Source organism: Manihot esculenta, chromosome 2 (assembly GCF_001659605.2).
Source record: "Manihot esculenta cultivar AM560-2 chromosome 2, M.esculenta_v8, whole genome shotgun sequence".
Lineage (NCBI taxonomy): Eukaryota > Viridiplantae > Streptophyta > Magnoliopsida > Malpighiales > Euphorbiaceae > Manihot > Manihot esculenta.
The window spans coordinates 4,021,794-4,082,741 of NC_035162.2; the positions used below are offsets into that span (position 1 = coordinate 4,021,794).

General features: G+C 37.3%; 11 protein-coding genes across 16 annotated transcripts in view; 2 read left to right on the forward strand and 9 right to left on the reverse strand.

Annotated features, from left to right (window-relative positions):
* The window catches only part of LOC110603131 (protein IMPAIRED IN BABA-INDUCED STERILITY 1), a 4,674-nt gene extending 1,425 nt beyond the window's left edge, over positions 1-3,249 (reverse strand). Inside the window, exons 1-5 of one of the 2 annotated variants that reach the window (XM_043953974.1) lie at positions 2,332-3,249; positions 1,506-1,790; positions 1,030-1,347; positions 462-689; positions 162-259 (exon numbers count right to left, since the gene is read on the reverse strand). In XM_043953974.1, coding sequence (XP_043809909.1) covers positions 162-259; positions 462-689; positions 1,030-1,347; positions 1,506-1,790; positions 2,332-2,757 — 1,355 coding nt within the window. In that variant the 5' untranslated portion in view covers positions 2,758-3,249. The remainder of the gene's footprint in view (positions 1-161; positions 260-461; positions 690-1,029; positions 1,348-1,505; positions 1,791-2,331) is intronic. The other variant, XM_043953975.1, reaches the window with a different exon arrangement.
* Positions 3,250-5,379: 2,130 nt separating this feature from the next.
* LOC110609427 (probable WRKY transcription factor 4) lies at positions 5,380-9,934 on the reverse strand. The gene is made up of 4 exons (XM_021748994.2): positions 9,241-9,934; positions 7,775-8,499; positions 7,533-7,691; positions 5,380-5,957 (listed from the first exon to the last, which is right to left on the reverse strand). The coding sequence occupies exons 1-4, from the start codon at positions 9,658-9,660 to the stop codon at positions 5,675-5,677; spliced, it is 1,587 nt and encodes a 528-aa protein (XP_021604686.1). The 5' UTR covers positions 9,661-9,934; the 3' UTR covers positions 5,380-5,674.
* A 2,033-nt stretch (positions 9,935-11,967) lies between these two features.
* Positions 11,968-15,914, reverse strand: LOC110602850. Of its 2 annotated transcripts, XM_021740435.2 has the most exons (7): positions 15,614-15,914; positions 15,411-15,505; positions 14,334-14,451; positions 14,091-14,209; positions 13,095-13,281; positions 12,803-12,946; positions 11,968-12,498 (listed from the first exon to the last, which is right to left on the reverse strand). In XM_021740435.2, exons 1-7 carry the CDS (start codon positions 15,875-15,877, stop codon positions 12,208-12,210), a joined length of 1,218 nt encoding a protein of 405 aa, XP_021596127.2. In that variant the 5' UTR covers positions 15,878-15,914; the 3' UTR covers positions 11,968-12,207. The 2 variants fall into 2 exon arrangements, with proteins under 2 accessions (XP_021596127.2, XP_043809913.1); XM_043953978.1 differs by lacking the exon at positions 12,803-12,946.
* A 760-nt stretch (positions 15,915-16,674) lies between these two features.
* Positions 16,675-17,892, reverse strand: LOC110610148 (lamin-like protein). Its single transcript, XM_021750021.2, has 2 exons — positions 17,501-17,892; positions 16,675-17,174 (listed from the first exon to the last, which is right to left on the reverse strand). The coding sequence occupies exons 1-2, from the start codon at positions 17,679-17,681 to the stop codon at positions 16,834-16,836; spliced, it is 522 nt and encodes a 173-aa protein (XP_021605713.1). The 5' UTR covers positions 17,682-17,892; the 3' UTR covers positions 16,675-16,833.
* Positions 17,893-21,636: 3,744 nt separating this feature from the next.
* On the reverse strand, positions 21,637-23,661 carry LOC110608622 (lamin-like protein). Its single transcript, XM_021747890.2, has 2 exons — positions 23,069-23,661; positions 21,637-22,282 (listed from the first exon to the last, which is right to left on the reverse strand). Exons 1-2 carry the CDS (start codon positions 23,265-23,267, stop codon positions 21,936-21,938), a joined length of 546 nt encoding a protein of 181 aa, XP_021603582.1. The 5' UTR covers positions 23,268-23,661; the 3' UTR covers positions 21,637-21,935.
* Positions 23,662-25,757: 2,096 nt separating this feature from the next.
* On the reverse strand, positions 25,758-32,183 carry LOC110609576 (chorismate mutase 1, chloroplastic). The gene is made up of 6 exons (XM_043953979.1): positions 31,874-32,183; positions 30,391-30,613; positions 30,216-30,299; positions 28,741-28,884; positions 26,372-26,464; positions 25,758-26,275 (listed from the first exon to the last, which is right to left on the reverse strand). Exons 1-6 carry the CDS (start codon positions 32,053-32,055, stop codon positions 26,039-26,041), a joined length of 963 nt encoding a protein of 320 aa, XP_043809914.1. The 5' UTR covers positions 32,056-32,183; the 3' UTR covers positions 25,758-26,038.
* A 2,156-nt stretch (positions 32,184-34,339) lies between these two features.
* On the forward strand, positions 34,340-35,665 carry LOC110609575 (UPF0301 protein CHU_1773). The gene is made up of 2 exons (XM_021749249.2): positions 34,340-34,542; positions 34,622-35,665. Exons 1-2 carry the CDS (start codon positions 34,395-34,397, stop codon positions 35,401-35,403), a joined length of 930 nt encoding a protein of 309 aa, XP_021604941.2. The 5' UTR covers positions 34,340-34,394; the 3' UTR covers positions 35,404-35,665.
* Positions 35,666-35,737: 72 nt separating this feature from the next.
* On the reverse strand, positions 35,738-37,546 carry LOC110609574 (UDP-glycosyltransferase 708G1). The gene has a single exon (XM_021749248.2). The coding sequence runs from the start codon at positions 37,544-37,546 to the stop codon at positions 36,164-36,166; it is 1,383 nt and encodes a 460-aa protein (XP_021604940.1). The 3' UTR covers positions 35,738-36,163.
* A 147-nt stretch (positions 37,547-37,693) lies between these two features.
* Positions 37,694-48,339, forward strand: LOC110609769 (tRNA (guanosine(18)-2'-O)-methyltransferase). 3 transcript variants are annotated; one of them, XM_021749564.2, is made up of 7 exons: positions 44,910-45,198; positions 45,287-45,773; positions 46,372-46,510; positions 46,677-46,738; positions 46,949-47,087; positions 47,855-48,008; positions 48,128-48,339. In XM_021749564.2, exons 1-6 carry the CDS (start codon positions 45,060-45,062, stop codon positions 47,990-47,992), a joined length of 1,104 nt encoding a protein of 367 aa, XP_021605256.1. In that variant the 5' UTR covers positions 44,910-45,059; the 3' UTR covers positions 47,993-48,008; positions 48,128-48,339. The 3 variants fall into 3 exon arrangements, with proteins under 3 accessions (XP_043809919.1, XP_021605256.1, XP_021605255.1); XM_043953984.1 differs by lacking the exon at positions 44,910-45,198 and adding an exon at positions 37,694-37,830 and having other exon boundaries at positions 47,855-48,339; XM_021749563.2 differs by having other exon boundaries at positions 47,855-48,339.
* A 2,877-nt stretch (positions 48,340-51,216) lies between these two features.
* LOC110603241 (phosphatidylinositol 3,4,5-trisphosphate 3-phosphatase and protein-tyrosine-phosphatase PTEN1) lies at positions 51,217-54,226 on the reverse strand. Of its 2 annotated transcripts, none has more exons than XM_043953982.1 (7): positions 53,953-54,226; positions 53,449-53,759; positions 53,202-53,378; positions 53,004-53,117; positions 52,722-52,910; positions 52,310-52,648; positions 51,217-52,214 (listed from the first exon to the last, which is right to left on the reverse strand). In XM_043953982.1, exons 2-7 carry the CDS (start codon positions 53,734-53,736, stop codon positions 52,047-52,049), a joined length of 1,275 nt encoding a protein of 424 aa, XP_043809917.1. In that variant the 5' UTR covers positions 53,737-53,759; positions 53,953-54,226; the 3' UTR covers positions 51,217-52,046. The 2 variants fall into 2 exon arrangements, with proteins under 2 accessions (XP_043809917.1, XP_043809916.1); XM_043953981.1 differs by having other exon boundaries at positions 53,863-54,226.
* Positions 54,227-54,376: 150 nt separating this feature from the next.
* Positions 54,377-59,347, reverse strand: LOC110609243 (cyclic nucleotide-gated ion channel 2). Its single transcript, XM_043953980.1, has 8 exons — positions 58,969-59,347; positions 58,233-58,890; positions 56,233-56,448; positions 55,832-56,148; positions 55,621-55,732; positions 55,298-55,534; positions 55,130-55,216; positions 54,377-55,040 (listed from the first exon to the last, which is right to left on the reverse strand). Exons 1-8 carry the CDS (start codon positions 59,004-59,006, stop codon positions 54,555-54,557), a joined length of 2,151 nt encoding a protein of 716 aa, XP_043809915.1. The 5' UTR covers positions 59,007-59,347; the 3' UTR covers positions 54,377-54,554.
* Between the last annotated feature and the right edge of the window lie 1,601 nt (positions 59,348-60,948).

The following is a 60,948-nucleotide window of genomic DNA, read 5'->3' on the forward strand; positions in this document are numbered from 1 at the left end:
ACAAATATTTCAAAAGCATAATTAGGAATTTCTTTACATTGGAGATCTACTATTTCCTGCTTGCATATATAATTATACAATATTACTTTTGATAGACTGCTGGATGTACATGTCATTTCAGCTACTCATTTAAGTTCCTAACAAAGAGTTAATAGTTTTACCTCCGTGCTGCTTCTCGATACTTAGCATCCATTTCTTTGTTAGGTGTATACTTTGGCAAGCTTGACGGTTCACATGCATATGGCACTGTGTTGAAGTACTAAAGGCAAGAAAAGGAAAGGTGAATGGAAAATTTCAATTTCAAAAAGTAATAGGTTTCAAAATTGTATAATTCCCATGATACAGGAAACAAGAAAAGGGATCTCATGAATTAACTGAAGCACTCGAAAGTGCGTTATATTTGTAGTTTGATCATTACTTCGAAACTATAGAATTATTGGTGGGTTTTGAAAGGTTGTTACCTGAGACAAAAGGGCAGAGGAGGCAGTCCCACGCTTTTCTGGTTCTATGGAAAGAAAAGTTTCCATCAAGTCCACAGCAGTTGTTGGAAAATCTTTAAGCCTCTCTCGTAGCGAGCTTTCATAAACATGTTGGGGTCTAAACATAGTAGCATTAGGAAGCTTAGACTGTTTCCAGTACTCATCAGAAGGAGAACCACAAAGCTTGAAGATTTTGTGTAATTGTTCAACCTAATTGAAGGATACTATTTATTAACTTCAACTTCAATTACGTAAGACTTTAGGACTCTAGATACCAATTGAAAAAAGAGAGGAAAAATGCAAACCACTAGCTAAAGAGAAACAGAGTTTTTCCCATATAGGATTTTTGAACCTACCACAGGCAATTAACACTCCACTTAGGTTTCCCAATATTACACAGGAAAGTATGTAAAAGCTATCAAACAGATGATAAATAGGAAGAGATGCAGGAAACACTATTGTTTCTTTTTTTTTTTTTTTTCCATTTCCCATTTATTCTCACAATATTTATTGGCCTGTTCTTGAAACTGCATTATGATACCATGATTACCTCAGTTCTTCCCTTGAGGAGAGGCTTTCCAATGAAAAGTTCCGCAAATACACAGCCCACACTCCACAGATCCACTGACATACCATAACTTGTTGAACCCATCAAGAGTTCAGGAGGGCGGTACCATAAAGTCACCACACGACTGGTTAGATGATTACAGTTCTTTGAGTTCAGAACATTTGCCAATCCAAAATCTCCTATTTTTAAAATTCCTTCATTGTTGACCAAAACGTTGGACACCTTTATATCCCTATGCATTATACCTCGTAAATGGCAGTGCTCAATCCCTTGCAATAGTTGCTTCATGTAGCACTTCACCTGTGCAGAATGTCAACCTAATTAATATCTTCTGAACTTCTTAGAAACAAAAATGCCATCACAGACATATAGGATGATAATATTTTGGAACGTTGTTCACACTGTATTGAAAAAATAGGAAACTGCACAAGGCCATTTAATAAGGGAGATGAGCAGACCTGCGACTCAGTGAACTCGATGTCTGGAGAAGATGATAGTCCAGCAAGATCATGTTCCATGTATTCAAATACAAGGTATATGCTACTTGACAACCGGGAAGTAATTATTCCCTCCAACTTCATAACGTTTGGATGGTCAAGCCTGCGGAGAATCAGTATTTCGCGTGCCATAAACCTAATGCTCTCTGGCTGAAAATTGTCAAACCGCACCTTCTTCAGTGCAACCATCCTTCCAGTCTCAAGCTCACGTGCTCGGAACACACTGCTATATGTGCCTTGTCCAATCTTGATATATGGCAAAAATTGCAAGTGACAATTCTTAGACATCATGCATTATGAAAATGGCCAAAGCATGAGCATTAACATGAATTGGCTATCAAGAAATAGGAAAAGGAACTAAAATTTGCTGCATCATACCAAACAAATGTAGTTTCTCACAGTTATCACCTTATGCCTCATAGCTACCTTTATTAGATTAGAATGCTCTACCAAGGTTTCTGAGATGAAAATTTGTAAAACTCAAACCTCAACAAAAAGAATATCCTTTCCCCTGAAAATTTTCTCTTTTCCCCCACAAAATTATAAGTGGGAAGCAATCATATTCTTAAAACATTGATGGTAGGATCTCCTTATTCATTCCCAAATAAAATCTTATAAAAGGAAAATTAAGAGAGAGAGAGGAAGAAGATAAGTGGATGAATGAATAAATAAAATGTATAACTATAATAGCAATGAATTTCCATTCTCCTCAACAATGTAGCTGCATTGAATCAAATCCAGTATTATATATTTAAAGACGGGAAAGATATAAATAAGCCCTTATTACCTTCTCTAATTTCTCAAAAGCATCAGCTCGTAGAGGCACCCAACCATTAATGGCTTGTGCGGCTGCAGAACTGAGCCAGCTGGGCCACCCGGCAGCGATCTGCTCGGCCTCAACGTGCCTCCGGGAGAATCCCAATTTGAGATTAATGGGTCCACTCTGTCCGCTAGAGCTCCTTCTCCTTACTTTTTTGCCTTGCTGATTGCTATCTTGATCTTCCTTTGCCGCCTCCTCATTACCGTTATCAATGTCATAGCTACACTTTTTGCGTCTACTTCCATCTTTCTTATCGTTTTTGTGTTTCTGTTCAAAATTTAAATACCCAGACGGGTACCTTGAAGGACCCGCCAAGCTATGGTCGTTAACAGGCAACGAAGATGGGGAGACATCGGCCACCGACAATGTCCGTTTGGAGCTAACGCAACCCATTAACCCGAATCTAGGATCCGACCCAGATTGGGAGAACGGGTCTACTTTTGGTTCATTACTATCACATTACATCAAATTTGGCGTTGCATTAGATTCAAAAGAGAAGAAGAAAACGGGAAAACAAAAAAGAGTTTTTCTTGCTCCTTTTTTGGGCAATGGTTTGTGTTTGTCGTAAGTTTCCTGCGAGATTTGCGCAGGATGTCTGGTGCCAAAAATAGTCTAAGATTAAAGGGAGAGAGATGGGTCCAATTTGGTTCATGTTTTTTGAGAAGGAAGGTGTGTGCCTATTAGCTTTTTCGATCTCTGTTTTTCTTGTGCTTGCGAAAAGGAGAGAGAGAGAGAGAGAGAGAGAGAGAAAGAAACAAAGGTGAAAGTTAACCGTTGGGATGTTCTGTTATTATTCTCCGTTAGTTGATTTAGTTGGAGAGAGAGTGAGAGAGAGAGAGAGAGAAGGGGTCGGTGGTTGTTGCAGTCCAACTGCCAACAACAGCTACTGTGCACCCATTAAAAACAGAGCTTCACTAGAACTCCAATGTACTTTGAGGCAGCAAATTTAGATGAATGGATTAAGTATTTAGATTCATACCCTATCTATTAAATCATTAAATTTTCCATATAAATTACATCTAAAAAGTTTGAAGTTTTGGTTTTTCATTTTTATTCTTGTCTTAATCAATAAACTAATTCTGTAAAGAATTCAACTTTCTTTTTCGTAATAATTGATTATTATATTTATGAATAAATTGCATTTGGTGTAAGGCAATAGCTTAATGAAGATTTTGAAAGCATTAAAATATTTTTTTTTAAATTTAAATATATAAAAGTGAGACTTTGAGATTTTATATTGTCTATGTTTTTTATTTTATTTTTAACTGTTCTTAAATATTTTTTATTAGGCTAAGAATTTTAAGTTTGATCAATGTAAGGTAAGACGTTGGATGTTATAAGATGAAATATATCGGCTCTAAAGGAGATTTTCGAAGAAGAGGAAGTTTGGAACATCCTGCAGATTCCTCTATCTCTATGGCAAAACCAAGATGCATTCTGGTTAATACATAGCTAAGGAGTTGGATAATCGCTTTCATACACGGAATTCAGTTGGTCCTGATTCACTCCCGCACTGGATAATTTTTGTCAAAGTTGTGGTAAGATTGAGAAGCTACAAGGGCTATTTGGTTTTTATCTCCTCTATGCATTTGTTCTGAGCTTATCTAAGATGCCTCTATGAAAGATTATTGGGATTTTCTAGGACAATCTCTCTCAAATGGATAACAGTTCTTGCTACAACAATTGGTCTTCACTCTATGAAGCATTTGGAAATGTGTTTAAAAGTGAGATTCAAGAGCCACCAGATGTAGTTGCAGCTGCCATGTCATCCTTTGAAGAATTTAAGAACAGTGATGCAACAAAAGTGAGACCTCCGAATGATAGAATGGTGCAACGTACTATATGGGTACCTCCTCCGCGAAGGTTTCTTAAAGCAAAATTTCGATGTAGCTGTTGACAATTCTAATAAAAAAGGGGCAATTGCAATTGTGGTTCGAGATGGAAAGAGTTTGGCGGACTGGTTATGTTAATCTATTTATCACATCTCTGAGCCTATGGTTCTGCAATTCCTAGCATGTCGTGAAGCTGTTAGGCTGGAAGAAAGTTGTTAGCCCCTCGTCAAGAGAACAACCTGACTTGAAACACCTTAAGACGCTCGGAGTTCTTTTAAAGGGCTTGTTCCTGTCATTTATTATCAAACAGTGGAGCTCTTTTTGCCTTGAAAAAAAAAAAGATTACTATGATTCTCCTTCACAGTTTTCAAATTAGATTACCTTGGCTTGTATGTCCAAACCTCATTTAGATCTCCTCTAATGAAATCAACCACCCAAAGCATTAGTAACTCTCTCGAAAAAATCTTCAATAGGGCAAGCAATTAACTTGTATAAATGTCGTTGGACTTTAAAACCAATATGATGATTTTGACAAAGTAATGCAGGCAGCATCTACACTTAGACATCAAAATCTTTATTAAAAGCATAAAAAGGAAACAGTATGCTTAACATTTTGGGTCTTTTTGGTATTCCCATTAAAGTTGTTATAGAGAACAAAAATCATTAAAAATAATTTTTCACATATTTTATTTATAAAATAATTAAAATTTCAATAATATTTAAAACAGGAACTTTGAGGACAAAGTGGAATTGCGCCATAAGGAGACAAAAGATGGATTCTAGCAAGGCCAAATGAACTAACTGCACAAATCCATCACTGAGGATATGATTGACCTAAATCATTACAGAAGCAGCTTCTTGCATTCTAAAACACTCATTCTGTAATTGACAAGAAAAAAAAAAAACTCAATATGTAGGGTCTGACTTATGAGAAGTGAGGACCCCTTTCTTCATAGATAATTTAAAGATATGAGTGCTGCTAGTCAACAATAGAGAAGATAATCCATCAATAAATCATCTAGTCACGTAAAAAATTATAAAAATAAGACAGTGGATTGACTCGTAGATTGCAACAGTTAACATACAACAGGATCTCACTTCATAGAATTGATTCTATGTTTGCCTCTGTAAGTACCAAATGGGTCCTCCACATCTTCAGCATAAAATCAGGAGACAACCTCAATTAGCAGAACATGAACAGAACTTGAATTATATTCGAACTTTCGTTATTGTTATCACTTTCTGAAATTTAATTGTATACTTGTAGTGAATACAACATTCTCTGACAGATGGTTAAACACGTACAACAACTAATACCACCACCACATTTTATCCAAAAAGGTAAAACATTAAGGTTAAGAAAATCACTGCTAAATTCTTATACTTCTAAATAATATTCCTTTGTTCTCCAAGTTTCTTCATTGTAACATGTTAGCAGGCAAGAATGATCTCTCTAGCAGCTACAGCAGAGAGTGCATTTACACAGTGATTTCCTCTTCTTTCAGTCGTAGAAGTACTGGCCTTTGGTCACTGTTTCCAAAGTCCATCCCTTCAAGCAAAGGATGCTTCTCAGTTACCACCTTCTGAGGTTTCAACTGTGGAGCACTGTTGTTGGCTGAGTTATGGCTGCTGTTTCTAGCCGCAGGAACATCATGATTATGTTTTCCCTCATATGTAGTTATGACAGCTTTGGGATCAGCTGCGGCTCGCTCAACATGCTTACGAACATTGCATCCTGCACTAGTGCATTTGTAATAGCTCCTGTCCATATAACCAGTGCATCAGAAATGATCCTTGCAGAAAGTAAGCTATATTCTTATGGAAAAATAAATAGTCGACAGCAGAAAGTGAAACTTATTAAATTTGATGGGAGCAGATCAGCACAATATGCAACACATAATTATCTTGATAAAGCATGCCCAGCTTAAATCACAATTAACATTACAGGCAAAAAGTTTGAGAATTTATCCTATAAAACAATCTTGACACATGTGAACAATAACTAGAAGATTAGGTAACTTAAACTCTCTCTCAGGAGGAACCTTGAGAGAGAACAACCCCACCCCCACCCCCACCCCAAAAAAAAAAAAGAAAATAATAATAATAATAAATAAGCAGCCACTGTAGTACATTTGCGTGGATGATGTAAATGTAGAGATCCAAATGAAAAGGCAACGGAAAGAAAATAGGACCCCTAAAAAGAAGACCAGAATCATGTTACATGGAGATATCTTTGAGAAAAAAGTAATATAAACAAGAAGTATGTTAAGCTCTCTTGCCAAAGGATCAAGTGATAGGATGATTGGCTGTAAGATTACTGTCAAAAGTAACAGGCATGTTGTTATTCTTATTCCTGCCCCTGAGTGTAGAACCTATGATTACTGAAAGAGGAGCTCTCGATGGAGGGAGCTGCCAAACCCCAAGACTCTTTCTAGATAAAGAAAGAGAGTCTCAAATCTCACAAGGAATTTTATTTGAATTTCTTCATGCCTTTATTTCTGAATGTGATTCCCTTTTATAGTGAGGGTTACATGGCTGAATAGACATCCTACTAGTAACAAAGTCTTTGACAAATAGAAATCCTACTAAAATAAAATAATCTTAAATCACATGAATCTAAAAGAATTGATAATCCTATAGTAATCCTAATTCTGAAAGGATACTTTAATTGTTGCTATCTGCTGCATGGTTATCCGTAAGAGTCCTAGGTTATGCTACTTGTTGATCACCACGTCTCTCGCAGTGTTGACCGACAAATGCATCCCTAACAAAGTATCTTACCAATAATTACATAAGGTGAAGTTTTTTACTAATTCTCATGAACAATAAAAAAAATATTTTACAAGTTATACTGCATGTCAAAGGGAGCAGATGGACAACAGAACACAAGGTCACAGCTGAGGATACGGTGTGAGGAAATCACAAGGAAGATTTCACAGGCACACCTTTTGTCCTTCATAGTGCGCCCGTGCACATATATTCTTCCAGCAAATAGGACCCCTAAAGAGAACTTCTTAATGGTTTTGAAAAAGATGTTTCGTTTCCTGATCCGACAATCAACTAGTTATAAAATTAGCTTACAGAACTTCAGTAATCCTGAGTTCATTCCAAACCTTAAACTTCACCTTTGGCACAACTCTTTTTTCTCTAGTCCTAAAGTCACCATTTTCTATAAACTTTACTTTTCAAAAGTTCTAAATTAGAACTGCAAAGAAACTTCCAAATTTTCATTTTTGGTGCTTTAATGAGCACAACAGAGATGAATCAGTGTGATTTGCATTCTAACTGCAACTATTATCTTCTGAAATGAGGGTGGACATATAAAGCAATAATTACCTTGGATGAGGATTTCCTTTCACTACCTTCTGACCATACTTGCGCCACCTGTAGCCATCATCCAAAAGATCAACTTCACTTCTTGTTTGAACAATGATTTTCGGTTCTGTGACTGTCTTGTGCGGTAGTGCAGCCTCAGATGTCCCAACATCTGTGTGCCTGCAGTCCATGGCAAGATTTTTCAGAAATTATGGGGAAAAAGAATAGTAATGACTACATATAATAAAAGGTTCCCAACTTGCCTTCTTTTTGGGTTTGGCTCATCATCATCATCCCGTCCATCTGCTCTCGTTGTTCCATCACCAGCTTCCTCACTGTCACTTGATCCAGGTAGTTCTATGGGATCTGCTTGATTAGATTCCTGCTCCCTCCCATGCACTGAATGAGAGGGTATCGTTTCCCTCTTGTTCATATCACCAGATGGAACTTGGGAACTTAGTTCAGGCTTAGCCTGAGAATTTGTACCTCCATTTAGGTCGTTATTATCTTTTGCACGCTTATTTGATGGAGGCTGCTCATGATTGTGCAGGCCTTTATAGATTATCTCAGTTATCTGGCCATCACTGGAACGCTCAACTTTCTTTTTGACAGGACAATTCAGATGTGTACACTTATAATAGCTTCGCGGATATTCGCTACCCTTAATTGGCTTCTGCCCATATTTGCGCCAGTTGTAGCCATCATCACTTGGTTTATCAACAGCGAGAGGCTGCTGCTGTTTCCTATCGGAATGAGAGAGATCCGATGACTCCACCATGGAACTTGGAAGCTCTGAGGTCGAGGGCAGCATCTGCTGCTGTGAAGCTTCACCAGTAGTGAAGGATTGATGGTGTGTCAATAACTCTGTGGAATCTGTTACCGGAGCAGGTTGATATTGAGCTTGCATGTGCATGTGAGATTGAGCAGCTAGTGCAGCTTGAGCTGTAACCTGCGCCAAGGCTTGCTGGTGGGACATTCCAAAAGGACTCTGCATGGATATAGAAGAACAAATATGAACCATCTGATTCAAGTTGTTGCTTAACAATAAGGTGCCAAGCACCATCATAGTAATCCTGACATTACAGAGTGTTTCCTCACATATGTCCGTTCAGTTTAGTTAGGTGGGAAGGCCATCTCTTTATCAGGTCTAGGTATGGTGTTCAATTGAAAATCAGAAAATCTAGTAATCTACATCTCAACCTATTTAGCCCTATCCATTTTGTACTATCAGACTTGCTATGTGCATTATATGATTAAAAGACTTGTTATATAAGATATCATCGAAGTGATGCTCTAAATAGTAGAAATCATGAGGACCAAGGTTTTTAATCAAATTATAAGAATCATACATTAACTTTCTGACAGACAGACCAGCACATACTTCTCGCTCTCAAGCCCAAAACTATTATTTCATCCAAGGAGAAAAGCTTCCAAATCATCCTTCTCGCTCTCAAACCCAAAACTATTTCAATTGGCAAGCTGTGCCAACAAAATAAAAGTAAAAATTTCCTTAAAAAGGAAAGAAATTTTTTAAAAAAAAGGCAGAAGCTTTTTCTATTATCAGACTAAACCCATAAATCCTAATAACCAATTGGGAAAGTAAAACAATACAAGGTCTCAAAATCTAATCACAGATTAAAACATCCCAGTTGTTCAAAATCACCAAATACAATAGGAAACTTTAAATATAAACAAGCACAAAATTTTTCAGATCCAATTAGAAAATTACCTGAGGAGGAGAAAAGAAGGCAGGCGAGTTGAGCAAACCAGAAGGGCTCAACCCAGGAGGGACAGTAAATAATGGAGAAGGGGCCACCAACAAATTCATAGGCCTACTCTGCTTAAACCCCAAATAAGTATTATTCTCTGCTCCATCCTGCTTCACAGAAGAAGTATTACCATTGGGTACAGAAGTATCAGTGAAAAAGGCCGGTCTGGCGATTGGAGAAGCCATGGCGCCAGCAAGTAGCTGAGAGAAGGAGCGGCAATCGGAGTCAGGATAATTGTCAGAGAAGAAAGAAGAGACAAGAGTCATGGGACCAGGGCTGAGACCGCCAGTGAAAAAAGTATCCATAGAAGGCCTTGGCGGCAGCAATATGGTGGGGCGTGGAGTAGTTGTCATTGTAGCGGATTTTTGTTTCTCTGCCATTGGATAGGAAGTAAAAAAATCAGTCAATTCTTCTTCTTCTTGTCGTGTAAGAGTATGGAATAGCTTCTGTATATCTATACACGAATCCTTCAGCGGTGGTGCCTGCAAAGAGCAGAGTCCAGGGCCGGTGACCGTGGGGAAAGTGTACAGCCAGAAACCTGCGTGTCTCTGTCAAGGCGAAAGAAAGGGAGGGTTTCACTTTCGCTTCTCTCTCTGCGTTTCATGCATCTGGTTTTTTGCGGTGGTTTTTTGCTGTCTTGAATTTCAGTGGAAATCCACGCAGTACAAATGGACAATGACAACTTTTTTATATAATTTTTTAATTTATTTAATTTTTAATAACATATATTTATATGGTTTTTTTTAAATTTAATTTTAGTGTTGAGAGGTGAGTGCGATCAATGATATTTGAGTTTTATTATTATTAATATTTTAATAAAAAAATAAATGGAAAAAAAGGAGGTGGAGATAAACGAATAAATAAAAGAGGAGAAAGAAGGGAAATTGACAAATGGGACAGAAAGGGAGAGGCTTTTCCAATTCCAATTGACTTTCGAGGGTTGTGGTTCAGTTGCCATCAGCGACCGGCACGTCGACCCGCCAACCACCCTCTCCTTTCGCTTTACGCTCTGCCCCGCAAGTGCCAATTTGCCTTCTTTCCATTTCTCTTTTTCTTTTTTAAAATTTTTTTATTTTTTACACTGTTATGTTTTATTAGTCGAAAGTGACCATTCAATATTTTTTAATTTTATTTATTATGTCTATATAAATAAGTCAAAATCATTAATCCTTTATCACTTTCTCTTATTTAATTAACTTCTCATAATTTTTTATATTTTATTTGAAAAATAAAAAAGAAAAAAAAAAAAAGATTACAAACTCACTTTAGAACAGCTGGGTATGGCCGTGATTGTGCGGTCGGGTGCAAACTATACTTCTTTACTGGGCTATGGACTTTTCCACTTGTCATTGGCTTATTCAGCCGGTGGGGTCTCTGCTGCTTTTCTTTTAATATATATATATATAAATTTATTTTATTTTTAAAAACATTATTTTAAGAATTTAATATTTTGTATTGGACCTTCTGGTGTTAACGTGTGACACTGCTACTTCGCACGAAATTTAAATTCAAAACATTTTTAAATGAAATGAAAATAAAATTTGAAAATTAAAATTATTGAAATGTAATTATTCTTTTAGCAATTGTGTTAATAAGAAGTTGATGCATACATTTATTATGGGGTGAAGGATAAATGCAGTGGAAATGGAATTGAGGTGGTTGTGCGGTCGCTGTGGACAGTGGGTGATATTTAAACGTGGTTCCAAGTTTCCCCTCCCAACAATAATATCATCGCTGCCGTTTGGACAACACAAATTTGGCAACTTGGGATATTTTATTATTTTTATGAATGTCGACTCTTATTAGACTATTTCTATCAAATTTTTTTATAAATCTTAAACTCATTTAAAAAATCGTTAATATAATAATTACTTAACTCATTGTTCTATCGTACTCTCTGTAGCTTTATCATCTTCAGATGTGTAGTCAGCTACTGAATGATTTCACCCATTTCCAGTTTTCTTCCCCACACCCTAATTTTCCTTTATTGGGCGGCATAGAGACCACAATTACATACCTTAGGTTCATGTAAATCGAATTCAGGTAAATTAATCTATATATATATATTCTATTTTCTATTCAAAATAAAAAATGTAATTAATTTATTTTCTATTAATTCAAACAAATGGAAAAATTTTAATTCTTTTGAATTTAAAAATCACACATAACTTTGTAAAGATGTTATTGAATTTTTATTACAAAATGAATGATTTCAAAGAAAGATCCAATTTATTTTCCATGATGCAACGAATAATTTAGAAGGACAAAAGAGGAAATTGTGATTAATAAAATGGAATCCGTAGGCTGTTTTCAAAAATAAGATATTAGTGTTGCCGATACAATATAGTTGAGTAGATGCATCCAATGACAACATCAACATTAAAATCACCGGTGGTTAGCCATATGGCGGCTTCAATTGAGAATTTTAAATAAATATGGAGTGACGACTAGGATTACGTCATATTCATATGCCCCTCTTACCAAATGGCTGAAACAGAAATTTGAGATTACGTCCACCATCAAAACTGAATTATATTCTACAATTACGTCCATGCAAATGTCACATTTGACAGCATTTCCTTTGTATATCCAATTAATTAAAAGGGTTCAATTTCAATGCAATATCATGTGATTTTGATTATTCATAATTACTTCTTTTTTACATGTCAAATGTTAAGGCTGTGAACTGTTGATTAAAGAAATAAATTCATTCAACAAGATATTGGTTCCATCAGCACAGCATGAACCTGATCAGTATAGATCATGATCTCTGGTTTTTCTTTGCTCTATTCTGTATTTAAAGAAAATCATGAAATGACCATGCAGCTACGCTGCTGCAAGTAATTTTAAACACCAATTTGGCACAGAAACATGAACTTCTAATTAAACCTAAAAAGTGCTTTCACAATGAAGCAGAAAGAGGGAACTCACAGTTTAGTTTCAGAAAAATAAGTTGATGAGACAGCCAAGCCTTCTACATCGTAAGTTCTAACCAGTCTTTGTCTCTTGCCAGGAGCCTCAAGCCAACAAAACTCTAGATGGAATGACTTGGATTCTGCAACACTTTTTGCAATGTCAGTAGGACATCCCATGTACATGCCTCCAGGTAATAATGTTATCTGATATCCTCCATCAAAGGTAATCAAGTTGTCGGCTATGTTACCCGTCCAGTGCACATTAGTTGTAACATCACGTTGATCAGATGTTGAAGTAATATCCTGACAAGTTTTGTTCATAAGAAAGAGATTAAAATTCCACTCATAAATTAGTCACAACTAATATATAAAGCATGTAACTCCAAAATAAACCACTTTATATGTGCATCATGGATACGATTTTTTAGCTAATAAAAATATGTTTCATCACCTGTAGCTAGTACAATATTTACAAATTTACATCAGATTCTTGCTAAGGTTTCGACAGAATCAATCACATTATTATACAGATATCCTCTAAAACTATCCAGTTCCAATCCCTTTCATTCTCAACTTCCTTCTCAATGAGACAATTGAGAAACACTACCTGGATCAGCTGACCCATATCATCCATTTCAAGCAGAGCTACTGTATCAGCTTCAGCAATTGTTGATCCATAAACACCACTGCGTTTGGTTATAGAATGGCCTTTCCATCGACCAAGAAATGGTAGGATCCTATTTGCATCACGCTGCAATCGATACAAGTAACCAAGTGACCATACCATATATATATAGAAATTTGATTACTGCAACTTCAAATTATTCAGTTATCAAAAATAAAATAAAATAAAATAAACTCAGCATGTGTAAATCATTTATAACCAGTAAAGGACTCACAGTGATACTGTCAAGTGAAGGATGAGATAGGACCCCATCTCCTCTGTCCTCAAGGAAGATAAGGAGCATTTCTAAAACGCCTTTTGGATCCATGATATGAAAAGCTCTTGCTCGCCTATCTTTCTCTTGTGAATATAGGCAGTTCTCACATACAATAGAAGGCAGCCGAGAAGGAAGCTTAAGATTCCTACATAGTTAAAAAATGCAATAAACAACTAATCACATGGAAATACAAATAGTTAAATGTATTTTGTGAATTACATTGCATCAGGAAATAAGAGAAAGCTCAACTATATATTAAGTATTATTTGTATAAGATCTAGGTCATAGAGTTCATAAATAACTAGAGGACCTAGTTACACAAGATTGTCCAGACCAAGCTGAGTCCGCATAACTACCACACGAGGATGAGAATAATTATTTGGAAAATAATAAACGCTATTCAATTCAACCCTCCCCTTAGTGAGCAAAGCTGAAATGACTACTAGAATTAGACATAAATTGCCAGCTAGTTTATTCACTAGGGCAATAGGTTGGAAGCTCTGGATAACATACATGTATATGAAAAAAGAGCTATGTGGTGTTAATGTCAGCAACAGCATCTAATTTCTCTGGATCAAATAGAAGTCAATGGCAGAATCAAGTCTAGCAGAATTATATCGTTCTTCTTTATTTTGTAGGTCAAAGTCACCTCCAGAATCCAGTGTGCACAAATTTCCCAGCAGACCAGAGCCTGCTACCATAGCGAGTGACGCAATCATGCAGGCCACCTGCCCTTGTGACACCTCTAGATGTTAGTAGCCCATTTCCAAAGGTTCATCCCACCTCAATTGCTATAATAGAACAATGCATGGGACCAAAATTTTCTATGCCATTCCCCACCAATTTTAATTCGCTTGGTCTGATAAATGTTGAATTAGCTCTGCTCATGACCGGAAAAACTAAGTTACCATCTTTTACACAATTGGAAAGCCTGTCAAGGATTGAAGCATTCACCTAGGTGATTCTTCTCCAGTGTCATCTTCCCCGAGAACTCCTTGCCTTAACACAGTTTCTAACATGCCAGCTGTTTGGTACCTTAGGGCAAAAGCCCTCTCATCGGGGAAAAAGACAATCTGTAGACTAATCATTATGGATAATTCAATAGGAAACACAGAATCTAATATATAAATTGTTTCCTTACTTGATAAATATATATAAGGGAAAACTGCAATGACTTGGAAGTGTTAGACATCTCACCTGTTGATATTTATCCACAGTGAACATGTTGGTTTCCTTTATTTTATATTCTGCCCATTCTGGCTCCTCATCATATCCAGAGATTGAAGTGCTTGTTGGTGGTTGTTTTATATATAGCCTACAAAGTACAATAGAATTAGAAGCATAAAGAGTGTAACAACACGAGACATGTACTTTAAACGAAGAATATGTATATATGTATATATATATAACCACTAATTTGCATCACTTGCCTGTTAATATAATTAAACGAAATCATAAACTATGTCAAAGGTTCATAGCTAGATGTGTGCCTTAAATTGCACAATAATAATGCTCCGCAAACTAAATGTAACCAAGAACCAAAACTCCAAATCTCAAAGCCAAAACTCTTTGTCTTTGTACTTTTTGTGCCACTGGTTTGTAAACACTCTGTTACAACATTTTCACAAGACAAAACAGCTTTTCTTTCTTTCTTTCTTTCTTTCTTTAGTAATTTCGTCTTCATAACCAACACTTCAAGACGTACCTATTTGACAGCTAAACATACATATGCACGGTATTGTCTATGTGTGGCATCTTTTGGCTAAGGGTTTTGCATCCCTTCATGCAAGTAACTGCTGAATACAGTTAATCTTCTTGATTTTGATTGATTTCATTTGACCAAAGTCAATAAATATAAGGAATTGGGTTGAGCCACATGGGTGTTAAATTTCTTCAGTAAAAAATGCTGAGAATATAGAATTGAAGAGAAGATAGAAATGACTCCAGGAAGAACATAGCAACTGTGTATTAGCTCCAGCAATGGTGTCTAAGCAATAACATACATACTGTTCTTTGAAGCTCTCACATTATAAAATGTACTGCAAAGATAAAGAGGCATGCTCAACAAACTAACATGTTTCTCATCGTGATTAAACTTTCCTTGCGGAAAAAAGAAATTATTCAATTAACCCACTGAGATTTGGTGCAACAAGCCAATCATAGAAGGCCGCGATGCTTGATTTCCCATACCCGTTTGCTTCCCTTAAAATACCCTTTCATTAGTTACCCTATTCTACTTTCACATTATACTCTAATACACAACGAAACACTTACGTTTGAATGAGACTAATGAGTTCATCTTCTCCATAACTGCTAACGGAAAGCCTCGTGCTCACTTTTTGCATCAATTTCCCACTGGCATCAAATTGCTGCAAAATACAAAATACAAAATACATGCAATGGGATTGAAAAAGCAAAATGAATAACAGCATACAAATTTCGGTATGGAAGTTTTGAAGCTAGTGAAACTAACATACGTGGAAAGAGCCGTGCCATTTGCCTATATTGAGGTCGAAGAAGCGGTGAAGATTATCGACGGACATGGGCAGAGAGTTCGTTTTGGGGTCATCTTGGACACCTGCCGTGGTGGCGGAGGAAGGTGAGTCAGTGGGCCGGGTTTTGCAGGGCCGAGCTGTGGAAATGGAACGAGGAAAATGGACTTGTGTTAGGGATTTCGGCGTGAGAAACGACGTTGGTTTGGACAGTGAAGGAAATGAGAGCGAGTGGCAAATAGAAGCCATGGAAGGATAGAGCTGCGAGTATTAGAGGCTTAAGGCATCTTATATCATCGCGAGATTTTCTTTTTAAAATTAAATTTACAAATATTTTAAAATATCAATTAAAAACTGTAAAATATTTGAAAATTTTACTAATCCTCGTATTTCAAAATTAAGTTCCAAATTATTACTACTGGTAAAACTCAGCAGCAAAATTTAAATTTCTAAATATTATTAATTCAATATATCAAAATAGAAAAATAGTAATATTCATAGTCCAAACTTTCTTTGCTTTCTAGAGTCTAGATTGAGAAAGATAAATGATATTGTTTCATAATTGATAATTATTAAATTTTAATAATCAATGTTGTCAAATTCAACTTGAATGTTTCATATTCCTAAATTTTAATTAGGTTTGGATTATGATAATATAATGTTTGAATTGGACTAAAAATCATATTTAGGAATGAAGTAAAGTATAGATTTATATATATATACATAAGGAAAGTATTGAATGTTTTGACCAAATAGGTTTACGTAAGAATGCTGCGTTCCATTTCCAAAATGAAAATATAGTAAATAGATAATAGTGTATTTTTAAAATTTAAAAAGAGTGTTTTATTTTTTTAGTGGATATATCATATATAAATTTAAATTAATTAACTAATAAATTTTAAAAATAATGAGAAATTTTAAATTCTATTCTTCAATTTTACAATTTAAAAAAAATTTCAAGAATAATTTAAATAAAAAACATTATTTCTTCTTAAATAGATAATTTATCTTTGTTTAATATTTAGTCTAATTATAACAATCACACACAATCCCAACATCACAAACTATTAATTCTAAAAAGAAAACTATCACAATAACTACCTACAAGGGGAAGAAACTATTTGTCTTTAAACGATAAATAAAACCTCTTTCAAAAAGAAGGCCAAAACCAAAAGAAAAAGTGAAAGAAAAAAAAAAAAAAAAGATTAATTGAAGAAACTGGACCAGACTAAAGCAACATAAAAAGCAGTGGAGAGAATCGTCTTCATCAGGGTAGTTGTAGTTGAGGACAAAGAGCTGCCACTTTTGGCCGGAGTCGGAGACGGAGCTGGGGTGGGTGGAATTTGTTCGACATAGATGGCAACTTTCATTCCACCCCAGCAATAGCCTCCGCTGCTAAGGAAGTAATATGGCCTTGGCTCGGTGAGTTGAACCACATCTCGCCCACCGCGGGTAATGTTATTTATGAAGCCTTGATCATTGCAGCTATCGTAGCTTGTTTTGTTAACCTCCAGCACATTGAAGTAATGCTTGTCGAACACAAAGTCTTCATCATCACCCACATTTTGAGGAACACAAAAAATAAAATGTTAGTTAATAAAGGAATAAAAAGTAATAGATAAAAGAGAATGGAAAAGAGTAGTTTGGTTGAATAAATTTTCAAAAGTCTAGATAATAAATTAGTTAAAATTTTAAATCAAATAAACGATAATTCCAATTTCAATTACAGAAAACAAAGATTTTCTGAAAACCTAATCTAACAAACAGCAACATATAATCAACAATTTGGAAGGAAAAATTGCACAATTAATTTTATACGATGACAAAAAAAAGAACAACTCAACCAGGCAAGAGAGAGAGAGAGAGACATACAGAGCCAATCACCCACATAGAAATGCTCATCCCGTTGATTCAACCATTCAGTGTAGTTATAGTTAGGGATCCAGCCTCTTGCGCCCACCTTGTGCAGCTTGCATTCTGCACCGTCCATGCCAATCATCACTACTACTATTATCATTAATCCTACAATTCCCTTTCTCGCTAAATCCCCCATTCTCCTCTTTCTCTTTCAATCTCTCTCAAATCTGAATATAAATGTATGCTGTAGAAATCAAATGAGGTTCTAGCTATATATTTGTGGTGGGTGTATTTGCCTTTTAACAGTTGTAAAAATGAGAAGGCATCATTTTTGGTAAGTGGAGCTGGCGTTCAGATGCTCTAGTTGTGCACTTTGGCAGTAACATATACTGGCAGACTGGCTGCGTGCTTGGCTTTCTTGTGCTGCTTTTGACCCATGGGTGTATGTGCAAAGCAATCTCAATTAACACTAATCCATCTGTTATACAATTTTTAAAAATAAACCTTGTTTCTGAAAATGTAAATATATTATGGGTATTGAAATTAGATTTCTGCAATGTAAATAAGGAAGAAAAAAAAATCAATTATGAAATTGTATGTGGAGGAACGGCAATAAATGGTAGAAAAAATTATTGCTTTAATTGGTTAAAATGGGTGATATGGCAAAATCCAATTGAGTTTCTGTGTGCCTGAATCGATGAAATCGGTTGAGGAATAGTTCAAAGCAGTTACACAAAAGAAAGTAGCTAACAGTGTGTAACGTCTCTGTTTGCAGGGTTGGTTCTGTTTGGCTTCTCAGAAAATAACAAAAGCCAGCTAAAATAATACTCCTTGCACGTTACATTTTACAATTTTTATGGGTTTTCTTTAATAAAATAATTGAAATTTTTTATTTATATTTTAACACAATTTTACATCTAAATTATTTGTTATATAAAATTCATACTCATTGAAATAGGATTATGTATAATTATAATATTAAAAAATCATTTTTATTTTTTATTTTATTATTATTTTATTATTATTTTATTTCATATGTTATATTATTATTAAATTATTGTATATATCGATTGAATTATAATCATATATTTGGTATAAGGCTTCCTTTTGGAGCAGTCTAAGGGTAATGTGGGCGCCTATTAACCAGTGTGGGGAATGCTGGTTGTGGTGGGCTTGTACGTGCTCCTGAGGGTTCGAGAAGGGATGATTCTGGCATGGGCCTTGGAGTACCGGTGTGTCAATACATGCTAATTGAATAATAAAAACTCATCCTTTATGTGTTTGTATATTTTAATATAAAATTTTTAAATCTATTATCCTAAAATTTTCAATTAGTTATAATTTTAAATAACTTTTAAAATCAACGTCAATAATTTAATTTTAATATTAATTTTTATTTTCATATATATCCTTATTATTTTTAAGTAATTTAAAACTAATATGTGAAAAAATAAATTCATTTAAAAGATAATTTAAATAAATTATTATAATTTTTTTAAAATTAAGTATATTAATTATTTTTATTGATTTACATATTTTATAAGAAGGTGATCGTAATATCCATTTTTTTCATATTTCTGCAATCAACCACCATCAATATAATTGTGTTGATGTCTCCAAATATTTTTTAAATCGTTTTCAAACATCCTCTAGTGCTTGAATAAAACAGGAGGTTACTCTTCGTTCTTATATTAGAAATTTCTTTTGTTACCTATATACTGCTCATTCCTTGCCAGGATGTGATGAGGTCTTGCAGCTTGTTCCTTTCTTGGTCATTCCAGTTATCGATGATTTCTTAATAGCCCCTATCATATATGAGGAGATCCGCAAGGCTGTCTTTCAGTTAGGAGGTAATAAGACACCTGGTATAGACGACTTCTCTGTTCTGTTCTATAAGCATCATTGGCATATTGTGGGATCGTCCCTTTGTCATGTTGTGCATAGCTTTTATGAAATGGGGTTCTTTCTTCGCGAATTTAATGGAGCTAATATAGTTCTTATTCCGAAGTGTCGCCATCCTCTCAGTATTCATAAGTTTAAGCCTATCAGTTTGTACAATTTTATCTACAAGGTTATCTCACTAATAGAATGAAACCATGGATGCACTCACTTATTCCAGAAAGATCAAAATGTTTTTGTTTCTCGTGGGGCTATTCAAGATAATTTAGTTATTACTCATGAAGTTTTTCATTTTTTGAAGACATCTAGACGTCGAACACACTCAATAACTGTCAAGCTTGATATGTATAAGGCCTATGACCAAGTGAGTTGGAATTTTCTGCGATTAGTTCTTCTACAGATGGGCTTCTTTGTACATTAGGTACATATGATCATGCAATATATCTCTACTGTTAGTTTTTCTATCCTAATTAATGGTGTACACTCTCCTCCTTTTTGACCATCTTGCGGTATTCGGGATCCTTTATCTCCTTATCTCTTTCTATTTGTGTCTCAGACTCTTTCTTAGTTGTTGTCTTCGGCTAGCAATAGGCAATTTTTGTACGGTATCAAGTTAGCTCACACTACTCCAACGCTCACTAATATCTTGTTTGCTTATGATACTTTGTTATTTACCCAGGCTTCGCGGGCAGAAACTACTTTTATGCTTGATTTGTTGCAATCTTATACTGCAGCTTTTGGTTCGTCAATTAATTATCATAAATCGCATATTTTATTCAATAAGCGGACACCACTACAGTTGAGGGGAGAGATTCTTGCTATATTTTCTATGAATGAGATATATCCCTCTGATAAATATTATGCTCCTGGGACGCTCGCGTTAGAAATCCTTGGCTAATGTGGAAGATCACCTTAGGGCTAAAACGCAGTCGTGGAAGCAAAAATTATTATCAGACGCTGGTCAGGCTACAATGAGTCAATCGGTGTTAATTACTATACCTAATTACTCGATGTCCTTTTTTTTATATTCCAAGCAGTTTTCTGCCAAGCTTAATAGTTTGCTCTCTAGGTTTTGATTGGGTGGTGATGCAACCTCTTTGAAACTTAAATAAATTAGTTGGAATCGTTCCTGTGAATCAAAATTCTGCAGGGGTTTGGGATTTAAAGAATTTGGGAGTTTCAATCTGGCTTGCTTGGCAAAGCAATACTGGCGACTGGTTCATCATCCGACGACTGTACGGGCAATAGTGTTAAAAGCCTTATATTTTCTTTATGTATCTATAGGAGAGGTTGGATATAAGTGGAATAATTCTTGGGTTTGGCAGAGCCTATTGGCTGGATCCTAAAGATTTGAAGCTTTCAACTCTTTCCATATTTACACTTTGGTATATTTAGAAAGAGTATAACCATTGTATTTTCCATAAAGTTCCTCCTGATCCTATGCACGTTGTATTTTGTATCTTGTTTGATTTCTCATAATTACAGCTTAGTGGGATTTTTGCTAACCCTTCCTCGCGTTCTTCTCATATGTCAGCTACATACACGAATTTGATCACTCGTTCTCTAGATTGTGTTTTATTACGCTGTGATGTCTCGTGGAAGAATCAGTTTTCTCCTGCAGAGTTATAGATGTTATTATCACTGATCAGGCTGAACATGCTATTCATGGTATCGGTCCTAACAAGTAAAACTCGAACGATGTTAGATAGTATTAAATTGATTGTGTCTCTAGAGCTATCATCCCTCGTATGTGATACAGACTCTCATATTTTATATTCTATAGTCCAGTATCTCTAGAAATTCAAGCATTAGTGACATCTATTTTATAGGTGACATCTATTTTATAGGTCTGTTCCCATTTGTAACAGATCTCCTTTCGACATATTTTACGATATTTGAATATCAATTAAACTGTAATATTTGAATTTACTTCCTCCAGGCTGGATTTTGTACGAACTGTGTAATTTACAAATCTCTTTTGTAATTTTGCTACTTTATAGTAGCCTTGAAAATGCAATTTTTTTGCAGTTTGAACAAAAAAAGGCATTCGATAGCGACTTTCCAACAGAAGCTGCACATGCGTAATTGCTATCTAACCAAATTCATTGACCTCTCTTTGAATGATTCCTACAGCAAAAGAAGTAATGAGAGCATCCATTTTTAATTCCGAAATCAGCGGCTAATTCCTTACATAAAATCTGGTGATCTTGACCTGCCACGTGGCAGACGATTCTCATGCACTGTCCAAGACATTGAGAAGCAATTGGCACAATTTAAGTATTGAGTTCTCTGATAAATAAAAATGCAAGCAATCCTTAGTTTTTGATTTTACCAAAATTTCTAAGGATGCAGATTAAATTAATACCATACACTGCCTTAATCAAGACGACACTGTTTCAGGTCAAACTACCATAAAGAAAAACAACACCCCAAGAAAAAAGGAAAAATAAATGTGGAAGACAACTCAATTTCCCTTCACAAATTGGTTGAGGAAATGCCAAAGATTGTAAGGATCCTCATAAGAAAGCCATTTGAAAAAGAAAAATGCTAACTACCACATGAGGACAAATGCATCCCACAAAGCACCAATTGCAAGAACAGCTGGGAGAATATACTGGCCTCTCAGATAGAAACTTGGCGAAGGCGAGGCACTCTTCTCATTCAAGGGGGCAGCTGTGGGAGGGGGAGGTAGGTTTTCAACATGAACAGCTACCTTCATTCCACCAAAACAGAACCCTTTACCACTTATGAAGTAGTAGTTGCGAGTTACGTTCAGTGGAACCACATCTCTTCCGGCTCCCCTGGTCCAGTTGTGAAGAGGATGATCAGAGTTACATGACTCGTAATCTGTCTTGTTAACCTCTAGCACATTCATCTGGTTCCTGTCATACACAAAAACTGGGAAAAGTACACAGATGAGCTTTAAATTTCAAGAAATTCTTTAGCATTTACAAACAAAATTGTTAAGCTAAGTGGAGTTTTGCAGGTTCTTAAGTTTGGTGAAGTGAGTATAGGTTGGGGCCTAAGGATCTGCAAATTGTAGTAGAAGCTATACCATTCATCTAAAAGACTGAATTTCAAAATGGTGAAGTGAGGAAATTAGGCAATTTGACAATTCATTGGGTTAAACTTGGATCCTAAACCCAATCCAACCCTTTTGATTTCAAAGAAAAGGCATTGAACAGAATCACCAAAAAGTAACTAATAAATGGCTCAAACAGTAAAAGTAAGCACTTTTGTTAAGTAACGAGAACAGAAAATTCAAGAGAGTTCAATAAAGCACACAAGCTGTAGAAGCAAAAGGCATAATTTTAGATCTGAGTTGGTTAAGCAAAGCAATCAATAAACGCAAGAAAATCCATGCTTTATTCTAAGATGCATGCTTCTGCACTTCTCATTTAGCAACCATAGACATCTTCTCTACTTAGCTTTATTCTAGCCTGTGAGGAAATTCAAACTAGCAACTTAATCTAAGAAACAAAGGCCAACAGGAAGTTCATGATTTTCTGGCTTTTCAGCTCACCGCAAACACAACCCATTTGCAGATCCATTCCAATTAGGTCCGAGAGCAGCGCAAATGAGCTAAAATCAAATTAGCAGATAGTAGCAAAAGCTAGATAACAAGCACAGATCTGAAGCTAGTTACATTATGGAAGAGAAGAGGAGTAAAAATGGAAAACTTACAGAGCCAATCCCCATTGTAGAAATGCTTGTCCTTAGCCCAAATAGTGTAGTTCACATTAGGAGACCAGCCCATATTAGCTCCTACAGTCCATCTAGTTGCAGACACTTCCGGTACCACCACCACCAGTAGCATCACCACCATTGCCACCAGAGTCATGACCGGAGAGCCAAACCCACATCCTCTTCTCACTCCCTCCATCTCTTACCCCTCTCTCTCACGCTTCAAGACTTTATGCTTGTGGCAGCTATTGGGTTGGTTGATTTAAATAGAATATAGATCGCTGTTAGCTTATCGAGAAAAGGTTCCTCCTTTAGCCACTTCTATTCTAGGTTCTATCTTGATCTATATAAGGATTAGTTAATTTGAAAATGTTGGGTGGTTAAAGTAAGCAACCACGTTGGTTAACCATGGAGTCTAAGAGCGTTAGAAGGGACAAATAGAGGGAGAACCAGAGGAGTCGAGGCCTGAGATTGGGACAAGCTGTCGCTAATTTCGCTTTTAAACCTCACCCTGTGTCTTGTAATACTGACTACTGTGGTTTTCTTACACTTTTTGTCCCCTTCCTTTCCTTATTATTCCAGTCTGTTGCTGCATTTTATTTGGACTTTTAACATTTATGGTATTCGACAAAAGAAAAAAAAAAACCATTTATGGTATCACGAGAATAAATTATCTTTTCCAATTTTTTTTTTTGAGGTAATTCCTTTCTTTCCCTTTTGTTTTTTTTTGATATATTTCACCTTTTATTTTTCATATTTTGTTAAACAAGTTCATAAATAAATTTATTTTTTTTTTCTAAATATTTGGTTTTTCTAAACAAGTTCTCACTTGTTGAAAATATATTGGTCCACGCATTGAACAGTGAGAACTTGGAGAGTCAATCTCCTCATTCAAGGGGGCAGCTGTGGGAGTGGAAGGTGGGTTTTCAACAAGAACAGCTATCTTCATTCCACCAAAACAGAACCTTTTACCACTGATGAAATAGTAGTTTCGAGTTACATTCAATGGAACCACAGCTCCTCCGGCTCCCGTAGTCCAGCTGTGAAGAGGATGACCAGAGTTGCATGACTCCTAATCTGTCTTGTTCACCTCTAGCACATTCGTTCGGTGCCTATCATGCACAACAACTGGGAAGATTCCGAAATGAGCTCTAAGTTTGAGCCGTTACAAACAAAAATGACATTGCAAGGTCCTATAAATTCAGCTATGTTAAAGTGTTAAAACTGAATATTTGTAAGGGAACTGAATATGTCAAGGTCCTATACATTATGGAAGAGGAGAAGTTACAGGGCCAATCCCCATTGTAGAAATGCATGTCCTTAGCCCAGGTAGTGTAGTTTACATTAGGACCCCTGCCCATGTTACCTCCTACAGTCCATCTATTTGCGTACACTTCTGGGACCACCACCACCAATAACACCACTGCCATTGCCACAGGCCAGCCAAACCCACATCCTTTTCCTCACTCTATCCATCTCTTGCCCTTCTCTCTCTCTCTCTCTCTCTGCAGGCTATGCATTTGGCCTCTCATAGGTTGGTCTATTTATATAAAGTTTTTTTTTTTTTAAAACAAATCTGTTGCTTTATTAGAAGTTGTGATTGACAGTTTGATCAGAGATATCTAAATAAAAAGAAAAAGTTGTATTTTTTTGAATTAAACTCCCTCAAATAACAAATAACATGTGTACAACGCATTTCTTATATGAATTTACCTTAAACAATCACTATATTATTCTTTAGTTGAGTGCCAAAGGGTTTTCTATTCTCTCAGTTCCTACATGATATTGTATTAATCTATTTTTGTTATTTTAAATTATGATTCAAAAAAAAATTATTTCTCTAGTTATTGATAAATTTACTTAGCTAGATTGTAATTATTCTTTGACAATTTCCATAAATTGATTATAATTAGTCTTAATTACACAAGTTATAATTAATTGAAAGTATTTTTTCTTAAATATCAAATTTATGTTTCTTAATTATTATTTTAAATGGGATTACAGTTACACTCGAGCAGTCAAGAAATAGTATAATTGAATTTAATTCAAAATTATTAATTGGACTAAGCCGATTTTGGTTTTTAATCAGAATTTGAGAATTTAAAGGTTTGCAATATTTTCAAGATTTCCCTCGGTAAAAAAGGATGAAGCCTTTGTATGTAGCTTCTCAATAGAGAGCCACGATATAATCTTCTGAGGACCTGCAAAATAGGACATAAATGGTCAGAAATCCGAGGGTAAATAATCCAGTGAGATCCTCCAACATTACAATTGAGATGATAAAAATGAATAAGGGAAATATAAAGAGAATAAGAAGAGAGGAAGTCAAACTCCCTATAAATAGAAAAACTAGATAGCATATTCCTTAGCTGTTATAGGCATAAAAGTATATTAGGTTCATTCACAGTGGAGCCATTCTTTTCATTACTATTATTATTATTAGAGATTATATTCTACGAATCGATTCACTAAAAATCTAAAAATTAAAATTTTCTCAACAACTATTAATGACTATTTACTCTAGGTACAAGAATCGAACTCTCGAACTCTCAACCTCATGAGTGCTAAACCAGTCATTTCAACACTATCTGAGTGCTAAACCAGTCATTCCAACAATCATTGATAGTAAAGCCATTCTTTAAATTAATATTTTATATGTTATAAAAAAATAACATACATGAACACTTAATAGTTGAAGCTTCTCACAATGCACCTTATTTTCTTCATCAGAGTTGGTTTCTAATAATTTTTACATCTCAATCAGCTTTCGCATGTCTAATGACAAGGATAACATCATCCAGCGGCTATCCTTTGAACATTTCTGGGTATAATCACAAACAGCTATGGCAAAGTTCATCTGATAATTTTTAGATTTCTATCATCTTTCATTTGTCTAATGACAAGCACAGCATCATCCAGCTGCTATCCTTTGAACATTCTATGTATAACCATAAAAAGCTATGGCAAAGTTCAATCCAATCTTCTCAACAAATACATAACCTGAACTTCCTTTGTCAATGGCATGATCCAGTCCCTATATAAATCGGCAACCAAGCTTGGTTCTATTTTGCATACCGGGACACTTCCATTTTCCTCACAATATATTGTCACCTCTTGCCCGAAAGTCATAGCTTTCATCTCCACTCTCTTTTTTACTGCATCTTCAACTTTCTTGTTCGTCAGCAAATACATCAATCCATCTCTGTCCTGCAAATTTTAGAAATTCCATCAAGCCGAGCATACTATGGCAAATGACAAAATTATGGGACTATTCACAACAGTACCGACCGATGTTGGGTATACCTGCGCTTTAATGGCAGCTTCATATTCATCTGGGTTGGCCCGAAATTTGGCTTCGGCTACAAATTTTCCATAATGGATTCTTTTTGAGAGAGCCTGAAATCACAACAATGCATAAGCACTTAGCAATACAAATTGCAGCTATAAGATAGTACTGAATGATCCATGAACTGATGCAAGAATGCCACTTGAATAGATAGAGGGGGGAAGGGGGGGAGATGGTTTTAATGATTCAGTTAATGTTGTTAACTTCCAAAACCTTGAGGTGAGGCACAAAAAAGTTGGCCTAAAAATATAAAATTGAAAAAGGCAAAAAGAGGGGAGTTAGAAAGGGCATTACCAACCAAAGAATGTTCTCTCTCTCTCTCTTACGGTTATGATTATTTTAGATCCTTCCTATGATGTTCTGTAAATATTTCTCATATGCAGTATCTTAGATATATCTTCATTGACACGAGCACCTTCGCCTCACGCCTTGTGCCTATACTTTAGAGACCTAGTTGCTCAAGTCATACGGGCTTCAAATTTAGCAACTAAATAAATTGCAGCATTACAATACCATACTTCAACAGGCAATGGAATTTACATAAAAGCACAACAAATTCCAATCATATGCAATGTACTATGCAGAGCACAACAACAATCTGTATGCACTTAAATGAGGTGCATAATAAGCTATATCAATCGCCAATAAGAAAACACCACCAATAGACACCCAACAAATTATGGTGTTCTTTTGGGAGATCCAAATTCTTTAATGGATGCAATGCCAAGAGTGTAGCTGATGCGGTAAACCCACAGGTAAACCAGAGTTATAGTATCTAAGCCCATTCTGAGAAAGAACTAGACAAATTTTTGTTCTTATTTAAACATTCTAGGACTGGGAGAATTAAATAACAATTTTATTAATATTTGAGTAGAGCTAGTCATTTATACTATACATCTTTATAATGCAGATTTAACCTTTGTTGGCATATTTGGTTTTTGGTTGAACTAAAATATTTTGGGTAAGACCTAGGTTCTACATCAATAGCAGTTTATTGTTAACACTTTATATAAAAAATAACACCTCTGCACAGAAAATTATATAGCATGAACTTGAAGAAGACAGTAAAAACAGGTACATTGGGGCTTGCAATTTCAACAAATAGCCAAATGAGGACATGATCAACACTATATTCTTGTTTTCCATCCTCTCCCCCCCCCTCCCCCCAGTCTCTTTTTGGGAGTTCCATCATAGACTTCATATCTGTGAATCACAATAACGTCCAACTCCACTATAAAAGACATAAAAGAAAGATGGCGATGATAAATATGCTCAGAGAGATCCAAATTGGAAGATCTAAGCAGTAGTTGTTTTGATCCATGAGAGGTAAAGTTTAGAAAACTCAAAAACTAACTGAATTCATTGGCATTCTGAGCCATCTGAGTCTCAGTTGCCACCATAGCTGCTAATTATTTGCACCATGTAAATGACATTGCCTATTTGCAATTATAAGGATAACCTCCATGAGAAAAGAAGGTGCAATGACATTATACTGAAACAGAAAATATTAAAATAAAAATCCATTGCTAATAGAAAATTTTGACTGTATACTTTGAAAATATTCTCTTTTGGAAAAAAAAAAAAGAGAGAGGAATGAAGGGCTAAGAACCTATTTCTTAACCGATCAATGAAGACATTGTCATATTCCTCGGACCCATGTCCATGTGCTTCACAACATTCATCAGCAATTATCACAGCGATCAAGAGACAAGAAAAAAGATGTCAGATGTAAATACTTGCAAGTAGACCTGTTGGCATGCGACTTTGTCAGGCTTGGGCCAGCAATCTTATTATCATATTTACAGATATGCATAGGTACTTCACAATATTCATCAGCAATTATCATAGGGATCAAGAAAAAAACTAACAAAGATCTCTGATTGGGATCATGAAAGGACCAGAAATTATCCAGACATCCATTTTTATCAGGCATAAAATTGTCAGGCTTGGACCAGCACTCTCTGTTAGGCCCAGCCTGGTCCAAACCATTTATAGCCAGAAATATTAGAAGGATTGGATAAATTTTTACACACAGAAACGTACATATGTACATTAAAACATACGAATTTTTTGCCTCCCGGCAGCAGCAAGCTATGATAAAACATGTTTCACCGCCATGCATGATCTTTAACAGATATTATATGCCACAAATAACCGAAAGCATGAGAAGAGACTATCAAGGACTTGATTACAAACTTGAAATCTCATATATCATAAGGACAGAACATTTGCACCAAGTTTGTGATTATCACAGAACATACCACTGAAGGTGTTCAAACTAATCAATATTGGTCACACAGTGGCACATTTACTTAAAATGGATTACCTTCAGGCAGATTGTGTCACAGATAGCAGTTGATCCAATATTGCCATCATCTCCATCCTTGACCAATCTTGGAAGAAGATCTCTAAAGTACACGTCCCATACTTTCTTATTTATATTAATTGAATCAGCAATGGGATGTAATATCTGTTTGAAAAAAAAGAAACAAAATCAAAAGGGCAACTTTTGGATAATCCAAGGTTTTCAAAACACAGCCCGGTCATTGAACTGGTCAATACCAAGGTCAAATTGGGGTTTGACCAGTATACTGTTAAATAAATATTAATATATTATAAAATTAACAATCTCTTAAAAACAATAATAGTGCATTATTATAATTAGTTTTTTTAAATACTAGATTTTTGCATGTAACAATTTTTTTAAAAATATTTAGTTTGGAATTTTCAATAATATTATTTTATAATGAATAATATGTTTAATAAAACTTCATGACAATAAAATTTTTTATACTAATAAAAAATAAATTTCAATTTTAAATTTTGTAGAAAATTAAATAGAAAAATTTATATCCTTTCTATGGTACAAAACGTTAGAAAATAAAAATAATTAAATACTTGAAGTTATAACACAAATAAGATAAATTATTAGCACCATTAATTATTCAAATCACAAATTGATGAAATGGATACACCTTCACTTTTTTCTTTGCAATTGTCACATGTTAAAAGTTACTAACTACTTTATATTAATTTAATATAATTTAAGTTGATAAAGAAATAGCTTCAATATGTTATATATATATATATATATAGAAATAAAACTATGTCAAGTTCATACTGTAGTTCAAATGATAAGGACCTTAAAAATACATCATTTAGACCCAGAGTTCAAGTCCCATGCCAGCAAGCATTATTATCATAAATATTATTATTATTTTATGTAAGATGATTTATACAGTTTAAACCCAGTTCCAATTTTCAAATCCTTTGTTTTTTGTGAAGTGGACCTGTCACTGGTTCTTGGTTAAACAGATTCTACCAGGCAATATGGTTTGGTTTTTACAACCATGGATAAACCACATTCATGAATGAACAGTAATTTTATTAAAATCTATAGACTCGAGCATTTTATGCTACCAGCAAAACTATTGACTTATTGTTAAAAAGGTTGATCTGATCATGGTCATACTATTCTGTAACTACATTGCATTCATTGGAATTCATGACAGGCAAAAACAAGCAGAATTACCTCTAATATGCTCATATAATTAGGCGCAAATTAAGGAAATGTACTCCCTGAGTTATTCGTGCTGAAAACTTGGTCATATGCCAGCTAGAGTAATAGTTTTCTCAATGCTGTCAATCTTGTAGCTCCTTCTAGATTGAAAGAACTTACCAAAATATCACACACTATGTAGGATATTGCTAAGTGGAGATTGGAGCTTGGTCCATGAACTAAGAGAATTGCAACCTTGAGCAAAAACTACATTCAATGTTTTATTGCATCATATTTTGTACCTGTGGGTATTGCAGAGGTGGCAACAATGGCTCTGGCAAATCTAGGAAGAAAGGGTGTTCATCAGGGCTCTCGTACCTGCCAATCTACAGAGCAGTTACAATTTAAGAAAATCAGCAAGACAGCATCAACATGATACATTCTCTCTCTAGGAATTTAAGAAGAACAAGCATATGCCTGGGCATGAAGTCCTTCAGTTTTTTTGAGCATGTACTCTACTAAAGAGCCACGGAAGCCATCCATGGCAACAGCATTTGGATCATAGGTATCTGCATTATAACGGTACTGGGATCTCTCTAAAAGGCTATATATTATGCTATCCTCTTGTCGAATCAAAGAATGTCTAATACATTCAAGGGTCAAATTCTCACTCTCATCAACCCTTTTCTTCTTTTCCAACCTACAGAGAAAGAAAGAATACTTTCAAAACTAGGAATGTTACGACCAATTAGGAGTCAACTTGCCAAAAAGTTTCCATACTCTGTTACAACCGACACCATAAAATGGGTATATTTATTTGTTAATTTTATAAATTTATTACATATAAATTTTTTGATAGATTAGAAAATTAAAATTTTCATTCTACTCTTGAGGATAGTTAGGAAATGAAAACAAGTGAATTTCGATAATGAAATGGTACAAAACACGGATTAGACATAATTCGAACTAAATGCATTTTAAGTGGCACCATACCAAACAATGGAATTCATTTCAAATGAATTCTATTTAGAATTCAATTGAATTCTAAATAATTCTATATAATAGAATTGAACCAAACACTATGTAAATGATCACTTTATGCCTATTAAAGTGAAACTATATGCGCACAAATTATCCATAAAGCATGCTTTTCTATGCATGTGCAAATTTTCTTTTCTCCAAAATTTCAAAGCATGAACCATTAAGTCCAAATCCCACCTTGTTGCAGGAAAGCAAATCACCACAGTATATTATGAGCATGATATAAGACAATTCTTAAGTGTAAAGATCAAATATAACATATATGCATTCCCATGAAATAAACACCACCTTTTTTTAAGAAAACCTTCAGCTAACAAATATATATGTACCCTTGAGTCGAACTTCAGACCTGATTAGGAGGCTCAATTACGATCACTATACCACTCAGCAGCATAGAAGCTAAGTTTGTGAGGGTCCAATAATAGGCAAAATTCCAATCTGCTTTACCCCCGTAAAATAAGTGAAAAATAAAACGAAATCACGCGTGGGTATCACAATCATGCCAATAAAAAAGAACAATACCATGTTTCGGATGTTTCAGAGAGGGGGTCCGTTGAATCAAGGGGAAAAAAAGGAAAAAGGAATTATCATTCCTTAAGCAAACAAATTATAGTTGACCATTGAAATTCCAAATACCGTCCTTTTCATATCAATTATATATCATAGACACAGCCACAAAAAAATCATTGCACATAGAAAAATGGCATATCATAATGCGAAATTAGACCATATGACACCTTAACACTTCAAAACCCTTAACAAATTGCCAAAGTACGAAATACCCCATCTCAGAAAACATGAATAACATTCAAACAGAGATGAAAACATGGATATGAAAAAAAAAATGATTGCCATTAAGAGTTGCTAGGTGAATCATAAAAATTAAACAATTGAAGCAAAAGAGCGGTTATTCTCATACCCACTGGAAGACGCAAATATTCGTACAGATAGAATGCGTCTTGCATAGCTTAGCGGCGTTAATGTAGAAGGGTTCATCCTGGTTTTGGAAATGAAGCTGCAACTTGTCCCCAGAAACCTTGATAAGTGTGGGTGCGGAGATACCGGCGAGGAAGCTTTCAATTTCAATAGCTTTCCCTCCATTGCAGAGTCCGATAAAGAGCTTAAATGCAAGAAAAAGGCTACAGTCGAGAAAGAAAAGTGAGAGCTCTCTGGACACTGAAAGAGTAAAAAGCGTGAGAAAGAAAGCTCGGCGCTTCTGTGGGCTGCTGTGCTTAGGTGGCAAATGGGATAGATAAGACCGCCAGACAAGAGAAAGCTCTCTTCGACGATTCTGCGTTTTAGCCATTTCATTGTTAGCAAGTTGGTGGCTTGCTTGGTTGGATGCATTTATTTTTCTTAAAAGGAAAAAGAGAATGGTTGGTTCACTTTTAGGCATGAATTTCCATTTTTATTCAATTTTTTAAGATATAAATCTTTTTATTATTATTATTATTTTTATAAATTTAATTATAATTATTATATTTTAAATTCAAATAAATCTAATGTCAACAAGTATTTCCATATATTTTGTTTGGATATTTTAATGTTTGATTTAATCTTTCACAATCTACCTTTATTTTATTTAATAATTATTAATTTAATGAGGATGAGGATAGAGTACGATTTATTACAAAATTAATTTTATAAAAAAAGATATTAAATTAAATATTCAGATATATATTTATTATATAGATTTAATTAATTTTATATTGATTTAAATATAAATATTATATGAAGTCTAATTTATATTAAATCCACTCATAATTTATCAATGAATTGAAACGTATTTATGAAATTTCCATATACATATAATTTTTTATGCAATTGTGTAAACCGTCCAACCTTTTATAGTAATTTATCCAAAAATATTAAGTGATGGTCTATTCTCGGTTGTACTATCTACATATATAGAGAGACAATAGGTAATGAAACAAATATTTTATCAAATACATTAATTCAGGTATTAAAAAAAATATTGAGGCATCGTTAATTACGATCAAAAACTGCACTCACAGTTTTAAATGGATAGTAAATATATCTGAATAAATGTGAGAATCTCAATATTCTATTCTCTCGATACTCATTTAAAAACGAAATTATTAGCTTATAAATAATGTAATAGTAAATATTTAATTGTGTTTTTTCTAATTGTAATTCAAAAATACTATAAAATACAGAAAAATTAATTAAATTGCCTCTTAATTAATAAAAAAAAGTATTGACAATAATTACTTTTTTGAAAAAGAGGATGATTCATTAGCGAATGGCTCCTTTGTCTTTTGGCAGGATGTCTAATGTTTGTATTTTTTTAATTTTGTTATGACTTGATGGTTTGTAATTGTTATTGAGGGTTTTGCTATGTTTGTTGGCGAGGATTCTGCATATGGTTGCCCTAATTATCATTGATTATTGTTAAAGGTGATAGAGGTTCATAATTTACTTGGGGCCGGAGCATGTGTCTTGTTATGACTGTTAAAGACTAAAAGCGTTATAAACCAATTTTAAAGACTAAAAGCGTTATAAACCAATTTTCTCTCTAGTTATCGTCGATAGTCATATTAGAAACTTTTGATTCTTTAATTATTGAGTTTGTGGCGTCAATAATAGTTATTCGGGCTTGATTTTTGCATCAATGAGTTTAGAGTTTGGCTAGATGTGCTAGGCGATTGCTTATCCAGTGATTCTTCCACCAAGCGCTTCAGGATGGCATGGGTCGATTGTCGTTGCTCCTCTAGTTTAGAGGTCAGTGCAATGTGGCGAGGGTGCATGCCTCTGTGTTGTTTCTAGTTGTGCCTTGAGGGGGTTTTGATGTGGTCTAGTCATGAGCTTTGGACTTGTAATGTTGTGTGGGTTTTTTGTGTTTTTGCTCTTTGTTTGGTTATTAATTTTGTTGCCTATTGAGTTTTTCTAATACAAATCACTCAGAAAAACAAAAAAAATTCTTCATCCTATTGTGGTGTGTTATTTATTATTAATTTTACATTATAATACTCTGTCCAAATGATGCTGTAGGATGTAGAAAATAAAATTTATCCTAAAACCACATACATCCAAAGCCGCCCAATTCGAGTAGCCAATGACAGTATGCCACATGGAATAAAGCAGACTTATTGTCTGCAACTTTTAGAATAGTTTCATCCACAAAGTTTAAAGTGCATCCGCAAACATGCACTACGAAGTCACTGTTCTAGAATTACTGGCTACAAGAGCGACACATCATTCAAAAAGCTACAAACAAGTACAAAGAACCCAAAATAAACATTCTCTCCTATCATGACACGAGTAAGTCATATCCACTGGCCATACTTTTCAGACTTCCAACTTGGATCGAACAATTCGCTTGTGGTGCATATTCTTCCTCACATTAGGCATATATTGGTGTCAGCAGCCATTGCCATCCATCTGCTCTCATTCATTTTCTCGCACTAGTAAAAGAAAGCATGGAAACTCGTTGCTTTCTCTCCTCTAACACCTTTGCCAAAACCGTGGAGCTTGCTCCCTCCTTCAAAACTAGAGTATTCTTCAACCCCAAGAGAAGTTCTACGCAGTTTCATTACAAAAAAGTTGGTGTTTCATCTTCTATTTCATGTAAGTTGTTAATGCCATTTCTTTTTTCTTCACCTCTTGAAACTTGCATGATGTTGATTGTTTTGTTTGCTTAATATAGGTTGTCATTTACCATCATCATCGTCGCCGGCTGGTGATGACAGCCAACCTCACCTTGAAGCTGATTGGCGATCATTTAGAGCAAAATTGGTTGCCAATGAGCAAGCTTTTAGGCTCAATACTGCGCACTCGTCAACGGTGGATCTTGATACTGCGGTGGGAGTGGATACCGATCATCCTCTGCAAGTCACAATTGGACACAAATGGGCCCATGCCATCCAAGAACCTGAAAAGGGATGCCTGCTGATAGCCACAGAAAAGCTTGACGGGGTTCATATTTTCGAAAGGACGGTGATTCTTCTATTATCAGAAGGCAATCCAGGCCCCTATGGGATCATACTCAATAGGCCATCCCTCATGTCCATCAAGGAGATGAGATCAACGGTGCAAGATGCAGCTGGGATGTTTTCTGAGAGGCGATTGTTCTTTGGTGGACCATTGGAGGACGGGTTGTTTCTAGTGAGCCCTGAAAGAGGCTATGATAATCATATGGTGGAGAAGAGTGGGGTTTTTGAACAAGTAATGAAGGGATTATACTACGGGACTAAAGAAAATGCTGGCTGCGCAACTGAAATGGTGAAGAGAAATGTGGTTGGGATAGGGGATTTTAGGTTCTTTGATGGGTACTGTCTGTGGGCGAAAGAGCAGTTGAGAGAAGAAATAATGGCTGGTTATTGGACAGTAGCAGCTTGTAGCCCAAGTGTAATTAGGCTGCAAAACGTAGGCACCCATGGGCTCTGGGAGGAGGTCCTTGGGCTCATGGGTCCAAAAAAAGTATGGTGATATCATATTGATGGTTCATGCTGGTTAGGTTTTAGGGCAGAACCGGGGCAAAAGGGGAGCTTCTTAATGGTGCGATCAAAATCAACAGATCATTATATGCTCCAAATCTGTGTGGGGCTTAATTGTAATATGACTTGATATGCCAATTCCATCCCAGTTCCTTAGCTTTACTTGCAAACTTAGCAAGAAAAAGAAAATTCTACTTGTTTATTCATAACCCAGTTTAATGTTAATGTATATTTTGATTTTCCTAGCGTTTTAATTATTTATTTTCCGATTTCCAGAAAAAGTAATAAAAAAGAATAATTGTTTCCTATTCAATAGATATTCTGAATTCTGAATTTAAGGTGTTTATTCACATAAATTGAGCTCATCAAGGTCTATATTTTATTTCCAAAGACACAACCCCATCTATTCTCTATCCAACCTTGTGGTTGTGGATACAAAATCTCCTTATTTCAAATGGTACAAAATGACAAGACTAACCATATGAACTTTGCTTTTTTTCATAGATAGGATGAGATGTCATATACAGATAAGCGAGTGCAATAGTAAATTATTGTGTACGTCTAAGAGTACTCCAATAATTGGTGGGAATACTTAGAAAATGCTTATTCAATTATGTTGGTATTTGACCAAAGAGACCAATGGGACCTGAGATTGGCAATTTGGCCATCATCTCCAGCAATTTCAGAGAGCAATTAATCAAGATACAAAACCTTGAAAACTAGGATTACGGAGCCATCAGCCATCACGACCTTCAATTCTGCCATATCTCGATGAGTTCTAACAGCGCCTTCCTAGAACTGCCATCGATTCCCACAGCTGTCCTAGCCTGTTCTCTGATTTGCTTTGCCTGAAGTCTCAGCGATTCATTACCCATCATCTTCTTAATGTTTTCTGCAATATCTGTTCCATTCACTACCATCTCTTCACCCCATCCCCAACTCTTCTCCCAAGTCCCTAATCCAATTTTCTCCACAATATCAGCATTGATTTTCTGGTCTCCATGTTGGGGCCATGCTAATATGCGCACTCCATTCCGGATAGCCTCTGTTACTGAATTCCACCCACAATGGCTCAGAAACCCACCAACTGCTGGATGGCTCAGTATGTCTTCTTGGTTTAGCCAGTACTTCACCACCAACCCCTTCTCTTTCAACCTTTCAATTAACCCGCTTCCTATTATCTGATCCAATTCTTCTTCATCCTCTCGATCGACTTTCTTATTTTTCACCAGCCACAGGAACCTATGACCACTCCTTGCTAGCCCTTCACCCAACTCTCTGAGCTGCTCTCTTGACATAGCAGTCCTACTACCAAAGCTGACATAGACCACCGACCCATTCGGTTGCTCATCAAGCCATGCTAATGGTTGGATCTTTTCAAATTCACAAGGTGCAAGTGGTCCAATGGCAATAACTGGGGGCAACCCTTTTATTACTTCTCCGTCATTTAGCTTTCTGAGCGATTCCCGCTCAATACCCTCAAATGTATTGACAAGAATCCCACTTGATTCTGCCATTTTCTTGCCATTTTCCAAGATATAGGTTTTGAGGAGATTCTTGGCGTCCTGTAAAAGCGGCGGGGGAATCCATGATCTGGGTATAGCTTCTAGTCCAGGAATTTTGATGGCTTCAATCTCATCTGTCTCAGTGGCTTTTGAACCGATCGTAGCATGGAAGGACATAAAAAGTGTTGACATTTTAGCAGATGATGTGAAGAAAACATAATTAGGAAGATTAAGAGCTTGAGTGATTGAAATGGCAGGAGAGGCCAAGCTCATGTCTGTGATAAGAGCAGAAAGAGGTGGATATAATGAAGAAATCAGGGGAGAAAGAAGGTGAGAGGATTGACAAATTCGTTCCATGTGGTAATAGAAAGGGTCTTCTGAGTTGGAGGGATGATAGTCAATAGGAAGGAGATGAAACTGCTTTCGACTTATTTCGGGAAAAGAATCGAAGAAGCGAGACAAGGTCTGTGACTCTGCCAAAGAGACTGTTGGACTTGGCGTGATGAAAGTTATTTTGACATTATTGTCTGCAAGTAAAGCAGCAAGCCTAAAGAAGGGTGTGAGATGACCCATGCCAGCACTTGGAAGGAGAGCAATGTGAGCAAGTTTGTGGTCACTGGAACTTGACATTTTTTATTATATTGGCTATGGTGGGAGAAGCAGTTGGATTAATTCTGATCTGAAAAATGCTGAGACTCTAAGCTTAAATATATGTGCGTGCGTGATCCTACCAGTGTGTAAGAATAGTAAAAAATGGCAAGTTGGCAACCAGCAATTGAATTTCCTTTCACCTGCTCAGTGGGAGTAAGAGTCAAGATAAATAAATAAAGAAAGAAAGAAAGAAAAGAAAACAAAGACTATCTTGTCAAGCATAGCTTGGAGGCCAAGAAAGTTTGAACTGAAATGATCCCCAGGTAAGCAAATAGATTTATCCAGAATGCTTAATCTTTTGCTCACTTCCAACCAAGGAACAAAATTTGTTACGTAATAATATTTTAGCATATATATACATATACATTTTTTTTTCTTCAACAAACGAGAGGGGTTATGGCACCCCTGAGCCCCACTAGATCTGCCAGTGTCTTTGGTCATGGAAATATTTTGTAAATTCATAGTTTGCTCTTAAAAGAGACTCTACTCACAGTTAGATTGCTAACGATGTCATCTTTTCAGGGTTAAGTGTAGCCTCTGGCTAAAATGTACATCTCATGTTTTAAGGTTTTTTTTTTTTTTTTTTTTTGCCAAATATAAAAGGAGATTCGTTACTCAAGGAAGAGAGATTCAAGCCCATTATAATTCAGTAATTTAGACTTGAAGAAAGAAAATGAGCTAATGCAGTCCCAACCAAAGCATCAAGCAGAAGGCCCATGGACAAAGTTAGAAAGAAAAAGCCCAAAGAGGGGATGCTAGTGTCACGGGCAGAATGCTTTACCCCAATTAAAGCACCCGTGCGGCACTAGTAAACTCTCCCCAAGCTTGAGAATACTAGTCAGCCTTACCCCAAATATGCCAACTTAGGCAATAGAGATGTGCGTAGCGGAAGCTTAGAAAGAACAATCCAAAGAGTTGGCAAACAATAGCCAAAACACTATATTAAATATGTTGTGGGATTACAAACTCAAGCTATGTACAAGTGCTCTCAAACTCTCTCACAAGATTGCCTCACTTGTGTACAAGAGAGTGCTCTCAAATAGCTCTCAAGGATGGCTCTCAAAGCTCTTGGTATGGTGCTGAACAAATGCCCCAGCACCCCTATTTATAGGCATTCCACCTCCTCAATTTATGGTGGAAAAGCCCTCCCAAACATGTGGCCAGAATTTGCCTTCCAGAAGTTTCAGGGACTAAATGGTAATTTCACACCCCTGGGAAGCTTCTGGATTCTGCTGGCCAACCAGCTCGTGGACCCCTGCTGCTAGTGAGAAATCTGCTGCCCCTGCAGATTTCTGGAAGCTTCTGGGCTGTTCCAGCCTGTTCTGGGCGCCACTGGCCCGTTCTGGGCGCTTCTGGAATTTTCGTAGGCCAACCAGACTCCCCTGGAATTTTCGTTGGCCAACCAGACCCTCCTGGCACCTTCTCGCGCGCCCCCGATGCTTCTGGAACCTTCCAGCGCCTTCCAGCACGTCCCCGAGCCTTTCCGTCTCTGGCAGAATCGAACCTCACTCTGCCTTGCTCCGCAGGCCAACCATCGCTGTGGGCCAACTAGCTCCGTAGGCCAACCAGCGATAGCCCGATCCTTGCGCACGCCCGCCTGCGCTCCCAGCGTGCGCCTGCCTTGCGCGCCAACCCCGCGCGCCCCGCAGCAGTGCGAGCATTTTTTCAAATCATGCAGAAATAGAGAAATATTTTCAAAAACATGCAGGATCCGAAAATATTTTCGGATTCTGTGTGTCAACGCAGCGTGTTCGCCAGTCATACTGGCGAACATGCTTGTTCGACACCCATAGTGTCGAAGAAGGAAGAGTTCGACACCATGGGTGGCGAACTCTGCCTTTCTGAGCTTGTTCGCCACTATGAGTGGCGAACAAGCTCGTCCGGGCCACGGGAGCAGTGCAATCTGCTCCCGTGGCACGCCAGCTTGGCGAAAAGAATTGTTCGCCACTTAAAGTGGCGAACAATTGTGCTGAGTGGCATGTTCGCCACCTTGAGTGGCGAACATGCTAAGTGGCGAACAATTGTGCTGAGTGGCATGTTCGCCACCTTGAGTGGCGAACATGCACAGAAAGAGGAAAAATTGTGCTGAGTGGCATGTTCGCCACCTTGAGTGGCGTGTTCGCCACCTTGAGTGGCGAACATGCTAAGTGGCGAACAATTGTGCTGAGTGGCATGTTCGCCACCTTGAGTGGCGAACATGCACAGAAAGAGGAAAAGTGTTTGCCACTATAAGCTGTGAACAGTTTTCTGTTTATATCACATGCATGCACATGCATGTGTATCACAATGCATGTGATACCTCAGTTGCATGTGATACCACAAATTTGTTTGATAAATAAAAATTAAATATATAAAATAAATATAAATTTAAAAAATTTATAAAAATTAATAAAATATTATATTAAATTAAAATTTATTTATTGATATTAATTAAAAAAATATTAATATTAAAATTATTTTTTATATTTAAAATTATATATTTTTTAATTATCAATCAATTAATAATTCATTTGTAATTTTATTATAAAATCAATTTTTAATATTATTTAATAATATTATTATTATAATATTTAAATTTAAATTATCTAATTTATTATGTAGTATTTTTTAAATTTAAATAGTTTATGAAAAAAAATTTTATTATTAAAATATTATATATAAATTTTTTTATTTTTAAAAATTTAAATTTATTATACATTAAAAATAAAATTTAATATTTTTAAAGTAAATATAAATTAAGAGATAATAAAATTTAATAATTATTTAAAAATATAATATTTTATTTTTTAAAAATATTTAATATATTTTATTTTTTTATTTTAAAATTATTTTAATAAAGTAGTTATATTTTTTATTTTAAAATTATTGTAATAAAGAAAGCTCTTCTGCCGAGGAGGAGCTGATGCATGGAGGCCTAGCCCTGCATGCATGTGCAGGGGTGCAGGGGCATTCAGCGGGCATGCATGAGAAAAGTGTTTGCCAACACTTTTCCTCAGTTTTCTATGCATGTTCGCCACCTTGGGTGGCGAACATGCCACTCAGCACAATTGTTCGCCCCTTTAAGTGACGAACAATTCTTTCCGCCAAGCTGGCATGCCACGGGAGCAGATTGCACTACTCCCGTGGCCTGGACGAGCTTGTTCGCCATTCATAGTGGCGAACAAGCTCAGAAAGGCAGAGTTCGCCACCCATGGTGTCGAACTCTTCCTTCTTCGACACCCAGTTTGACACCATGGGTGTCGAACAAGCATGTTCGCCAGTATGACTGGCGAACACGCTGCGTTGACACAGAATCCGAAAATATTTTCGGATCCTGCATGTTTTTGAAAATATTTCTCTATTTTTGCATGATTTGAAAAAATGCTCCAGCAGTGCCTGCGCGTCCTGCGTGTCGCACCCCCGTTGCGCGCCCCGCAGCACCCCACGCCAGTAGGCGTCCCGCGGGCCCGTTGCCACAGCGCCCCGCACCCCCTGTGCGTCCTGCAGCTCCAGCACGCCTCGCAGCTCTTGCACACCCCGCAGGCCCAGTTGGCTCCCGTAGGCCTACCACGCCTTGCCAACTGCCTGTGTGCCAGCCCGCTGCCCCCGACGCCCACTGCTGGCAGAATTGCCCTGTTGGCAGAATTGGCCAATCCAGCAGCCCGTCTGCTGTTCTTCTCCACCGATTGGCCCGTCCCAATAATTCTTGGGCAATTTGGCTCCTTGGGTCGTTTGGCCACTCCCATAGGCCTACGACCACACAATTTTGGGGAGCTCGTGGGTGTGTCACCTTCGGTACGTGACATCCTCCCCCACCCATTCCGGCAACGCCCTCGTTGCTCTTGTCCCTTGCTTCCATGCTGCCCTTCAACCAGCGTCATCGCCCCAATGTTGGAAGAGAAATTTGCCTCGGAAATTCTCCTCCCAACTCAATCCTTACTATGGATTGGCACATACAGTGGCTGCCCCTCCACCATAAATCCCATGGTGTTTGCATGTAGCATGAGGAAGGCTCCCTTCTCCTTGAGGAAGTCTATCCCCAAGTACATCAGCTTCTCCTCCAAAGGCACGATCACAATGTCGGTCTTACCTCGGAAGTCCCCTATGCAAAAATCAACACCTCGCGCAACTCCAGCAATTGAGACCTTGTGTTGATCAAAGCCTTTCACATAGCCCTTGTGCTTGCTATATGAAAGCCCAATCTCCTCAGCAAGACCCTTGTCCATGTAGACTTTCTCGGCCCCTGTGTCTACCATGGCCTTGATTTTCTTGCCCAACACCTTGGCTTCCACATAAACTCGTCCCTTGGGCAAGTCCACCTTCTTGGACTGGATGGTAGGTAGGAGACCCATTGAAGCAACTCCACTTTGCTCCTTCTCCTCATCCTCCATCTCCTTGATTAAGGCAGCCAATGCATTCCGCTTTGGGCAGTTGAAAGCTCTATGAGGCCCCTTGCAGATGAAACACTTGATAGGCGGTCTTGGAGAATTACCCATTTTCTCCTTGCCCTTGTCCATCCGCGGCTTGTCCCTCTTGGCCTCATCTCCTTTGGCATGCTCCCCATCAACATGCCTTGAGTCCTTGTGGTGCCTTGGGCTATCCCTTTCACTATCGCCCTTGAAATTCTTCCTTTGGAACTTAATCAAGGACTCGGCAGCAGCTATTGCAGAGGCGAGATCTTGCACCCCTCGCCTTTGCAACTCCATTTTGGCCCAGCTCGTTAGGCCATCGAGGAAGCAGAAGAGTGCGTCTTTCTCTCCCATATCCGGAATCTCCAACAACAATTCCGAAAACTCCTTCACATACTCGCGGATATGCCCTTCTTTGTGTTGAAGACGCCTTAGCTTGGCCCTTGCCTCACTTTCGGCATTTTCCGGATAAAACTGCCTCTTCAACTCCCTCACAAAATCAGCCCAAGTGGAGATGGTGCATGTCCCTCTCCTGACATCCTCGCACCTCCTCCTCCACCATACCATGGCTATGTCGCTCAAGTAGAGAGGTACATTGCGAATCTTCCCATCATCATCGAGGATCCCCACAGCCTCAAAATACCTCTCCACAGTCCACAAGAAATTATCTATCTCCCTAGCACTACGCTCACCACTATAAGGCTTAGGCTTGGGAGCATCATACCTGATGTTGGCAGCAACCCCGCTTGTGCTTGCACCCCTACCGCTCGCCACCGCGGTTTTGCACAAGCCTAGCTCTACATCGAGCTGGTCCACCTTCTCTCGCAATCGACGTAGGGTTTCCTCCAACTTGTCCCCCCTCTTGGACACCAAGTCCACTGCCACATTCAAGGCTCCTTGCATCTCGTCCCTTAGCTCATCCACGTCCCCCTTGGACTCGAGCTCAAAAATGCGAAGGTCCATGTCCTCACACTTCTCCCTATGCTCGGACATAGCGGCTTCAACCCTTGCCAGCCTTTCCTCCAATGTGGCGAGTACATCACGGGACTTCTCCCTACGGCCCCTCCCTTCCCTTGAGGGTTGCGCACTGGTGGTGGTCTCCATACCACTGCTGCCAGACATGCTTGACACTTGTACAACGAACAGCGCTTTCCCCCTCTTGCACGAACTCGCTAGCACGACCCTTCGGCAAGAACGCTATCCAATAGCTTGCTTATCTTCACCAAAGACCCCTTCACTTCGGTGGAGATGATTCCCACTTCACCCAACCAAGAGTGTCTTCCCAACGCGGCTATGTTACAAACTTCACTTCCCCAAGAGAAGCTTGTAGCAGGAATAGGCTGAATCAGGCTCAACTAGCTCTGATACCAACTGTCACGGGCAGAATGCTTTACCCCAATTAAAGCACCCGTGCGGCACTAGTAAACTCTCCCCAAGCTTGAGAATACTAGTCAGCCTTACCCCAAATATGCCAACTTAGGCAATAGAGATGTGCGTAGCGGAAGCTTAGAAAGAACAATCCAAAGAGTTGGCAAACAATAGCCAAAACACTACATTAAATATGTTGTGGGATTACAAACTCAAGCTATGTACAAGTGCTCTCAAACTCTCTCACAAGATTGCCTCACTTGTGTACAAGAGAGTGCTCTCAAATAGCTCTCAAGGATGGCTCTCAAAGCTCTTGGTATGGTGCTGAACAAATGCCCCAGCACCCCTATTTATAGGCATTCCACCTCCTCAATTTATGGTGGAAAAGCCCTCCCAAACATGTGGCCAGAATTTGCCTTCCAGAAGTTTCAGGGACTAAATGGTAATTTCACACCCCTGGGAAGCTTCTGGATTCTGCTGGCCAACCAGCTCGTGGACCCCTGCTGCTGGTGAGAAATCTGCTGCCCCTGCAGATTTCTGGAAGCTTCTGGGCTGTTCCAGCCTGTTCTGGGCGCCACTGGCCCGTTCTGGGCGCTTCTGGAATTTTCGTAGGCCAACCAGACTCCCCTGGAATTTTCGTTGGCCAACCAGACCCTCCTGGCACCTTCTCGCGCGCCCCCGATGCTTCTGGAACCTTCCCGCGCCTTCCAGCACGTCCCCGAGCCTTTCCGTCTCTGGCAGAATCGAACCTCACTCTGCCTTGCTCCGCAGGCCAACCATCGCTGTGGGCCAACTAGCTCCGTAGGCCAACCAGCGATAGCCCGATCCTTGCGCACGCCCGCCTGCGCTCCCAGCGTGCGCCTGCCTTGCGCGCCAGCCCCGCGCGCCCCGCAGCAGTGCCTGCGCGTCCTGCGTGTCGCGCCCCCGTTGCGCGCCCCGTAGCGCCCCGCGCCAGTAGGCGTCCCGCGGGCCCGTTGCCACAGCGCCCCGCACCCCCTGTGCGTCCTGCAGCTCCAGCACGCCTCGCAGCTCCTACACACCCCGCAGGCCCAGTTGGCTCTCGTAGGCCTACCACGCCTTGCCAACTGCCTGTGTGCCAGCCCGCTGCCCCCGACGCCCACTGCTGGCAGAATTGCCCTGTTGGCAGAATTGGCCAATCCAGCAACCCGTCTGCTGTTCTTCTCCACCGATTGGCCCGTCCCAATAATTCTTGGGCAATTTGGCTCCTTGGGTCGTTTGGCCACTCCCATAGGCCTACGACCACACAATTTTGAGGAGCTCGTGGGTGTGTCACCTTCGGTACGTGACACTAGGAACTTGGTTTTTCACTTGAACCATACAAAATAGAAAGGTTCAGTAAACTGAATAAATATAAAGAGACTAAGTCCAAAAATTATCTTCTTATTAGTGGTTTTTTCTCTTTTCATTTCTCCAATTATTATTTAAATAAAAAATTTATATATGTAATTTCATTTTCACCCTTCAAGATTTTGTTTTATTTGAAAAAATAAAAAATAAGGTGAATCACTTTTCATTAATCATTAATAAAAATTATAACCTCTCTTCCTACGAGCTTTCCTCCCTGTTGTCCGAGCGTACAAAGAAGAATAGTTTAATCTTTCCTCACTAAACGCTATCCAAACAAGCCCTTCTATCCACTACCGTAAACTTTTTGAGTCCCTTCTCCCCCTCGCCTCCCCATCCCCTCCATTACTCTTGGCGCCAATATCAAAAACATGAGATCTTGCAAAATAATAACCCTAATCCCCACATCCATATCTTCCATCGGAACATCCAAACAACATTTCTTCCATCCCAAGCCCTTCTTTCCTTTCCTCTCCCTCAATTTCCATTCCCTCTCTCAATCCCTTGCAGGTCCGCTCTGTGTTTGTATTGCAAGTTTTTATCTTTTCTAATTCATTTCTGGTTTCTTTTCTTCATGCATCGTTGTTGCTGGGTGCAGGTTCCAGTTCCTGCAGACTTCTTACAAGGCATTTTGGGACTTTGCAAGGAGCTGTCTCATTTGAATCCACGGAATTTGCAGCAGACGAATCGCAAGATAACTCCGAGAAAAGCGACACCGTAGAGCACTTGCTGAACCACCGTGATGATGTTTCGGGACTCATGAAAATGGAGAGGAGGACGTCTCCGATTATTGACAGTGGATTCGAGCTCGCACAACGGGTGAGGCGGTGGTTTCCTTACTTGGATAGGTTTAAGTGTGGGAGTGGTGTACATTTGACTAGCGGGGAAGTGTTGGAGGCAGTTGGGCCGTACATAATGGAGGAGAGGAAGGAGAGATTTAGGAGTGCGGTTAAGAACCGGAGCTACTCGGTGTGTCTGGTGGTGGAAGGATTGAGTGACTTTGGGAATGTTTCAGCTACGTTTCGCTCTGCTGATGCATTAGGATTCCAGTCAGTTCATGTGGTCTCGTGCGATAGCTCGAAAAGGTGCATTGGAAATTGAGGTGAAATGGATTGATGCATTTCGTTTCCCCCCTATTTTTTTTTTTAGATTTTTGCTGAAATAAGGGTGCTTTACTGACTGTCTATTTCGTGCATACACAACTCAAGTTTTGCATTAGAGACCAATTGCAATGGCATGTCATATTGCAGATATTTTTGAGATATTGATTGGTTGAGATGTATGGTTTAGGATACGTTTTAGTTTTAAGCTTACAAGTTCACTGCATTGATTGGTTGGATTTGAGATGAAAATGTTGGCGGCTTGAATCAGAGCGGTTTTCAGTAAAAATCGACACTGGAGTAGGCTCGTGATCTTATCAAATCTGAGTATATGTTGAAGTATTACTAGAAATTGCTTATCCAGCATCCTGTTTAAAATAAATAGCTATCGTACTTGAATCTGGATTAGGAGCAGAAATGTTTCATTGGGACTAGTATTTGATGTTATCATACTTTCTATGGCTTGTTCACAGTGATAAAAGGTGCAATTTAGTTTCTTTCAGCTGCTTTTGATTTTCAGGAAGCCTTGATGGAGGAGTCAACTGTTAATTTACCAATACCATATGAATTCTTCTTGTTGCAGGTACAGAGAAAATCGCCATGTTAGCATGGGTGCAGAGAAATGGTTGGACATTGAACTTTGGGACTCTACCCAAGAGTGCTTTGAAGTTCTAAAATCACGTGGTTATAGAATAGCCACAACACATGTTGGAATGGATGCAGTAATGACCTATCTTTGTGTATTTTGCTAACTTTTTCTCATGGAAGATGGTGTTTAGAGTAAATAGTTAATTATGCAGGTTTCTATGGGAATACAGTTTATCCTTTAACAAACAGAGCAGTGGTTAAATTATGTAGGTATGTCTGACTTTCTTATGCCATGCACAGGTATCTGTTTATGACATGGATTGGTCATGCCCAACTGCAATAGTAGTTGGAAATGAAAATAGGTAACGAACTTTCAAATTATACTATTTGTTCATAAATAGAGCTAAGTATTTTCATCATGCCACTAACAGAGCTCTTATGCATATAATGTCAATGTTTTCAAGAGTAATTTTGTTGTCTACTCTTGTATCTCTATTTAAAATGAAAATGAGACAGATTATTATTTAAGTTTTTCTTAGTTTTTGAAATACCAAGTGAGTCCTGGATTGCAGGGGGATAAGTGATGAAGCCCTGGAACTGTCTGATTTGCACTGCAGTATTCCAATGAAAGGCATGGTAGACTCGTTCAATGTTTCAGTTGCAGCAGGCATCCTCATGCATCATGCTGTTTGTGACAGAAGTTCTCGCCTGGTAATGGTTGTTGCCTAATTAGCCAACTTGGATCCCTAGATTCAAACTTGATGTGCTTGTGTATCAGTAGCTACCAATTCAATCTTCAAGAGTAATTGCTCTAATTAGCTACCAATTCAAACTTGATGTGCTTGTGTATATAGAAAATTGAATTGGTAGCTTCATACACCCAGTGTTTGCGGTCAATTGTTGCAGCTGGTAGAAGGCAGATTCAAATGCCAAAACATTTTTTTTTCACTGCATGTATTTGTCAATGTGCCTATCAGTGTCATAATCTCATGGTGGTAAAACTTTACCTCCTTGGTTCCAGATTTTTCAGATTTACCTGTTTGATCTTCCATTGTTTTCCTTGAGACATAAAAGAAATTCTTTGAAGTCTAAGCATGTTCATTTTCATCCTAAAAATGAGGGTGATCAGGCGCCCTCGTTTAGGAACCAACAGATTTGCTTATGAAAAGGAGAATTATGGGGGGAAGGATCATTATTTTGTCTGATATATTAGATTCATAAGTTCATTGATCATTGACATATGTTGTTAAAGTGTTATGCTTCTGATAATTAAAAGGGTTATCATTAACTCTGATGTTCACAGATCTGATTATTTATGATATTCAATTTAAATTGGACTCAGTTAAGCCTTAATCCTATATTAATGGAGGTTCATTACTAGTTTCCTTTTTCCTTCCTGTAGGCCAAACTTCTCATTAGCTGTGGCAATTTATTTTGGAAATTAATGGAAATCTCAGTTGTTGCATTAACATTTGCAGGGCTGTCATGGTGATTTGACGTCAGAAGAAAGCCAGATCCTACTAGCAGAGTTCTCCCTGCGTCATAGCAAGAGTGCAATAAGCATCGCACATGAGTATGCAAAGCGCAAGGCAGCTACACCCATGCCAAAGCTTTGATAGAAACATGAGTCACGTAATGTTTTGACTTCTCCAATATCCAACTTTGGCATTTATATTTTAGAAATTCAGAATCTGATGGAGTTCTGGCAATTGGTGTAAATGCTATTGTGGATCCATTTTATGCTGCACCAGACCAAGCTACTTGATTCAAATTTATACAGGAGAAAACCCCAGATTGCTGCTGCATCTGCTAATGAAAAAGGTGAGCACATTAGTTCTTAGTGGCAAGGAACACCTAAACTTGAGGTGTACTTTAACTAAAAATACTGAGTTACTAGGGAACGTTTATTTATTAGTCTGTACTTCAAATAATTTTAATATCTTAATTCTATTTTTTTCATGCATAGGAGAATGAAGATAACTTATTCGCCAATTTAACTTTGATAAATTCAAACAGATGTATTTAATACTTAATTTAAATATTGAAACCATTTTTTTTTTGTCATGTCCAGTGAGAAATAAAAATGAAGGAAAAAAAAGAATGAAGAATGTTAAATATCGAGCAGTAACTCTTAAACGTCACAGTTAAAAGAAAAGGATAAAAGTAAACCACGGGACAAAAGGTAATACATATATTATTTGTACATGCATGTATGATTAGAGAAAAACCTCGATTCAGTTTTCAATCAGTCCGATCTGGGTTATGAACGCCGCCTCGGACGGGTGGTTAGACCAAACGCACTCTGCCTAACAAAGGGAGATTGTTTCCTCTCAAATCGACCCACTCTTGAAATTCTGAAATTATGAGCGAGGAACGGAGACAGTTGAACGAAACATTAAACACGCGTAATTTTTTTTTTTTGAAATTATTTTTTAGCCTTCCCATCATTTCTCCAGATATCAAACTCCATTTATCACCATTACTATCCAAGAATCTTACACTACAATGCCCCAACAAATAACTTGCATATAGTTTTTCTTTGTATTGCATGCTGAAATAGTTCCCGTGCCTTTAATTATTGGTATCTAATGAATTCTGTATTTGAAATCAGCATGTCCGCAGTGAGATGAGAGTGGTTTAATGGATCAGCCCACAATTCACGTTGACGTAATTTGCTCGCCTGATAGAAATTGAATATAAGAGCGAACAGCATATGCCTTGGAAGCACAGGCCTGTGTGCCATGATTCTTGAAGAAGATCACCGGATCCTTCATCAGAGCGTATTACAAAATGGAAAATATACATGCAAATGGAACACTTTTTACTAATGCCAGTAATGTGTTGCATTTTACATGGCCAAACAAGCTTGTACAAAGCTAATGAGGACTAAAATACGAACCAGTCCAATTAAAAGGTCTAACAAACATATCAAATCCTGCGACAAACAAAAAAAAACATATCAAATCAACCTTAACCAAACCCACAACCCAAATATGAAAGAAAACATAAACCCAGTCCATATCCTACTTCTGCAACTGAATCATCGTTCCACCTCCCAGAACACCGAAAAGCAGATTGAGAAAAAGCACAACCAACACTCAGTGGACCCAATCCAACATTTTGATAGAAACAAAGGACATGAGAACCACAACAAAAAAAAGCATGCAAGCAAGGAAAGGAAATTTTAACCAGACAAGAACTCAGAAGAAAAACGATCATAGAAGGAGGCAGTACAATAGAGTTTTAAGCATCTCAATGGCCAACGGACGAGTGACTCATCGGACAAATCAACGGTTCCAAGTCGCAACACCACAAGAAGAAAGCCTCCCCGAAACCACAAGCTAAGCAGTTCATCCTCAAAGGCAGATCCAAAAATAAACTCCCTCTGTTGATATATCCAGAGACCTGCAAGGGTCAATCCCGAGATAAAAACAGTACCCCTACTCTAGGACACAGAAAAAACAAACAAACAAGAAGAGCCAAATAAAGAAAACTCAAATGGAACCGCTTGCACAAAGAATGACAAAACTCTAATTAGCACACAGCCCTTCGCCTTACTCTTGACGTTCTATCCTCTTTTCAATTTTCTCTCTTCCTTCTCTATATCTTGATTCAAATTGTTGTTCTATACATCCTTCATAATTGCAACCCCCTCCAAATACATGGCAGGAGTATAATTATGTCTCGCCCAGCAAGCTGTTGGCATCCTTGGTTTCAGGGCAAGAAAAATAGGGGGGAAAAAAGGTGCACAAGACATGCTTGAATTGTGTCCAGGAATTCATCTGGTATCTCTCTGAGATTATACTATAATCTAGAATTAATGCTTAGATCAGTATCATAAAGAACATCCAAGTAATCAGGCAGTTGCAAAGGATCAATGTGCAGTGTGCATCCTTAGGATTTTATTATTATTATTATTTGTGAGATAGGGGATATGAGAATAAGGGACTTGAACCTTGCTCTCCCACTTTAGCCACTAGACTATGCCTATTATTTAGTTAAACAATCAAGGGCTGAAATGTGCCCCTTTCTTCTCTGCTTTCCAGCAGCAATCCTTCTCTCATTTCTCCTCATCCATTTTCATTTTCTCTCCTCCATCCACATACCTCCCTCACATAATGCTAACTCTTAACTCATTCTACATCAAATATGTTCAACTCAATTTGAGCATACTCACTCATTCACTCACTATTTTCAACTCAATTTCCATCATCTAACCCATGAAGGATCAAAACCCGACTTTTATCAGCATTCATCTATAAATTCACGTCAAACACTTGGTGTGCATATAACCGCCTCCAGTAAAGGATTTACTTTCTCATTTCCAAGGTAGCATCAAGACCAGAAGTGCTTATGAGAGTGCTAATATTGAAACCACAGGTTTATGTTCCCATTTTCTTTCCTAAAATTTGTCACTCGCCCGTCGCACTATCACGCGCCCCGATTTTCAAAAGAAAATCTCTCCGTCGAATACCAAGCCGAGTCTTTACTCGCAAGGGAAGGGCTCGACCTCTGGGGCCTTTGCTTTGCTTCCCTTCTCTCCACTCTTTATACCCTCCTAACCCTAGCTTCACATCAATGCTATGCTACCCTACAATTAACGCCGACATTTATCCGTATTGATCAATGAACTTACATCGAACATCTACTGTGCATAATCGTCTCCAATAACGGATTTTCCTTCTCACTTTCGTAGATATTGTCAAGACCAAAAACTACTTATGAGAGAGCTAAAATTGAAACAACAAATTCCTTTTTCCCATTTTCTTTCCTATAATTTGTCGCTTTTAAAAAAAATCAACTGCATATAAGAAAAAGTATCCGAAAAATGTTGAACAAGTAAAGGAAAAGAAACTCAATTTTCAATCTTTTATTTTTTTCAAAAAGAATAAAAGAAAAGGAAGAATTAAATGTAGGGCAATCCCATCGCTATGGCTGCAAAGACTAGAGCAGCCAAGCGGCCATGGCAGCCCCAAGTTTGCTTATTGTGCGCCCGTCGCACTTTCACGCGCCACGATTTTTCAAAGGAACCTCTCCCGTGGAATACCACGCCACCCCTTTACTCACGAGGGAAGCGCTCGGCCTCGGGCGGATTTGCTTTGCTTCTCTTCTCTCCTACTTTTATACCCTCCTAACCCTAGCTTCCTAATCCTCTTTGCCCAATTGCCACTGCTCTTTCCCTTATTTACTCTTTTACCCCAAACTTTTATTTAAATATATAACATATTTTAAATCATTAATATAGACTTTATTTAGATCTCGAGCATAAACAGACTATGGGGAAGATGGTGCAGCCAAGATTCGAAGAAACAAGGTAAAAGTCTAAAGTTCGGTTTTTTTATTTAATTTGCCCTCCAGTTATAATCGCCGCTTCTGACAGTTTATTATTGGTCCTTGAAATAAATCCAAAGTTTTTCAAATCAAAACAAAAGAAATGGGCAATCGGATCCACCAAAAAGAAAACCAATTAGACATCCGCAAGAACAGAAAAGCGAAGCACATTTTGATCTTTTGCCATGATCTCAGCAGTACCTAATTAAGATACAAAACTTCATCTTCTTTACTTGTTCCTGCCGCCGTCCATGAAAAACTAGACAGCGAGACCACGTCTCATAATATATCTTGATGGAGGAGGACGTCTAGTTAACTGTATACATTTTGAAAAAGATTTCAGAAACAATCGTCAGTAAGACGATCTTCATTCTCATCAGAAGAAGGAGGAATGCATGCAGGGTTTGTATTTGCCCTTGCCGGACCAAATAGCAGCTCCAAGCAGAAGGAAGACCCACATATTGATTTACCCTTATTCCCAAGTTTATCCAAATCTCTCACTGAGAACTGCAAGGTTACAAAAGCCAGGTTCTTGAATATTGATCAAATCAATATCAGTGTGCATAAGCCTGTAATTAATGTTCAAGAGCAGTAAAATTTACCTGTAGCAAGCTATTCTTGATGAAAGCTGTGTTGAAGCAGACATAGAAAAGGCGGCCTCCGATCATTTTCTGGTAGAATATAACACGGACATCTCCTGTAACCTCTACAGGTTTATTGAAGTAGAAGTCCAGGCAGCTCTTTTGATCGATGATGGGATTTTCTGTGTCCATTTGAACTACAATGCGAGGTTCTTCTACTTCGGACTTCTTCTGTTCTTCATCACCTTCAATAAAAGAGATATAGTAGCGAGGACTAGCATTTCTCTGATATCCTTTCGTAATGGGTCTGCAGTAACCTCTGGCAACTTCCCCAGCTGGACGGTATAGCTGGCCTGGTACCTGTCAAACAAAAGTCAGTATCGAGACCTGACCATTGAAAGCGAGCGTGGGACACTGAGACTTAGTTAATGACCTCTTCCAACTCTGTGACCACAAAGAAGATTGAAACAGTGTTAATCACGTCATAAAGACGAATTCGGCGCAGTTCTCTGCTACAAGATTGAGGTATGTTTGCTTTAGGAGGTCCATCTCCAATTCTCTTAGGAAACGAAAGTACACTAGCCCAGTACCCCACATAACGACGTTGGCTTGGTATTGAGACCTGTCAGCAGAAAAAGCTTTAATCTTTCTTCAGCTTTAAGAATTTTGTATCAAAATTGATAAACTATAGGACTTATAATTGATTGTTCTTAACTCCTTCATTGTTCGTAGTCCGTTTATTTGCATACAATTGAAGAGCCTCGTCTGCTGTCATGCCACTGTAAACAAGGTAGGCACAGACCATTAAACCTGTTCGACCTTTACCAGCCTGCAAGTTTCAACCATTTAACAAGATTGGTGCTAACTAAACGTGAAAGAACTCAACACATTTGTATCTGCAATAGTCTCATACCATGCAGTGCACAACTGCAATATTTTTGGGGTCTAGTGATAGCCATGTATTAACACTTTCACAAAACTGCTTCATCATTTCCAGAGGTGGAACATGATTGTCATCAAAAGGGTATGCCTCAACACGACCATGAAAATGTGCTGGATCGTAAGATTCCTCGATACATAAATTATAGACCTGCAGAATATACAGAACAAAAATAATTCAACTTTCATGAATAAGCAAACATTACAACATAATCAAGTACCTTGTAGTGCTCTGGATGCCTCATGTCTAGCACAGATTTCACCTGCCATAGAGGATTACGATACATTGCTCGCATACGTTCTGCAGGGAATGACATAGCTAATACTCTATCTGTGATATATGACATGTCAAGATCATATCCAGCAACAAGCATTCGCCTGCGATGCTTCGATACCAAGCTTCGAAGATATATACTTGTGGTGAGGTAATTGATGAATGAATGTTGAGCATGTTGTAAATTTGAGGTCTCAGCCTTTCCTAGCCCCTCCTTTGCAAGCTTCGAACCCATTTAGCCGTTCAACGTTAAGATTTCTGCTTGAAAATAATTGGGGAAAAAGTACACGTAAATTGCATAGGTAATAAAGAAAAGCTCAAACAGATGTGCGTATGTATATATATATATATATATATATACCTTCACTTGAAGAAGAAATTGTCCAGTCAATTTCATAAGAATAATAGCGATTTCTAGAACATGCAGGTGTAGAGAAGGTAAAATTTTTACGTTGAAGTCCTGGAAATAGCTGCAGCAAAATGGAATAGGAGCAAAGTGGATTCAGGGGGGCCAGGAGATTACGACATGCTCCATGTTCTTTCTTCCTTGGTACAAAGCGAAATTGATGAGAAATGTATAGAATCTGGATATTGTATGCTAAAACTGGATGAAGCTTTTGTTCCCTAATTTTCAACCCCTAATATTGAGGCTAATGGGGCTTGGCCTCTCATGTGAATTAAGATATTATCTTTTTTCTCTCTTTACTCCACCAAGAAAAAAGTAGTTACAAAGGGAAGGAGGGAACTTTAACTGAAATTTAGATTTTGTTTTTCATATTTAGATGATGGATTTTGCTAAAAATGATGTAAAGAATACAAAGATAAATTTAGCAGGAGCTGAATTTCCGAAAGAAGATTCCATGACCTTGCAGAAGTAAAAGAAACAAAAATAAACTTTTAATCAACTTGCGAAGAATGAGGCTATCAAGTGCCAAAAAATAAAAAGTTTATATTCCATGGCCAGGTCTATCTACCATGGAGAATTTTGCGCCTAAAGCAAGGAACAAGACTTATTAAGCAATGGATACAAGTGAAGAGTATCTAAGCAAGGTCTTATTCGAGGTGATCATGTGGCCTGATTGACATGAACATTGCAGCATACTGAAGTAGCCGACGATCAGAGCCTCCATTTTCTACTACAGGAGTCACCGGACCTCTAGTCCTCTTCCTGTAGCGCCGCCAAGCAAATTGTATGTTCACTGCTGCCCATGTTCGCCAATTCGAGGAATAATATCTCGCAGTCCGCTTAAGCCTTTCGTTAGCAAACTTGTAACGGAAATGATCTGTGATGTAACGAAGATGGTTTGCATCAAGTCCAAATGCTTCTGTAGATTCTATACTAACGAATGTAGCAGATGAGGCTGGAAGCCGGTCTATGAATGGGCGGCGGAGGCACCAAGAAAGCAGCTCATCACCCAGAAACCCTCCTGGTTCAAGCACGCTGGTTGCTACCATGCCTTTACTGAGGCTTTGGCTTCTCTTGATACGCCCACGAATGATGAACACCATCCTTTGCACAGGATCTCCTTCTCTAATTATCTGCTTGATAGTAACGAAAATTTGTCAGATCACTTTATCACTATCACTAATAAAGCGATGAAATGTTTAAACTGAACTGGGTTTTTCACCTTTTCATCTTTAGAGTACACAAGGGGCCTAACCCGATCGCAGATGTTGTCAAGAATAAGATCATCCAAGTTGTGGAACAGAGGAACCTGATGAAAATTCAGATTGTATTGACAAAATTGGCATAGAGGGCTAAAGAGTTAATTATTGGGAATGGTGACTTCTGTTACCTTCTTAATGAGGTCTAGGCAAAGGTAGCGCTTGATATCTCGTCGGAGTCCTTCAGGTAAGTCTTTGATTAATTCCATCTCATCATCACCTCCCATGGCTGCCCATCTTTGTCTTTCGAAGTTGCGAACTCTCTGTCTCAAACGAGATGGTAACTGTCTCCGCCTCATCCACCATTCCATATCTCTGCATCTCAGCTGCATTTTCCTCTTCTTTGCCATGACCGCATGCAGGAACACCTTCAATAGCATTCGTCGATTATTCTTCATTCATCATTTGAAACAGATTTTAAAAACTGTTAAACTAATCAATGAATGAAACCCACCTGGATATTCCCAATCAACAAAGTGAAGAGCATTAAACCACTAAGGACTATGCATATACTGAAAATTACTTCTAGCCAATTATTCGTGGGTTCCAGATCATTGCCAAAGGTACTGCAGATTAAACAGCAGGAATACAGACAGGTATATGAATATTTGTATTCAGAGCCCAAGAATTGCAAGAAATGATATCATTTTTCTTGTGGTAAGTACCTGAGAGTCATTAAACCCCAAAATATGGGATAAAAGATCTTGACAGCCAAAGAATTACTGGAAATGACAGGTAGAGCAGTCTTATAGATTCCATATTTGAATGGGCCTTTAATATCCAAGCACATTGGCTTTCTAACAGCCGTGGTAAAGTTACCACCACATGGATTTCCAATTGTGTTTGCAGATGCCAGAAACTGATAACAGATCTCCTCTGAGCAGGACAAAGATAGGTCACAATTTGGTCTTCTTTGACACTGCTGCCTCAGGCACGAAGCTGCCCGTTGAATGGCAAGAACATACCAGCATCCTCCAGCAACCTGCACACAAAATATTTCACTTTCAATCACATAATTTCTCATATGAAGCTCCAAAAAAGAGAGAAGAAAGATCAGTTGACATACATGAGAGGCAATGAAGTAGGCAATGAGATTAAGGCCAAAACCCCACCAAATGGTGCCAAAGATATAACCTGTAACCTTCTGCATTTTTCTCATCAAGTAAATGCAGTGGTACACTTTAGGGAGGAATTGGAACAAGAAGATAAGTAGAAGTATTGTCATTATCAGCTTAATATGCTCTTCTCTTATCAATTTGGGAAGAACTAACCAGAACACAGCCTGCAAAACCAAAATGGTCAAAATCTCAAAGAAAGTTCTAGGTATCTGCAAAACCATAAGATTAAACTTCAACAGTTCATCAAATAGATGTTATTATCAAAGAACCCTTTAGCAAAAACATTGGTTAACTTGCAATGTGATTAGCAAAGCAAAAGATTGTTCATTGGTCAACTTATTAAAATAATTTGAAAGGTTTCCAAGAAAATTGGAAAAAAGAGTTTCCTATTTAGACGTGTAGTTTTTAAAATTGGAAAATTAGTTTTTTAATTTCCAAAATCCAGCTAAAATTTAAATAATATATAGATTTGAGTTGTTTTTCACTATTTATTTTATAATAAAAGTATTTTTTTTATAACAAAACTTATATTATAAGATTTTCATAACTAAAACAAAATAATTATTTTAAAATAATTTTTTATCATTACATTAAAAAATATATTTAAATATCAATATCTTATATTTAAAATTTTTTGCTATAAACTAATCAAAAAAATAATTATTTATTTTTAAAAATTTTTATTATGTATAATTCATTTATTTATGGTAATATGATTTATTTTTTAATTATAAAAATTATGAATATTTTATTATTTTATTTGAATTTTTTTTTTTAAGGAAAGCAAGCTACAGTTAAGAATGTATGGGTAAAATATCGCAAAAATTAAACTAACTAACTTGATTTATAATAGCAATAACTAAATTCGTCCCGATTAAAAATGAATACAAAGTATTTAAATTCATTTAAAAAATAAAATTCAAGCCGTTTAGTTTCATAGGTTTTTAATTAATAATTTATATAAAAAATATTTTTTAATAATAATTTTTAGTTAAAAATTTTAATATTTTAAAATAATATTTAAATTTTAAATCTTAATGAAAATTTGTGAAAAAATTTATAAATATTATTATAAAATATATATTTTTATATTAAATTAATTATTTATATAACCGACTTCTATAACAGATACCTATAAATAAAATCAAATTTGATTCTAATCCACTATACGTATATTTTCATATTTAAATCTATTCTAATCTTAATTATAATTATTCAAAAACTATTAAAATTTGATTGGATCCAATATTCAAAATATCGGATTATTACCATTTCTACTCACGGCTAATAGAGTAATACATTAGACACACAACTATTAATCATGTCCATTTCTAGCCAGAACTGAATGGCTTCGGTGGTCGATCGAAACAATGAGCTAAATGTGTTAATTTGTCTATCCTAATCTTAATTAGAAAACAGAAAAATAAAATAAAAAACAAAAAAAATTATTTTGTATAAGTTAATACCCAAAATGTCTCGAAAATTTTACCTGCAACTATTTTAAAATATTTAATGTTTTAATATGAATACATTTATAATATTTCATACCATCCCTTAGTAATGGTAAGATTCTATTTAATAATAATTTTAAATGTAATATTTAAATTAAAGAAGTTAATTATAAAAAATTTTAATTTGTGCAAGTTAATGATTGTGAAATCATTCTTATAATATTTAGAAAAAAGATAAATTTTCTAATTCTGAGAATAGTTTATCTCGGTGAAGTTTAGCCCAGATTATAAACCAAACAAAACCATGCATCAGAGGGGACATGACATCTAACCTTATCACCATGACCGGTAACCCATACTTTTTTTAAATCATCACATCCCTCGATAACCCAACTAGGTTGTTACTTCCACTACAATTTTTCACGTGACACCACGTGATTGGACAAATTACTTGAGCAGAAACGTTTTCTGGAACAAGCTGAGCTAACTTCACATACCTGTGGGACTGGCAGTATTACAAACGCATCGAACCAGAACCCTTTCAAGGACCGCACGTAGTGGGAGGCGATGGCACGTGCATCCCATACCAGTTTCCCACACCCAACCACCAGCGATTCCCGCGACACGTATGCCAGCCTGAACTGCAACCACAAGTGGCACAAATGCACCGCATCCACACACGTGCGGAGAACAGTCACTATAGCGGCTAATCCACCGTCCATGTACAGGCACGGAGCACCACCTCTTCCAATTGACAACGCGTAGAAGAACAATGGATCAATAGCTAGAGCCATGCCACGAGCCAGAAGAAACGCGCGGTTCCATTTCTGAACGCGCTTGCTACGAGGGTCGAGGATTGTTTTCAAGGGGCCTCTGTGTACCCGTGGTTGGGCTTTAGATGAGGGACTCTTCTTGGGGCCAGGCCGGTTTTGGATAGGGACAAGAGATGAGCCGGCAGAGGCCACCCATTCGGGCTGGTGGGCGTGGTCGCAGCTGGTGGAGTGGAAGGCAGGAACACCAACCTGGGTACAGGCGTAGCATTCTACGGAGTTAGAGACGGCAGTGTCATCCACGTTGATATTGTTGCTGCCGCTGTCGCCGCTACTGTCGTTACTCTCAATCTGGCGATTTCGGCGGCAAAGCAGTCCAATCCACCTGCAGTATAAATTGAAATATTTTTAACATCAGACGGATCCATTATTCAACCAAATAATTTATTTAAAAATATTATACCTTGGGAGAGAGAAGTGGAAGTTGGGCTGAGAAGGCATGATTGGAAGAGTGGAACCATGGGAGAGAGGAAGGTGGTGAGAGGAAAACAAGAGATAGAGTGAGAGGAGAGGTTGAGTAGCTAAATGAAGAGAAGCTGAGGATGGGGGATTTTGGTGGGATTATAATAGCAGAATTCTGTCACGTAGCACATGAAGAGCCGCAGGAGGTAAAGAGCCAATTGCATACGAAACGATGGGTAGTGGAGTTGATGTGTCTGGTGAAGCACGGCGCTGGGTCCACAACCTCCAATCCACGAATAAGGTAATGCATGCAATGCAATGAACACCCCATGCCACCACAGTTTGGACCACAAACACACTCGCTAACTCCCAAGCCACCTATATTAGACAACCGCCTCTCACTGAAAGGCAGTAAGCCAGCAGGGGCAAATGGAAGCATCCTCTTAAAGTATAAACTGGAAATTTACCTACCTCGCTGGCTTATATCTTTTTCAGTTTTGCTTTTCACTGCTCGCGTCTTGCATGGCATTTTATTTTCTTTTTTTACAGTGAAACTTTAGCCGAAAAGTGATAATATTGAAGTGAGTTGGGTGTAGCTGTTGTTGTTTTAAATAATTCATGATAGGGCTTTTAAATTTTATTCCAAACATAATTATTGATAATGTAGGTCTGCACATTCATTCTACTCCGTACAAGAATCTAAATAATATTCTACAGTATGACGCAGACAAGTGCCAACAAAAAAAACTCGTAATTATGTTATTTGTGTTTATATATATATATCTTAGTTTTAGAAGATGACTCAGAAAATCAATTTTGTGGATACTATATATTAATCATTGAATATTTTATGGGTCTAAGGATAAAATTAGTTAAATCTGATATATTACTGAGTTATCTTTTTTTAATAATTAAATATTTACCTAAATTTAAAATGGTACAAGGGATTAGCAAAGCGCCTATTCCATGTGACTGGTTCAAGACAACTGGGAAAAATACAGAAGATGTGTGGTGTTCAAATGGAGATTGAACTTCAATTATAGAGATTTGGAGCATTCTTGTAGGTGAAAGTATACGGTGTCTGCAGGCACATCAAGATCCGCTGGATTTCCTACATCATCCACCCATCTCTGTCAATCAAAACTCATGTGGGGCTTCCATATAGTTACACACAATTAAGATTAACATGCCCATCAATTTCATTAGTGTAATAAAACAAAAGTTGGCATAATGGAAGAAATGTATAATTAGTTATATAAATTAAAAAATAATTAATTTAACATGTATAATTAGTTGTCAAAAATTAATATTATTTTTTCACAAAGATATTTCTATTATTGATTAGCATTAATATAAATCTGAGGTTTTTTATTCTAATGATGTTGGAATTGATGAAAAAACAAGTACGATTTCCTTTTAAGTAAAATGGAAATTTTATCAAAAAAAGAAAGAAAGGGATTAACCAATCAAGCATCATTAAATTTATGAACTTTGTCCTTTAATTACATCATTAATTGGCTCAAATAATATACATTCCCTAAAATAATACACATGATCTTTTGGATTATATTGCTAATCATGACCTTTTAAAGATAAGCTTTCAGGCAATCGATTATTGTACATTATATTAAATTATCTTTTTAATTTAATTAATATATATATATATTAAAAATTAAATCAGTACTAAGTAATTTTTAAAAAATTTATAATATAAAATGATATATAATTATTTCATAAATAGCAAACTGACCAAATAAATTTTAAGGTTACGTGTTCAGAGAGTGTTAGTTTTATATTAATTAGGGAAATCCATGCTTGATGCTTGCGTCGAGTTTTCTCTAGAACACTAAGTATTGTGATTAATTAATTAAGAATAATATAGTTAATGTGAAGAGATTTACGTAAACACCTGCAATGATAGAGTAGAGACGTAAACCTCTTTGTCGGCCAAATATATTGTTATTTTCTTGCAATTGGATGC

Coding starts and splice junctions, on each gene's coding strand:
- LOC110609427 (XM_021748994.2), bottom strand. CDS start 9,660: ATGGCAGAGAAACAAAAATCCGCTACAATGACAACTACTCCACGCCCC. Junction 7,692..7,774: donor GAGCCAAACCCAAAAAGAAG/GCAAGTTGGGAA, acceptor CATGGACTGCAG/GCACACAGATGTTGGGACAT. Junction 5,958..7,532: donor AAAGGAAATCCTCATCCAAG/GTAATTATTGCT, acceptor TTATATGGACAG/GAGCTATTACAAATGCACTA.
- LOC110602850 (XM_021740435.2), bottom strand. CDS start 15,877: ATGGCTTCTATTTGCCACTCGCTCTCATTTCCTTCACTGTCCAAACCA. Junction 15,506..15,613: donor AATGGCACGGCTCTTTCCAC/GTATGTTAGTTT, acceptor TGTATTTTGCAG/CAATTTGATGCCAGTGGGAA. Junction 14,452..15,410: donor CTCATTAGTCTCATTCAAAC/GTAAGTGTTTCG, acceptor TGTACTTTGTAG/GCTATATATAAAACAACCAC.
- LOC110610148 (XM_021750021.2), bottom strand. CDS start 17,681: ATGGGGGATTTAGCGAGAAAGGGAATTGTAGGATTAATGATAATAGTA. Junction 17,175..17,500: donor CTATGTGGGTGATTGGCTCT/GTATGTCTCTCT, acceptor GTGATGATGAAG/ACTTTGTGTTCGACAAGCAT.
- LOC110608622 (XM_021747890.2), bottom strand. CDS start 23,267: ATGGAGGGAGTGAGAAGAGGATGTGGGTTTGGCTCTCCGGTCATGACT. Junction 22,283..23,068: donor CTACAATGGGGATTGGCTCT/GTAAGTTTTCCA, acceptor TACTTTTCCCAG/TTTTTGTGTATGACAGGAAC.
- LOC110609576 (XM_043953979.1), bottom strand. CDS start 32,055: ATGGAGGGAAAGCTATTGAAATTGAAAGCTTCCTCGCCGGTATCTCCG. Junction 30,614..31,873: donor ATATTTGCGTCTTCCAGTGG/GTATGAGAATAA, acceptor CTTTCTCTGTAG/GTTGGAAAAGAAGAAAAGGG. Junction 28,885..30,215: donor CACCTCTGCAATACCCACAG/GTACAAAATATG, acceptor TTTTTCAAACAG/ATATTACATCCCATTGCTGA.
- LOC110609575 (XM_021749249.2), top strand. CDS start 34,395: ATGGAAACTCGTTGCTTTCTCTCCTCTAACACCTTTGCCAAAACCGTG. Junction 34,543..34,621: donor TGTTTCATCTTCTATTTCAT/GTAAGTTGTTAA, acceptor TGCTTAATATAG/GTTGTCATTTACCATCATCA.
- LOC110609574 (XM_021749248.2), bottom strand. CDS start 37,546: ATGTCAAGTTCCAGTGACCACAAACTTGCTCACATTGCTCTCCTTCCA.
- LOC110609769 (XM_021749563.2), top strand. CDS start 45,060: ATGAGATCTTGCAAAATAATAACCCTAATCCCCACATCCATATCTTCC. Junction 45,199..45,286: donor CCTCTCTCAATCCCTTGCAG/GTCCGCTCTGTG, acceptor TGCTGGGTGCAG/GTTCCAGTTCCTGCAGACTT. Junction 47,088..47,854: donor GTGACAGAAGTTCTCGCCTG/GTAATGGTTGTT, acceptor TAACATTTGCAG/GGCTGTCATGGTGATTTGAC.
- LOC110603241 (XM_043953982.1), bottom strand. CDS start 53,736: ATGGGTTCGAAGCTTGCAAAGGAGGGGCTAGGAAAGGCTGAGACCTCA. Junction 52,649..52,721: donor TGGTCACAGAGTTGGAAGAG/GTCATTAACTAA, acceptor TTTGTTTGACAG/GTACCAGGCCAGCTATACCG. Junction 52,215..52,309: donor TCAAGAATAGCTTGCTACAG/GTAAATTTTACT, acceptor GTAACCTTGCAG/TTCTCAGTGAGAGATTTGGA.
- LOC110609243 (XM_043953980.1), bottom strand. CDS start 59,006: ATGCCTTCTCAGCCCAACTTCCACTTCTCTCTCCCAAG. Junction 55,733..55,831: donor TGGGGTTTAATGACTCTCAG/GTACTTACCACA, acceptor TTTAATCTGCAG/TACCTTTGGCAATGATCTGG. Junction 55,041..55,129: donor TGTACTCTAAAGATGAAAAG/GTGAAAAACCCA, acceptor ACTATCAAGCAG/ATAATTAGAGAAGGAGATCC.